Below are 72,089 nucleotides of genomic sequence, written 5' to 3' on the forward strand. Positions count from 1 at the left end.
TCTATATCTTTTTTTTGGGGGGGGGGTTAGAAGGATTACTATATCCTATCCCAGGTATTCCTTAAAGAGGTGGGGTTTCAGCTGTCTCCGGAAGGTGGTGATTGACTCCGCTGTCCTGGCGTCGAGAGGGAGCTTGTTCCACCATTGGGGTGCCAGAGCAGCGAACAGTTTTGACTGGGCTGAGCAGGAACTGTGCTTCCGCAGAGGTAGGGGGGCCAGCAGGCCAGCGGTGGATGAAAGCAGTGCCCTTCTTTGGGTGTAGGGACTGATCAGAGCCTGAAGGTACGGAGGTGCCGTTCCCCTCACGGCTCCGTAGGCAAGCACCATGGTCTTGTAGCAGACGCGAGCTTCAACTGGAAACCAGTGGAGAGAGCGGAGGAGCGGGGTGACGTGAGAGAACTTGGGAAGGTTCAACACCAGACGGGCTGCGGCGTTCTGGATGAGTTGTAGGGGTTTGATGGCACAGGCAGGGAGCCCAGCCAACAGCGAGTTGCAGTAATCCAGACGGGAGGTCTCACAAGTAAACTGGTTCAATCAGGAGTATTACAAGAACTACGGTAGATCATCTCAGATTTACAAAGTATGGGGTATTTCAAACATTTTGGCTAGTATTGGCAAACTCATAAAGTACTGCACATTCCCAAATCAACAAAATATGGACTAGGGAGTCTGTCTGCAGTTTCCCACTATGACTGACTGGTGGTAGTTTAGACTGCTTCAGACACTCACCCATCTGGCGAATCCCTGGATAGAAGCCTAGAGAATCCCTTGCCTGGATTTTATACTGACAACCACAGGCTGTACTGTACTGCCCTCCATAGGCCTTTACACAGACAGACGGACGGACGGACGGACAGACGGAGGGGCTATGGGTTTACCTTCCCTGGCTGCTGAAGCCTACAGGAGAGGAGAGCACCCTTCCTCCCTCTCTCTCTCTCTCTCTCTCTCTCTCTTTCTTTCTTCTTCTTTCTTTCTTTCTTTCTTTCTTTCTTTCTTTCTTTCTTTCTTTCTTTCTTTCTTTCTTTCTTTCTTTCTTTCTTTCTTTCTTTCTTTCTTTCTTTCTTTCTTTCTTTCTCTCTCCCTCCCTCCCTCCCTCCCTCCCTCCCTCCCTCCCTCCCTCCCTCCCTCCCTCCCTCCCTCCCTCCCTCTTCCTCTTTCCCTTCCTCACTTCCTCCCTTCCCTCTCTCTCTCCCTCTTTCTCCCTCCCCTCTCTCTCTCCCTCTTTCTCCCTCCCCTCTCTCTCTTCCTCTCTCTCTCTCTCTCTCTCTCTCTCTCGATGTAATTGACAACAGATTACCGTCTGACTCTGCAGCCAGATGAAAGAACACAATGTTTTCAGCCTTCCAATGACCATGCAGCAGCGCTGCGGTATGGGTACGGGCTCTCATCAAGTGCCCTCTTGTGACAGTTTAGATTTTAATAGGAGTTGATAAGACAGCACAAACATACTGTATCAATATAGCTCCTCAGAGTAAGACTGCTGATCTAGGATCATAATGAATGGACAGGGTCAGCACTATGAGATACTGAATGAACACAGATCTCTCCTCTGCACCATGTTAGTCTCACGGTGTCTACATCTGACAACACATGTATCATTCCAGAGCTGCCTATGTAATGATGACTCGGTCTGTGTCTCACTCGCTCTCTCTCTCTCGCTCTCTCTCTCTCTCTCTCTCTCTCTCACTCACTCACTCACTCACTCACTCACTCACTCACTCACTCACTCACTCACTCACACAGAGCGAGATATTCCAACTAAATGTTTTTTTTTTTTCTCCACCTTTATTTAACCAGATAGGCTAGTTGAGAACAAGTTCTCATTTACAACTGCGACCTGGCCAAGATAAAGCATAGCAATTCGACACTTGGCCAGGTCGCAATTGTAAATGAGAACTTGTTCTCAACTTGCCTACCTGGTTAAATAAAGGTGAAATAAAAAATAAATAAATAAAAACATACAACAACACAGAGTTACACATGGAATAAACAAAATATACAGTCAATAATACAGTAGAACAAAAGAAAACAAAAAGTCTATATACAGTGAGTGCAAATGAGGTAAGTTAATAAGGCAATAAATAGGCCATGGTGGCGAAGTAATTACAATATAGCAATTAAACACTGGAATGGTAGATGTGCAGAAGATGAATATGCAAGTAGAGATACTGGGGTGCAAAGGAGCAAGATAAATAAATAAATACAGTATGGGGATGAGGTAGATAGATAGATGGGCTGTTTACAGATGGGCTATGTACAGGTGCAGTGATCTGTGAGCTGCTCTGACAGCTGGTGCTTAAAGCTAGTGAGGGAGATATGAGTCTCCAGCTTCAGTGATTTTTGCAGTTCGTTCCAGTCATTGGCAGCAGAGAACTGGAAGGAAAGGCAGCCAAAGGAGGAATTGGCTTTGGGGGTGACCAGTGAGATATACCTGCTGGAGCGCATGCTACGAGTGGGTGCTGCTATGGTGACCAGTGAACTGAGATAAGGCGGGGCTTTACCTAGCAGAGACTTGTAGATAACCTGTAGCCAGTGGGTTTGGCGACGATTATGAAGCGAGGGCCAACCAACGAGAGCATACAGGTCGCAATGGTGGGTAGTGTATGGGGCTTTGGTGACAAAACGGATGGCACTGTGATAGACTGCATCCAGTTTGTTGAGTAGAGTGTTGGAGGCTATTTTATAGATGTCGAGGATCGGTAGGATGGTCAGTTTTACGAAGGTATGTTTGGCAGCGTGAGTGAAGGATGCTTTGTTGCGAAATAGGAAGCCGATTCTAGATTTAATTTTGGATTGGAGATGCTTAATGTGAGTCTGGAAGGAGAGTTTACAGTCTAACCAGACACCCAGGTATTTGTAGTTGTCCACATATTCTAGGTCAGAACCGTCCAGAGTAGTGATGCTGGACGGGCAAGCAGGTGCCGGCAGTGATCGATTGAATAGCATGCATTTAGTTTTACCTGCGTTTAAGAGCAGTTGGAGGCCACGGAAGGAGAGTTGTATGGCATTGAAGCTCATCTGGAGGTTAGTTAACACAGTGTCCAAAGAGGGGCCAGAAGTATACAGAATGGTGTCGTCTGCGTAGAGGTGGATCAGAGAATCACCAGCAGCAAGAGCAACATCATTGATGTATACAGAGAAGAGAGTCTGTATACAGAGAAGAGAGTCGGCCCGAGAATTTAACCCTGTGGCACCCCCATAGAGACTGCCAGAGGTCCGGACAACAGGCCCTCCGATTTGACACACTGAACCAGGCGAGGCAATCATTTGAGAAACCAAGGCTGTCGAGTCTGCCAATAAGAATGTGGTGATTGACAGAGTTAAAAGCCTTGGCCAAGTCGATGAATACGGCTGCACAGTAATGTCTCTTATTGATGGCGGTTATGATGTCGTTTAGGACCTTGAGCGTGGCTGAGGTGCACCTATGACCAGCTCTGAAACCAGATTGCATAGCGGAGAAGGTACGGTGGGATTCGAAATGGTCGGTAATCTGTTTGTTAACCTGTTGGGTCTAGGGGGCAGCATTTGCACGTCTGGATAAAAAAAATGTACCCGATTTAATCTGGTTACTAATCCTACCCAGTAACTAGAATATGCATATACTTATTATATATGGATAGAAAACACTCTAAAGTTTCCAAAACTGTTTGAATGGTGTCTGTGAGTATAACAGAACTCATTTGGCAGGCAAAACCCTGAGACATTTTCTGACAGGAAGTGGATACCTGATGTGTTGTATTGACTTTAAACCTATCCCATTGAAAAACACAGGGGTTTAGGAATATTTTGGCACTTCCTATTGCTTCCACTAGATGTCACCAGCCTTTACAAAGTGTTTTGAGTCTTCTGGAGGGAGATCTGACCGAACAAGAGCCATGGAACGGTGATGTCCCATTAGACACCTGGCGCGCTACTTCATGTTGGGTACCCTCGTTCCAATACGTTATAAAAGAGTATGCATTCGTCCACCTTGAATATTATTCATGTTCTGGTTAAAAAAGGCCCTAATGATTTATGCTATACAACGTTTGACATGTTTGAACGAACGGAAATGTATTTTTTCCCCTCGTTCATGACGAGAAGTCCGGCTGGCTTACATCATGTGCTAACGAGACGGAGATTTTTGGACATAAATGATGAGCTTTTTTGAACAAAACTACATTCGTTATGGACCTGTGATACCTGGAAGTGACATCTGATGAAGAGAATCAAAGGTAATGGATTATTTACATAGTATTTTCGATTTTAGATCTCCCCAACATGACGTCTAGTCTGTATCGCAACGCGTATTTTTCTGGGCGCAGTGCTCAGATTATTGCAAAGTGTGATTTCCCAGTAAGGTTATTTTTAAATCTGGCAAGTTGATTGCGTTCAAGAGATGTAAATCTATAATTCTTTAAATGACAATATAATATTTTAACAATGTTTTCTAATTTTAATTATTTAATTTCTGACGCTGACTTGACTGCCGGTTATTGGAGGGAAACGATTTCCTCAACATCAATGCCATAGTAAAACGCTGTTTTTGGATATAAAAATGAACTTGATAGAACTAAAAATGCATGCATTGTCTAACATAATGTCCTAGGAGTGTCATCTGATGGAGATTGTAAAAGGTTAGTGCATCATTTTAGCTGGTTTTATGGTTTTGGTGACCCTGTCTTTGAATTGACAAAACATTACACACAACTCTTGTAAATGTACTGTCCTAACATACTCTAAATTTATGCTTTCGCCGTAAAACCTTTTTGAAATCGTAAAACGTGGTTAGATTAAGGAGATGTTTATCTTTCAAATGGTGTAACATAGTTGTATTTTTGAAAAATTTGAATTTTGACATTTATTTGGATTCAAATTTGCCGCTCTTGAAATGCACCTGCTGTTGATGGAGTGCACCACGGGTGGCACGCTAGCGTCCCACCTAGCCCCAAGAGGTTAACTTGGCTTTCGAAGACCTTAGAAAGACAGGGTAGGATGGATATAGGTCTGTAGCAGTTTGGGTCTAGAGTGTCACTCCCTTTGAAGAGGGGGATGACCGCGGCAGCTTTCCAATCTTTAGGAATCTCAGATGATACGAAAGAGAGGTTGAACAGGCTAGTAATAGGGGTTGCAACAATTTCGGCAGATCATTTTAGAAAGAGAGGGTCCAGATTGTCTAGCCCGGCTGATTTGTATGGGTCCAGATTTTGCAGCTCTTTCAGAACATCAGCTATCTGGATTTGGGTGAAGGAGAAATGGTGTCGGCTTTGGCGGTTGCTGTGGACGGTGCCGGGCAGTTAACCGGGGTAGGGGTAGCCAGGTGGAAAGCATGGCCAGCCGTAGAGAAATGCTTGTTGAAATTCAATATCTCTGGTGACAGTGTTTCCTAGCCTCAGTGCAGTGGGCAGCTGGGAGGAGGTGCTCTTATTCTCCATGGACTTTACAGTGTCCCAGAACTTTTTTGAGTTAGTACTACAGGATGTAAATTTCTGTTTGAAAAAGCTAGCCTTAGCTTTCCTAACTGCCTGTGTATATTTGTTCCTAACTTCCCTGAAAAGTTGCATGTCACGTGGGCTATTCGATGCTAATGCAGAACGCCACAGGATGTTTTTGTGCTGGTCACGGGCAGACAGGTCTGGAGTGAACCAAGGACTATATCTATTCCTAGTTCTCCATTTTTTGAATGGGGCATGCTTATTTAAGATGGTGAGGAAGGCACTTTTAAAGAATAGCCAGGCATCATCTACTGACGGTATGAGGTCAATGTCATTCCAGGATACCAGGGCCAGGTCGATTAGAAAGGCCTGCTCGCAGAAGTGTTTTAGGGAGCGTTTAACAGTGATGAGTGGAGGTCGTTTGGTCGCAGACCCATTACGGATGCAGGCAATGAGGCAGTGATCGCTGAGATCTTGAAAACAGCAGAGGTGTATTTGGAGGGCGAATTAGTTAGGATGATATCTATGAGGGTGCCCGTGTTTACGGATTTGGGGTTGTACCTGGTAGGTTCATTGATAATTTGTGTGAGATTGAGGGCATCAAGCTTAGATTGTAGGACGGCTGGGTTGTTAAGCATGTCCCAGTTTAGGTCACCTAGTAGCACGAGCTCAGAAGATAGATGGGGGCAATCAACTAACATATGGTATCGAGGGCACAGCTGGGGGCAGAGGGAGGTCTATAGCAAGCGGCAACAGTGAGAGACTTGTTTCTGGAAAGGTGAATTTTTAGAAGTAGAAGCTCGAATTGTTTGGGTACAGACTTGTATAGTAATACAGAACTGCAGGCTATCTTTGCAGTAGATTGCAACACCGCCCCCTTTGGCAGTTCTATCTTGGCGGAAAATGTTATAGTTAGTTTTCCTAAGTCAGGATTCAGACACGGCGAAGACATCCGGGTTGGCTGAGTGTGCTAAAGCAGTGAGTAAAACAAACTTAGGGGGTAGGCTTCTAATGTTAACATGCATGAAACCAAGGCTTTTACGGTTACAGAAGTCAACAAATGAGAGCACCTGGGGAGTGGGAGTGGAGCTAGGCACTGCAGGGCCTGGATTAACCTCCACATCACCAGAGGAATAGAGGAGAAGTAGGATAAGGGTACGGCTAAAGGCTATACGAACTGGCCGTCTAGCACATTTGGAACAGAGAGTAAAAGGAGCAGGTTTCTGGGCACGATAGCATAGATTCAAGGCATAATGTACAGACAAAGGTAATGTAGGATGTGAGTACATTGGAGGTAAACCTAGGCATTGAGTAATGATGAGAGAGATATAGTCTCTAGAGACGTTTAAACCAGGTGATGTTATCGCATATGTAGGAGGTGGAACAACATGGTTGGTTAAGGCATATTGAGCAGGGCTAAAGGCTCTACAGTGAAATAAGACAGTAATCACTAACCAGGACAGTAATGGACGAGGCATATTGCTATTAGAGAGAGGCATGCGTAGCCAAGTGAACATATGGGTCCAGTGATTGGTTGGGCTGACTGGGGACACGGCGATTCAGACAGTTAGCAGGTCGATGCTAACAGTTAGTAGGCCGGGGTTAAACAAGCTAGCAATTAGCAGACTGGGGCTGGCAAGCTAGCAGTTAGCATACCGGGTTAGCAAGTTAGCCTTTGGGGGAAGTCGCGATGGGGGTAAGTCTGTTTTTGCCTCTTCGTGCGGTGACGTCGATAGACCAGTCGTGGAATTAGTAGGGTTCCAAGTAGCTCTAGATAGCTAGCAGGCCGGTTAGCAGAATGGGCCTTCAGTGGACGTCGCGCCTGAGGGGCCTGTTGGAATCAAATGGTTGATTAAACATGGCTGACTGAGATATGGAGGAGGTATGGAGGAGGAGGTACGGAGGAGATATGGAGGAGGAGGTACGGAGGAGATATGGAGGAGATATGGAGGAGGAGGTACTGAGGAGATATGGAGGAGATATGGAGGAGGAGGTACAGATGAGGAGGAGATATGGAGGAGGAGGTACGGAGGAGATATGGAGGAGATATGGAGGAGGAGGTACAGATGAGGAGGAGGTATGGAGGAGGTACAGAGGAGATATGGAGGAGGAGGTACAGATGAGGAGGAGATATGGAGGAGGAGGTACAGATGAGGAGGAGGTATGGAGGAGGTACGGAGGAGATATGAGGAGATATGGAGGAGGAGGTACAGATGAGGAGGAGATATGGAGGAGGAGGTACAGATGAGGAGGAGGTATGGAGGAGGTACGGAGGAGATATGGAGGAGATATGGAGGAGGAGGTACAGATGAGGAGGAGATATGGAGGAGGAGGTACGGAGGAGATATGGAGGAGATATGGAGGAGGAGGTACAGATGAGGAGGAGGTATGGAGGAGGTACGGAGGAGGTATAGAGAAGATATGGAGGAGGTACAGAGGAGATATGGAGATATGGAGGAGGTATGGAGGGGGTACAGAGGAGATACGGAGGAGATATGGAGGAGGTACAGAGGAGATACGGAGGAGGAGGAGGTATGGAGGAGGCGGAGGTATGGAGGAGATATGGAGGAGGAGATATGGAGGAGGAGGTACGGAGGAGGTAAAGAGAAGATATGGAGGAGGAGGTACAGATGAGGAGGAGGTATGGAGGAGGTATGGAGGAGATACAGAGAAGATATGGAGGAGGAGGTACAGAGGAGGTGGTATGGAGGAGATATGGAGGAGGAGGTACGGAGGAGATATGGAGGAGATATGGAGGAGGAGGTACGGAGGAGATATGGAGGAGATATGGAGGAGGAGGTACAGATGAGGAGGAGGTATGGAGGAGGTACGGAGGAGATATGGAGGAGATATGGAGGAGGAGGTACAGATGAGGAGGAGATATGGAGGAGGAGGTACAGATGAGGAGGAGGTATGGAGGAGGTACGGAGGAGATATGAGGAGATATGGAGGAGGAGGTACAGATGAGGAGGAGATATGGAGGAGGAGGTACAGATGAGGAGGAGGTATGGAGGAGGTACGGAGGAGATATGGAGGAGATATGGAGGAGGAGGTACAGATGAGGAGGAGATATGGAGGAGGAGGTACGGAGGAGATATGGAGGAGATATGGAGGAGGAGGTACAGATGAGGAGGAGGTATGGAGGAGGTACGGAGGAGGTATAGAGAAGATATGGAGGAGGTACAGAGGAGATATGGAGATATGGAGGAGGTATGGAGGGGGTACAGAGGAGATACGGAGGAGATATGGAGGAGGTACAGAGGAGATACGGAGGAGGAGGAGGTATGGAGGAGGCGGAGGTATGGAGGAGATATGGAGGAGGAGATATGGAGGAGGAGGTACGGAGGAGGTACAGAGAAGATATGGAGGAGGAGGTACAGATGAGGAGGAGGTATGGAGGAGGTATGGAGGAGATACAGAGAAGATATGGAGGAGGAGGTACAGAGGAGGAGGTATGGAGGAGATATGGAGGAGGAGGTACGGAGGAGATATGGAGGAGGAGGTATGGAGGAGGCACAGAGGAGGAGGAGGTATGGAGGAGATATGGAGGAGGAGGTACGGAGGAGATATGGAGGAGATATGGAGGAGATATGGAGGAGATACGGAGGAGGTATGGAAGAGGAGAGATGGAGGAGGAGGTATGGAAGAGGAGGAGGAGGTATAGAGGAGGTATGGAGGAGGAGATACGGAGGAGATATGGAGGAGGAGGAGGTATGGAGGAGGTACGAGGAGAAATGGAGGAGGAGAGATGGAGGAGGAGGAGGTATAGAGGAGGAGGTACGGAGGAAATACAAAGGAGTAGGAGGTATGGAGGAGGTACAGAGGAGAAATGGAGGCGGAGGTATGGAGGAGGTACAGAGAAGATATGGAGGAGGAGATATGGAGGTACAGAGAAGGAGGAGGTATGGAGGAGGTACAGAGGAGGAGGAGGTATGGAGGAGGTACGGAGGAGGAGGAGGTATGGAGGAGGTACAGAGGAGGAGGAGGTGTGGAGGAGGTACGGAGGAGAAATGGAGGAGGAGGTATGGAGGAGGTATGGAGGAGGAGGTACGGAGGAGGTACAGAGGAGGAGGAGGTATGGAGGAGGAGGTATGGAGGAGGAGGTATGGAGGAGGAGGATGCATGGAGGAGGTGCAGAGGAGGAGGAGGTATAGAGGAGGTATGGAGGAGAAATGGAGGAGGAGGTACAGAGAAGATATGGAGGAGGAGATATGGAGGAGTATGGAGGAGGTACAGAGAAGGAGGAGGTATGGAGGAGGTACAGATGAGGAGGAGGTATGAAGGAGGTATGGAGGAGGTATGGAGGAGGTACAGAGAAGATATAGAGGAGGAGATATGGAGGAGGTATGGAGGAGATATAGAGGAGATATAGAGGAGGAGATATGGAGGAGGTATGGAGGAGATATAGAGGAGATATAGAGGAGGAGGTACGGGGGAGGTAGAGGAGGAGGAGGAATGGAGGAGAAGATATGGAGGAGGAGGTATGGAGGAGATATAGAGGAGGAGGTACGGAGGAGGAGGTACAGAGGAGGAGTTATGGAGGAGGTATGGAGGCGATATAGAGGAGGAGGTATGGAGGAGATAAAGAGGAGATATGGAGGAGGTATGGAGGAGATAAAGAGGAGATATGGAGGAGGTAAAGAGGAGATATGGAGGAGGTAAAGAGGAGATATGGATGAGGTAAGGAGGAGGTATGGAGGAGGAGGTATGGAGGAGGAGGTATGGAGGAGGTAAAGAGGAGGTATGGAGGAGGAGATATGGAGGAGGAGGTATGGAGGACGAGATATGGATGAGGTAAGGAGGAGGTATGGAGGAGGAGGTATGGAGGAGGTAAAGAGGAGGTATGGAGGAGGAGGTATGGAGGAGGTAAAGAGGAGGTATGGAGGAGGAGGTATGGAGGAGTAGGTATGGAGGAGATAAGGAGGAGATATGGAGGAGGTAAAGAGGAGATATGGAGGAGGTATGGAGGAGGAGGTAGGGAGGAGGTAGGGAGGAGGAGACATAGAGGTTTGGAGGAGGTTTGGAGGAGGTTTGGAGGAGATATGGAGGAGGAGGTACGGAGGAGGTACAGAGGAGGAGAAATGGACGAGGAGAAATGAGGAGGAGGTATGGAGGAGGTACGGAGGAGAAATGGAGGAGGAGATACGGAGGAGGTATGGAGGAGGTACGGAGGAGATAGGGAGGAGACATAGAGGAGGTTTGGAGGAGGAGATACGGAGGAGGAGGTACGGAGGAGGAATGGAGGAGGTACGGAGGAGGAAGGTCATGGCTGGTCATGGCTCACATCAACACCATCATGCCGGAAACCCTAGATCCACTCCAATTCGCATACCACCCAAACAGATCCACAGATGATGCAATGTCTACTGCACTCCACACTGCCCTTTCCCACCTGGACAAAAGGAACATCTATGTGAGAATGCTGTTCATTGACTACAGCTCAGCGTTCAACACCATAGTGCCCTCCAAAGCTCCTCTACTAAGCTAAGGACCCTGGGACTAAACACCTCCCTCTGCAACTGGAACCTGGACTTCCTGACGGGCCGCCCCCAGGTGGTGAGCTAGCTAGCAGAACAGGTACCACTCCTCCTCCTCCTCCTCCTCCATAAACACAGAGGGGTGGTGAGGAGAGGACCAGCTAGCTAGCAGAACAGGTACCACTCCTCCTCCTCCTCCTCCATAAACACAGAGGGGTGGTGAGGAGAGGACCAGCTAGCTAGCAGAACAGGTACCACTCCTCCTCCTCCTCCTCCTCCATAAACACAGAGGGGTGGTGAGGAGAGGACCAGCTAGCTAGCAGAACAGGTACCACTCCTCCTCCTCCTCCTCCATAAACACAGAGGGGTGGTGAGGAGAGGACCAGCTAGCTAGCAGAACAGGTACCACTCCTCCTCCTCCTCCTCCTCCTCCATAAACACAGAGGGGTGGTGAGGAGAGGACCAGCTAGCTAGCAGAACAGGTACCACTCCTCCTCCTCCTCCTCCTCCTCCATAAACACAGAGGGGTGGTGAGGAGAGGACCAGCTAGCTAGCAGAACAGGTACCCCTCCTCCTCCTCCTCCTCCTCCTCCATAAACACAGAGGGGTGGTGAGGAGAGGACCAGCTAGCTAGCAGAACAGGTACCACTCCTCCTCCTCCTCCTCCTCCTCCTCCTCCTCCTCCATAAACACAGAGGGGTGGTGAGGAGAGGACCAGCTAGCTAGCAGAACAGGTACCACTCCTCCTCCTCCTCCTCCTCCATAAACACAGAGGGGTGGTGAGGAGAGGACCAGCTAGCTAGCAGAACAGGTACCACTCCTCCTCCTCCTCCTCCTCCTCCTCCTCCATCATAAACACAGAGGGGTGGTGAGGAGAGGACCAGCTAGCTAGCAGAACAGGTACCACTCCTCCTCCTCCTCCTCCTCCTCCTCCATAAACACAGAGGGGTGGTGAGGAGAGGACCAGCTAGCTAGCAGAACAGGTACCACTCCTCCTCCTCCTCCTCCTCCTCCTCCTCCTCCATAAACACAGAGGGGTGGTGAGGAGAGGACCAGCTAGCTAGCAGAACAGGTACCACTCCTCCTCCTCCTCCTCCTCCTCCTCCTCCATAAACACAGAGGGGTGGTGAGGAGAGGACCAGCTAGCTAGCGGAACAGGTACCACTCCTCCTCCTCCTCCTCCTCCATAAACACAGAGGGGTGGTGAGGAGAGGACCAGCTAGCTAGCAGAACAGGTACCACTCTCCTCCTCCTCCTCCTCCATAAACACAGAGGGGTGGTGAGGAGAGGACCAGCTAGCTAGCAGAACAGGTACCACTCCTCCTCCTCCTCCTCCATAAACACAGAGGGGTGGTGAGGAGAGGACCAGCTAGCTAGCAGAACAGCCAGGCAGGACTGAGTCCCAAATGACACCCTATTCCCTCCATAGAGCCCTATGGCCCCTGGTCAAAGATAGTGCACTATATAGGGAATAGGGTGCTATTTGGGATGCAATACTATGATAGACATAAAGCGCTGCTCTACCTTCTTAACAACACTATCAACAAGGCAGGTCCTACAGGCCCTAGTTTCTACCTTCTTAACAACACTATCAACAAGACAGGTCCTACAGGCCCTAGTTTCTACCTTCTTATCAACACTATCAACAAGGCAGGTCCTACAGGCCCTAGTTTTGTCACACCTGGACTACTGTTCAGTCGTGTGGTCAGGTGCCACAAAGAGGGACTTAGGAAAATTGCAGTTGGCTCAGAACAGGGCAGCACGGCTGGCCCTTAAAATTACATGGAGAGTTAACATTAATGACATGCATGTCAATATCTCTTATAGCTCAAAGTGGAAGAGAGGTGGACTTCACCACTACTTGTTTTTGTAAAATACTGGCACACAGCTCAGACACCCATCCATACCCCACAAGACATGCCACCAGAGGTCTGTTTAAACTACTGGCACACAGCTCATACACCCATACATACCCCACAAGACATGCCACCAGAGGTCTGTTACATACCCCACAAGACATGCCACCAGAGGTCTGTTTAAACTACTGGCACACAGCTCAGACACCCATACATACCCCACAAGACATGCCACCAGAGGTCTGTTTAAACTACTGGCACACAGCTCAGACACCCATCCATACCCCACAAGACATGCCACCAGAGGTCTGTTTAAACTACTGGCACACAGCTCAGACACCCATACATACCCTACAAGACATGCCACCAGAGGTCTGTTTAAACTACTGGCACACAGCTCAGACACCCATACATACCCCACAAGACATGCCACCAGAGGTCTGTTTAAACTACTGGCACACAGCTCAGACACCCATACATACCCCACGACATGCCACCAGAGGTCTCTTCACAGTCCCCAAGTCCAGAACAGACTATGGGAGGAGCACAGTACTACATAGAGCCATGACTACATGGAACTCTATTCCACATCAAGTAACTGATGCAGCAGTAAAATTAGATTTAATAAACAGATAAAAATACACCTTATGGAACAGCGGGGACTGTGAAGAGACACACACACTCTCCCCCCCCACACACACACACACACACAGACACAAAGCTTAAAGGTACAGACACATTCATACACACATGGTGATATTGTTGTATGGTGGTATTGAACATGCTGTGGACATGTGGTGCTTTAGGGATGTTATATGATGTTCAGTACAAACATAGTTCAGTACAAACATAGTTCACTGTTTCATCTTTAGCTCATTCAGTACAAACATAGTTCATCTTGTTTTTATATGTAATGTGGGAGTTTTGGTGTGTTTGGACCTCAGGAAGAGTAGCTTGGCAGCAGCTAATGGGGATCCCTAAAAAATGACAAATAGACAGACCGAGCTGTCCGAGGGTTCAGCCTTATCCCCCTGGGTTGTCCCTCACCACCGGAGGACGTCACTGGATCATATTATACCCCCTACTCATTTGGTCATGTAGTTCATTGCAGCACACAGGTATCCATGACAGCCTGGAGGGGAGCTCCGCGCCCGACGGGCCAGGCAGAGGCTCCAGACAGCACAAACAGACTGGGCCGGCTGCGGCCACGCAGCGCTGGGCCAGGCTGCTTAGTGCTTACTAAACAGACAGAACTGATCTGGGACCAGGCTAGTTTAGTGCTTACTAAACAGACAGCACAAACAGATCTGGGACCAGGCTAGTTTAGTGCTTACTAAACAGACAGAACTGATCTGGGACCAGGCTAGCTTAGTGCTTACTAAACAGACAGAACAGATCTGGGACCAGGCTAGTTTAGCGCTTACTAAACAGACAGCACAAACAGATCTGGGACCAGGCTAGCTTAGTGCTTACTAAACAGACAGAACTGATCTGGGACCAGGCTAGTTTAGTGCTTACTAAACAGACAGAACTGATCTGGCACCAGGCTAGCTTAGTGCTTACTAAACAGACAGAACTGATCTGGGACCAGGCTAGCTTAGTGCTTACTAAACAGACAGAACTGATCTGGGACCAGGCTAGTTTAGTGCTTACTAAACAGACAGAACTGATCTGGGACCAGGCTAGCTTAGTGCTTACTAAACAGACAGAACAGATCTGGGACCAGGCTAGTTTAGCGCTTACTAAACAGACAGAACTGATCTGGGACCAGGCTAGCTTAGTGCTTACTAAACAGACAGAACAGATCTGGGACCAGGCTAGTTTAGTGCTTACTAAACAGACAGAACTGATCTGGGACCAGGCTAGCTTAGTGCTTACTAAACAGACAGCACAAACAGATCTGGGACCAGGCTAGTTTAGTGCTTACTAAACAGACAGAACAGATCTGGGACCAGGCTAGTTTAGTGCTTACTAAACAGACAGAACTGATCTGGGACCAGGCTAGCTTAGTGCTTACTAAACAGACAGCACAAACAGATCTGGGACCAGGCTAGTTTAGTGCTTACTAAACAGACAGAACAGATCTGGGACCAGGCTAGTTTAGTGCTTACTAAACAGACAGAACTGATCTGGGACCAGGCTAGTTTAGCGCTTACTAAACCGTATGTAGAGGGTTATTGAAAATCACTGCATGACCAGAGAGTGGATGGGCCAGTTCTAATCCACCACCATCATTATAACCAGTGTGAGTCAGTTTCAACTGCAACTAAACCCTCCTGTTATCACCGCTGTGACTGTGTATCATTCAGCACATGGTGCCGATAAGTCTACATGACAAAAAACAAGACATCGAAGGGTAAAATTAAGACTTATGAACAATTTCTGAATTCCATTGTTGAGTCCACTGGCATAACTTTATTCCATAAAACAACAGTTTTCTATTCTGGAAGGCGTATACAATACAGGCAACATTGCCACACAAAACAAATACACATTTGGCACTTTGTTATATACAAGTAAGACATTAATACTGCCACATTACAAAGACATTGATATCCCACCATCCCTTTGGTCAATGAAATGGTTAAAAAAAAACAAAAAAAACATATCAGTTATTTCAGCTCCAGAATTGGAAATAATAACCTGCTATTCTGGATTAAAAACACTTTAACGTGAATATTATATCTGTGTCCCAAGAGGCACCCTATTCCCTACATAGTGCACTTACTTTTGACCAGAGCCCTTTGATCCCTGTTTAGGACATCATTTCATGGCCATAAAGAACACACTATTTGCTGGAAAACCTCCTCCCATCGTGAATGAAAAGATACTAATCGAAACAGATTTCCAATTCATTCATCATCTGTGACTTCTTCAAGATCATCATCTTCCTCTTCATCATCCACATCTTCGTCATCTCCCTCCTCCTCTCTCCTCCTCTGTCTGCTCGGGGTCAGTGATTGCTATAGAAAGCAGGCAGTGATTCAGTAAATAGGCTAACTAACGAAAAATATTATCACTATGGTAACTAGAACTTGTTACCATAGTAAAACCATGTATTCTGTGACTGTGTTGTAAAGTACATTATTCAATACAACTTTGTATCAGTCTGTTTGTGCTATCATGCCAACTCCTTGTTACTCATTACCAAGCCATATTTGGAGTTGGCAAGCACACAACCAGCGTCTGAGACCAGAGCTAGGCGAGCGTCTGAGACCAGGGCTAGGCTAGCGTCTGAGACCAGGGCTAGGCTAGCGTCTGAGACCAGGGCTAGGCTAGCGTCTGAGACCAGGGCTAGGCTAGCGTCTGAGACCAGGGCTAGGCTAGCGTCTGAGACCAGGGCTAGCGTCTGAGACCAGGGCTAGCGTCTGAAACCAGGGCTAGGCTAGCGTCTGAGACCAGGGCTAGGCTAGCGTCTGAGACCAGGGCTAGGCTAGCGTCTGAAACCAGGGCTAGGCTAGCGTCTGAGACCAGGGCTAGGCTAGCGTCTGAGACCAGGGCTAGGCTAGCGTCTGAGACCAGGGCTAGGCTAGCGTCTGAGACCAGGGCTAGGCTAGCGTCTGAGACCAGGGCTAGGCTAGCGTCTGAAACCAGGCTAGCATCAGAGACCAGGCTCAGCATCTTCAACGACAGAGAGAAGATGGAAATAAAGCAGGCTACATCTCTCAGTCTTCCTGTGAAATAAAGCAGTTTGATGTCAGATTAAAGGCGACCTCTCCGTGTTCCTGTGAAGAGGTTAGTTAGGTTGCGATGATAAGGTTGATGTTGCTGTACACAGCTCCGATACAGCCTGACTGATAAAAGGTACAGTAAAGGATATTAACAAGGACTATAGAACGCTCTGCTTTTCTATGAGGAAAACTGATACATGGGGGATTCTGCATGGAGCAAAAACCATGTTGGAAGCATCAAGATTACCCCATTAACACACCCATCAATCAAAACAAGTGGTTGAGTTACACTACAGTTATCGGGCACCAACAGTAGACGTCTGGCCACAGAAGAAGCCAAAAGGTCAAAGGTTCAGAACCTGAAGAGAGTAAGTTGGTTTTAGGCACCATCCAGTATCTTACCTGTAAGGTCCCCGTTTTACTCAGGGTAGATGCAGTCAGATTGAGTGATGTTTTGGAATTAGCACGCACTATTTCTAAGCGAGACTGGTAGTCAGGGGGGTGCAGCAAGCTCCTGAATACCTGCCAAAACAGGACGGAAGGCTGGCTATACTCTTTCATTTAGAAATCCCCCACCCCCAAAGAAAATGGTGCTTCTGCTGGCCTCTTGAACTGACAATTGGGTGTAAAACAATGGACATTTCCAAAATGTGATCTGTCTTTGATAGCCAATTATAAATGAGTATGAATGGAACACTGTCAATAATCTGCAGAATCCTAGACATTACCCTGGATAAAAGGCCTATTACACTGGACGTACATGCAGTGTTACCCTGGATAAAAGGCCTATTACACTGGACGTACATGCAGTGTTAACCTGGATAAAAGGCCTATTACACTGGACGTACATGCAGTGTTACCCTGGATAAAAGGCCTATTACACTGGACATACATGCAGTGTTACCCTGGATAAAAGGCCTATTACACTGGACGTACATGCAGTGTTACCCTGGATAAAAGGCCTATTACACTGGACGTACATGCAGTGTTACCCTGGATAAAAGGCCTATTACACTGGACGTACATGCAGTGTTACCCTGGATAAAAGGCCTATTACACTGGACGTACATGCAGTGTTAACCTGGATAAAAGGCCTATTACACTGGACGTACATGCAGTGTTACCGTGGGAATAGAACATGTCTTATATAAACAATGGAAGGAAGACAGGTTTAAACGTTTGTTTGGGCCTTTTTTCCCCCCCTGGCAACAGCTTCGGTCCCATCCACAAAGGGTAAAGAAAATAATTAAATGTTAGTGCTGCATTAAATGGCTTAAAATATAATTTTAATGTAATCATGTATTCTATCTATAAACGAGTTTATGCTTAACTTGTGACGAGCCATCAAGTCAATTTAAAAAAAAATAATAATGTTTTTCACCACTTATTTCAAGCTACAAAAGGGAAAAGTGGAAGAGAGATTGACTTCATCACTACTTGTTTTTGTAAAAAGTGTTGACAAATCAAATAACATTTTATTGGTCACATACTAATTTTTTTGCAGATGTTATTGTGGGTGTAGCGAAATGCTGGTGTTTCTAGCTCCAACAGTAATATCTAACTAAATGCTTGTGTTTCTAGCTCGAACAGTAATATCTAACTAAATGCTTGTGTTCCTAGCTCCAACAGTAATATCTAACTAAATGCTTGTGTTCCTAGCTCCAACAGTAATATCTAACTAAATGATTGTGTTCCCAGCTCCAACAGTAATATCTAACTAAATGCTTGTGTTCCTAGCTCCAACAGTAATATCTAACTAAATGCTTGTGTTCCTAGCTCCAACAGTGCAGTAGTATCTAACTAAATGCTGGTGTTCCTAGCTCCAACAGTGCAGTAATATCTAACTAAATGCTTGTGTTCCCAGCTCCAACAGTAATATCTAACTAAATGCTTGTGTTTCTAGCTCCAACAGTAATATCTAACTAAATGCTTGTGTTTCTAGCTCCAACAGTAATATCTAACTAAATGCTTGTGTTCCCAGCTCCAACAGTAATATCTAACTAAATGCTTGTGTTCCCAGCTCCAACAGTGCAGTAGTATCTAACTAAATGCTTGTGTTCCTAGCTCCAACAGTGCAGTAGTATCTAACTAAATGCTTGTGTTCCCAGCTCCAACAGTAATATCTAACTAAATGCTTGTCTTCCCAGCTCCAACAGTGCAGTAGTATCTAACAGCGCAGTAATATCTAAAAACGATTCACAATTGTACACACAAATCTAAAAGTAAAAGAATGGAATTAAGAAATGTATAAATATTTGATGGAGCAATGTCGGCGTGGTATAGACTAAAATACAGTAGAACAGAATACAGTAAATACAATACAGTAAATACAGTAGAATAGAATACAGTTGAAGTCGGAAGTTGACATACACCTTAGCCAAATACATTTGAACTCAAGTTTTTCACAATTCCCAACATTTATTCCTAGAAAAAATTCCCTGTCTTGGGTCAGTTAGGATCACCACTTTATTTTAAGAATGTGAAATGTCAGAATAATAGTAGAGAGAATGATTTATTTCAGCTTTTACTTCTTTCATCACATTCCCAGTGGGTCAGAAGTTTACATACACTCAATTAGTATTTGGTAGCATTGCCATTTAAATTGTTTAACTTGGGTCAAACGTTTCAGGTAGCCTTCCACAAGCTTCCCACAATAAGTTGGGTGAATTTTGGCCCATTCCTCCTGACAGAACTGGAGTAACTGAGTCAGGTTTGTAGGCCTCCTTGCTCACACACGCCTTTTTCAGTTCTGCCCACAAATTCTATATAGGGTTGAGGTCAGGGCTTTGTGATGGCCACTCCAATACCTTGACTTTGTTGTCCTTAAGCCATTTTGCCACAACTTTGGAAGTATGCTTGGGGTCATTGTCCATTTGGAAGACCCATTTGCGACCAAGCTTTAACTTCCTGACTGATGTCTTGAGATGTTGCTTCAATCTATCCACATAATTTTCCATCCCTCATGATGCCATCTATTTTGTGAAGTGCACCAGTCCCTCCTGCAGCAAAGCACCCCCACAACATGATGCTGCCACCCCCGTACTTCACAGTTGGGATGGTGTTCTTCGGCTTGCAAGCATCCCCCTTTTTTCTCAGAACATAACGATGGTCATTATGGCCAAACAGTTCTATTTTTGTTTCATCAGACCAGAGGACATTTCTCCAAAAAGTACGATCTTTGTTCCCATGTGCAGTTGCAAACCGTAGTCTAGCTTTTTTTATGGCGGGTTTGGAGCAGTGGCTTCTTCCTTGCTGAGCGGCCTTTCAGCTTATGTCGATATAGGACTCGTTCTACTGTGGATATAGATACTTTTGTACCCGTTTCCTCCAGCATCTTCACAAGGTCCTTTGCTGTTATTCTGGGATTGATTTGCACTTTTCGTACCAAAGTACGTTCATCTCTAGGAGACAGAACGCGTCTCTTTCCTGGGCGGTATGACGGCTGCGTGGTCCCATGGTGTTTATACTTGCGTACTATTGTTTGTACAGATGAATGTGGTACTTTCAGGCGTTTGGAAATTGCTCCCAAGGATGAACCAGACTTGTGGAGGTCTTGGCTGATTTATATAGATCTTCCCATGATGTCAAGCAAAGAGGCACTGAGTTTGAAGGTAGTCCTTGAAATACATCCACAAGTACACCTCCAATTGACTCGAATGATGTCAATTAGCCTATCAGAAGCTTCTAAAGCCATAACATCATTTTTCTGGAATTTTCCAAGCTGTTTAAAGGCACAGTCAACTTATTGTATGTAAACTTCTGACCCACTGGAATTGTGATACAGTGAATTATAAGTGAAATAATCTGTCTGTAAACAATTGCTGGAAAAATTTAGTTTTAATGACTCCAACCTAAGTGTATGTAAACTTCCAACTTCAACTGTATATGTGAAATGAGTAAGCCGTATGTAAGCATTATTAAAGTGGCCAGTAATTCCATGTCTATGTACAGTCATGTGAAAAACCCTCTGGAAAGTGGTCAGGTTTTTTTGTTGTTGTTTTATATATATTTTTTTTTTTACATATTTGGACACGTATATTTGAGCTAAATCCCCACCACATTCATTGATAAAAAGGTAACCCAAATCATACAAAAAAAAAAAAAAAACTTTGAAAATGTTATGCAATTAAAATAAACAAAAAAAAATGCATTTTCTTTCCGCGGAAAAAAAAGTTAGTAAAAGTAGGGGTGTACTATGACATAAAATAGCTAAAATTAGAATCAGGTGCAACAAAACAGGTGCAAATGATTAGAAAATCATTAGAGAGTACCTTGGGAGGGTGCAGCCCTACATAAAGATTAGAAACTTGGTTTGGCTTGGTCTTAACCATATGGCTGTGTGATCAAAAGACAGCAGAGGCCCTCAGAGGATACATTATTGACTCCTGTGAGTCTGGGAGGGGTTACAAATCCATTTCCAAGCAATTCGAAGAACATAATTTCACTGTCCGATGGCTCAACTACAAATGGAGAAAACTCCAGACCACTGGCAATCGTCCCACCAAATTCAGCCAAAGAGTTGACCGAAAGATGCTCATAGAAGTCTGTAAGAAGTCTGTAAAAACCCCAGGGTAACGTCAAGGGATCGACAGGCCTCTCTTACCACAATCAATGTCGACGTTCATGAGTCAACTGTCATTAAGAGAAACTTGGCCTACATTGGAGGTCAGGAAGGAAGAAGCCTCTGCTCTCAAAAAAAAAAAAAAAGAATATCAAGACACAACTGACGTTTGCCAGACAACACCTGGGTAAAGGACGAAAACTACTGGAACAAAGTGCTCTGGAAAGGTGAGTCAAAGGTGGAGTTGTTTGACCGCAATGTCAGACGCCATGTTTGGCAAAAACTGAACTCTGGCTTTGAACAGAATAACCTCATACCAACCGATTGCAAAAGTATATTCTTTCACTGTCATTTGTTAAGTTAGGTTACCTTTATCTGTCAAGTGTTGAAGTGAAGATGACATATCCATCTGTCCAAATATGCATTTAAAAAAAAGGGGGAAAAAAAGGATAATTTCCAGGGGGTTTCACATGACTGTATATAGGGCAGCAGCCACTAAGGTGTAGGGTTGAGTAACCAGGTGGTAGCCGGCTAGTGATGGCTATTTAAGTCTGATTGACTTGAGAGAAGCTGTTTTTCAGTCTCTCGGTCCCAGCTTTGATTCACCTGTACTGACCTCGCCTTCTGGATGGTAGCGGGGTGAACAGGCAGTGCCTCGGGTGGTTGATGTCCTTGATTGTCTTTTTGGCTTTCCTATGACATCGGGTGCTGTAGGTGTCCTGAACGGAAGGCAATGTTCCCCAGGTGATGTGTTGGGCAGACCGCACCACCCTCTGGAAAGCCCTGCGGTGCAGTTGCCGTACCAGGCGGTGAAACAGCCCGACAGGATGCTCTCGATTGTGCATCTGTAAAAGTTGAGGGTCTTAGGGGCCAAGACAAATTTATTCAGACTCCTGAGTTTGAAGAGGTGCTGTTGTGCATTCACCACACTGTCTGTGTGGGTGGACCATTTCAGATTGTCAGTGATGTGTACGCCAAGGAAGTTGGAGCTTTTTATCTTCTCCACTGCGGTCCCGTCGATGTGGATAGGGGCGTGCTGAAGTCCACGATCAGCTCCTTCGTTTTGTTGATGTTGAGGTTATTTTCCTGGCACCACTCATCCATGGCCCTCACCTCCTCCCTGTAGGCTGTTTCGTCATTGTTGGTAATTCAAGCCCACTACTGTTGTGTCGTCTGCAAACTTGATGAGTTGGAGGCAAGCGTCGCCACGATGCATGGGTGAACAGGGAGTACAGGAGAGGGCTGAGCACACACCCTTGTGGGGCCCCTATGTTAAGGATCAGCGAAGTGGAGGTGTTATTTCCTACCTTCACCAACTGGGGGAAGCCAGTCAGAAAGTCCTGTGCCCAGTTGTAAAGGGGGCGGGGTTCAGACCCAGGGCCCTGAGCTTAATGATGAGCTTGGAGGGTACTATGGTGTTGAACGCTGAGCTGTAGTCAATGAACAGCATTCTTACGTAGCTATTCCTCATGTCATCTGTGGGTCTATTGGGGCGGTAAGCAAATTCAAGTGGGGTCTAGGGTTTCAGGTAAGGTAGAGGTGATATGATCCTTAACTAGCCTCTCAAAGCACTTCATGATGACAGATGTGAGTGCTATGGGGCAATAGTCATTTAGTTCAGATACCTTTGCTTTCTTGGGTACAGGAACAATGGTGGACATCTTGAAGCAAGTAGGGAGAGCAGACTGGGAGAGAGAGATATTCAATATGTCCATAAGCACTCCAGCCAGCTGGTCTATGCATGCTCTGAGTATGCAGCTAGGGATACCGTCTGGGCCAGCAGCCTTGCACGGCCACGGAGAACGAGAGCCCACAGTCCTTGGTAGCGGGCCGCGTCGGTGGCACTGTGTTATCCTCAAAGCGTGCAAAGAAGTTGTTTAGCTTGTCCGGGCCAAGACGTCGGTGTCGTGGCTGGTTTTCCTTTTGTAATCTGGGATTGTCTGTAGACCCTGCCACATACGCCTCATGTCTGAGCCATTGAATTGCGACTCCCCTTTGTCTTTATACTGACATTTTGCCTGTTTGATTGCCTTACGGAGGGAATAATTACACTGTTTGTTTTTAATCATATTCCCAGTCACCTTGCCATGGTTAAATGCGGTGGTTCGCGCTTTCAGTTTTGCGCGAATGCCGCCATCTATTTACGTTTTTGGTTTGGGTAGGTTTTAATAGTCACAGTGGGAACAACATCTCCTATACACTTCCTGTTGAACTCAGTCACCGTGTCCGTGGATACGTCAATGTTATTCTCAGAGGCTATCGGGAACATTCCAGTCCGCGTGATCAAAACAATCTTGAAGCGTGGATTCTTACTGGTTAGACCACGCGTTGAATAGACCGTAACACAGGTAGTTCCTGTTTGAGTTTCTGCCTATAGGAAGGGAGGAGCAAAATGGAGTCGTGATCTGATTTTCCCGAAGGGAGGGCCTTGTAGGCATTTCGAAAGGAAGAGTAGCATTGATCGAGTGTTTTACCAGAGCGAGTACTACAGTCAATGTGTTGATAGAACTTCGGTAGCGTTTTCCTCAAATTTGCTTTGTTAAAATCCCCAGCTACAATAAATCAGGATATGTGGTTTCCAGTTTGCATAAAGTCCAGTGTAGTTCCTTGAGGGCCATCGTGGTATCCGGCTTGAGGGGAAATATACACGGCTGTGACTATAACCGAAGAGAATTCTCTTGGGAGGTAACACGGTCGGCATTTGATTGTGAGGTATTCTAGGGTCGGTGGAACAAAAGGACTTGAGTTTCTGTATGTTATCACAATCCCACCATTAGTAGTTAGTCATGAAACACACACCACCGCCTTTCCCTGAGAGTTATTTATTCCTGTCTGCGTGATGTTCTGATAACCCAGCTGGCTGTATGGACGGGGACAGTATATCCGGAGGGAGCCATGATTTCGTGAAACAGAGTATGTTACGGTCCCTGATGTTTCTCTGGAAGGATATCTTCGCCCTGAGCTCGTCTACTTTATTGTCCAAGAGACTGAACATTAGCGTGTATTATACTCGGAAGTGGTGGATGGTGTGCACTCCTCCTGAGTCGGACTAGATGTTCACTCCGAACACCTTTTCTCCGCCGGCGGCGTCTTGGATCAGCCTCTGGGATATGTTTAATTGCCCAAAGGGGGTACGAACAAAGGATCCAATTCGGGAAAGTCGTATTCCTGGTCGTAATGCTGGTGAGTTTACGCCGCAAAAAGTTATTTCCGGCTGTATGTAATAACACAAACTTTCTGGGCTACTAATGTCAGAAAGAACACACAACAACAACAACAAAATACTACAAAGTTGCTTAGGAGCTAGAAGCAGAGCTGCCATGTCTGTCTGTTTAAACTACTGGCACACAGCTCAGACACCCATACATACCCCACAAGACATGCCACCAGAGGTCTGTTTAAACTACTGGCACACAGCTCAGACACCCATACATACTCCACAAGACATGCCACCAGAGGTCTGTTTAAACTACTGGCACACAGCTCAGACACCCATACATACTCCACAAGACATGCCACCAGAGGTCTGTTTAAACTACTGGCACACAGCTCAGACACCCATACATACCCTACAAGACATGCCACCAGAGGTCTGTTTAAACTACTGGCACACAGCTCATAGACACCCATGCATACCCTACAAGACATGCCACCAGAGGTCTGTTTAAACTACTGGCACACAGCTCATAGACACCCATACATACCCTACAAGACATGCCACCAGAGGTCTGTTTAAACTACTGGCACACAGCTCAGACACCCATACATACCCCACAAGACATGCCACCAGAGGTCTGTTTAAACTACTGGCACACAGCTCAGACACCCATACATACCCCACAAGACATGCCACCAGAGGTCTGTTTAAACTACTGGCATACAGCTCAGACACCCATACATACCCCACAAGACATGCCACCAGAGGTCTGTTTAAACTACTGGCACACAGCTCAGACACCCATACATACCCCACAAGACATGCCACCAGAGGTCTGTTTAAACTACTGCCACACTGCTCAGACACCCATACATACCCCACAAGACATGCCACCAGAGGTCTGTTTAAACTGCTGGCACACAGCTCAGACACCCATACATACCCCACAAGACATGCCACCAGAGGTCTCTTCACAATCCCCAAGTGCACAGCAGACTGTGGGAGGAGCACAGTACTACATAGAGACATGACTACATTAAACTCTATTCCACATCAGGTAACTGATGCAGCAGTAGGATAAGATTTTTAAAAAAGCTGGTAAAAATACACCTTTATGGAATAACGGGGACTGTGAAGAGACACACACACACACACACACACACACACACACACACACACACACACACACACACACACACACACACACACACACACACACACACGCACACACACACGCGCACACACACACACACACACGCACACACATTGTAATATTGTTGTAGTGGTGGTATTATACATGTTGTATTGTAGTGGTGGTATTATACATGTTGTATTGTAGTGGTGGTATTATACATGTTGTATTGTAGTGGTGGTATTATACATGTTGTATTGTAGTGGTGGTGGTATTATACATGTTGTATTGTAGTGGTGGTGGTATTATACATGTTGTATTGTAGTGGTGGTGGTATTATACATGTTGTATTGTAGTGGTGGTATTATACATGTTGTATTGTAGTGGTGGTATTATACATGTTGTATTGTAGTGGTGGTATTATACATGTTGTATTGTAGTGGTGGTATTATACATGTTGTATTGTAGTGGTGGTATTATACATGTTGTATTGTAGTGGTGGTATTATACATGTTGTATTGTAGTGGTGGTATTATACATGTTGTATTGTAGTGGTGGTATTATACATGTTGTATTGTAGTGGTGGTATTATACATGTTGTATTGTAGTGGTGGTATTATACATGTTGTATTGTATGTAGTGGTGTAATAATGTTTTATACTGTTTTATCTGTTGTTTTATATGTAATATAAAGTCCTTTAATGTGTTTGTATCCCAGGAAGAGTAGCTGATGCCTTGGCTAAATGGGGATCCCTAATAAATACAAATACGCCAAAATGCAAATTCAATACAGGCTACAACAACTGCATGCGGGTATCCATGCTACTGTAAAAAGAAAAAAAAATATATATTTTTACCGTAAATTCCGGACTATAAGCCGCAACTTTTTTCCCACGCTTTGAACCTCGCGGCTTAAACAATGACGCGGCTAATATATGGATTTTTGTTACAAGCCGTGTTTCGTTAAAGCCTGTGTAAAGTTCATTTGTTTCAAATGTACCGGTAGGCACCTGCGGCTTATAGACATGTGCGGCTTATTTATGTTCAAAATAATACAAAAAATAAAAAAATTCAGTGGGTGCGGCTTATATTCAGGTGCGCTCAATAGTCCGGAAATTACGGTAGTATAAATTGGCAGGAATTTGGCTGCAAAATACTACTTATAGCCAATATCGATGAGGCAAATATGATTTGAGTCGGTGTAATTTAAGCTAAACTAAAAAGAGGAACTTTCTTCAGCTATCTTGAGGCCAGGCAGAAGCAGTGCAACTCTTCATCAGCATAAATCCAAAATATTTATGAGAAAAACAACATCACCACTTTGTGCAATTCAAAGACCAGAGCCAGCTAGTTGTCGATGACAGATCAGGTTCAAATAACCTAAACATGTTTTAAAAGGTCGGAACAGACTTGCACGGCCGAAAGTGAGTGATCAAGTTGCCGTGCTAGCTGTTGAGCATTTTGAACATGTAAACTTTCCAGCAACCAAGAGACAGCTAGCTACTGTAGTTAGTTAGCTAACTATTTTACAATCAGGGCATTCAATTCATAAACTACATAGCTAAAGGTTGCAAACTAGCTTAATTTAGCCTGCATAGATGATACTTTTTTTTTTGCATTGTTTGTTGCTCTGTAATGCTAGCTAACTAGCGATGCAATTCTAAACTGGCTAGCTAGCTGCCCATCCAACTAGCTAGCAATAGGCAGTTAGCTAGATACATATTTCTAGTACGGAAGAGACATTCTTCAAGTCAAAGTTGGATATTAGTAGTGCTGTAGTAAAGGATATATTATAGAGCCAGATAAGCAGCATTTTAATTTCAAGCGAAACACGTGTAAGTCAATGGGTATGGAACTTGGAACGGAGGAAGACAGGTTCCGACGTTACGAAAACTTTCTTTACCCTTCGTGGTCGTTGCTAAGCCAAACAACGGGCCGTATGTCATTGACGATACAAACTTTCCTCCTTAACAACGCATCGTCCTCTGCCCTTCCTTCGGGATCTGTAGCTAATCATACAATTCTAAGAATAGAAACGCAACTCACACAACGAGAAAATATTGTGCAAGCGAGGAGCCCAGTGATCAAACTGACAATCTAATTATACCTCAAACCAACCAACCAGAAACCACCAAGTGTGTTAATCGAGGACTCATCGGGGGGGGGGGGGGGGGGGGAGTGTGGAGAAGGCATTCCATTCCACTAAGTCCTTGGTAGCATCCCAAATGGCAACCTATTCCCTATTTAGTGCATCACTTTTGACCAAGAGCCATATGTAAAGATAGTGCACTATATAGGGAATAGGGAGTCATTTAGGTCAAACCCCTTGATCAGGTCGAGCTAGATGCTTGTTGTCGTTTGTGCTTTTAGAATGAATCAATCTCCCCACATTGCTCACGCACAAGGTGAGTCACTCAAACAGGTTATCCAGGGATCCAGTTTCATTTGATATGAACGGATGATACGAATGGCAGACGAGTTTAAAAACAAACAATAAGGAGAAAGGGAAAAATAGGTATCTGCTGCAGAATGAAATGCTTTCATTACACAACTACTGCATAGACAGATAGAACATAGTAAATTGTTGGCTTGGGTGTCAGTCAAACAGCGCTCAAAGCCATGGATTAACAACAGTGCTATAAAATGTTGGGTCGTGTACAGTAGGGAGAAACGTTTTGAACACTGAATGAAACAGGGAGGCATTAAAAAATAAATAAAGGAACACAGTTTTTTTCCTTTCTGTTGCAAAATGTTTTGCTACAGTATTGAACATGACCCTGATCTGCCCAGTAACCCCATAGCACCAGGCATACTGCAGACATGGAGCAGAGGGAACTAACCCCATAGCACCAGGCATACTGCAGACATGGAGCAGAGGGAACTAACCCCATAGCACCAGGCATACTGCAGACATGGAGCAGAGGGAACTAACCCCATAGCACCAGGCATACTGCAGACATGGAGCAGAGGGAACTAACCCCATAGCACCAGGCATACTGCAGACATGGAGCAGAGGGAACTAACCCCATAGCACCAGGCATACTGCAGACATGGAGCAGAGGGAACTAACCCCATAGCACCAGGCATACTGCAGACATGGAGCAGAGGGAACTAACCCCATAGCACCAGGCATACTGCAGACATGGAGCAGAGGGAACTAACCCCATAGCACCAGGCATACTGCAGACATGGAGCAGAGGGAACTAACCCCATAGCACCAGGCATACTGCAGACATGGAGCAGAGGGAACTAACCCCATAGCACCAGGCATACTGCAGACATGGAGCAGAGGGAACTAACCCCATAGCACCAGGCATACTGCAGACATGGAGCAGAGGGAACTAACCCCATAGCACCAGGCATACTGCAGACATGGAGCAGAGGGAACTAACCCCATAGCACCAGGCATACTGCAGACATGGAGCAGAGGGAACTAACCCCATAGCACCAGGCATACTGCAGACATGGAGCAGAGGGAACTAACCCCATAGCACCAGGCATACTGCAGACATGGAGCAGAGGGAACTAACCCCATAGCACCAGGCATACTGCAGACATGGAGCAGAGGGAACTAACCCCATAGCACCAGGCATACTGCAGACATGGAGCAGAGGGAACTAACCCCATAGCACCAGGCATACTGCAGACATGGAGCAGAGGGAACTAACCCCATAGCACCAGGCATACTGCAGACATGGAGCAGAGGGAACTAACCCCATAGCACCAGGCATACTGCAGACATGGAGCAGAGGGAACTAACCCCATAGCACCAGGCATACTGCAGACATGGAGCAGAGGGAACTAACCCCATAGCACCAGGCATACTGCAGACATGGAGCAGAGGGAACTAACCCCATAGCACCAGGCATACTGCAGACATGGAGCAGAGGGAACTAACCCCATAGCACCAGGCATACTGCAGACATGGAGCAGAGGGAACTAACCCCATAGCACCAGGCATACTGCAGACATGGAGCAGAGGGAACTAACCCCATAGCACCAGGCATACTGCAGACATGGAGCAGAGGGAACTAACCCCATAGCACCAGGCATACTGCAGACATGGAGCAGAGGGAACTAACCCCATAGCACCAGGCATACTGCAGACATGGAGCAGAGGGAACTAACCCCATAGCACCAGGCATACTGCAGACATGGAGCAGAGGGAACTAACCCCATAGCACCAGGCATACTGCAGACATGGAGCAGAGGGAACTAACCCCATAGCACCAGGCATACTGCAGACATGGAGCAGAGGGAACTAACCCCATAGCACCAGGCATACTGCAGACATGGAGCAGAGGGAACTAACCCCATAGCACCAGGCATACTGCAGACATGGAGCAGAGGGAACTAACCCCATAGCACCAGGCATACTGCAGACATGGAGCAGAGGGAACTAACCCCATAGCACCAGGCATACTGCAGACATGGAGCAGAGGGAACTAACCCCATAGCACCAGGCATACTGCAGACATGGAGCAGAGGGAACTAACCCCATAGCACCAGGCATACTGCAGACATGGAGCAGAGGGATCTAACCCCATAGCACCAGGCATACTGCAGACATGGAGCAGAGGGAACTAACCCCATAGCACCAGGCATACTGCAGACATGGAGCAGAGGGAACTAACCCCATAGCACCAGGCATACTGCAGACATGGAGCAGAGGGAACTAACCCCATAGCACCAGGCATACTGCAGACATGGAGCAGAGGGATCTAACCCCATAGCACCAGGCATACAGCAGACATGGAGCAGAGGGAACTAACCCCATAGCACCAGGCATACTGCAGACATGGAGCAGAGGGAACTAACCCCATAGCACCAGGCATACTGCAGACATGGAGCAGAGGGAACTAACCCCATAGCACCAGGCATACTGCAGACATGGAGCAGAGGGAACTAACCCCATAGCACCAGGCATACTGCAGACATGGAGCAGAGGGAAGTAACCCCATAGCACCAGGCATACTGCAGACATGGAGCAGAGGGATCTAACCCCATAGCACCAGGCATACTGCAGACATGGAGCAGAGGGAACTAACCCCATAGCACCAGGCATACTGCAGACATGGAGCAGAGGGAACTAACCCCATAGCACCAGGCATACTGCAGACATGGAGCAGAGGGAACTAACCCCTAGATGCTGACCTTGGGTGTGTTTTGCATTTCTGGGGGGAAACTTCACCCCAGAACTGCCAACAGCCTGAGAGACGGGGTGTTTTTGCAAGCATCAAGACCTGGATCCACAATGCGTCTCAGAGTTATGCTGATCTAGGATCAGGCCCCCACTGTTCATGTAATCTGATTCATCAGGATCCACAATGCGTCTCAGAGTTATGCTGATCTAGGATCAGGCCCCCACTGTTCATGTAATCTGATTCATCAGGATCCACAACGCGTCTCAGAGTTGTGAATGGAAACATTTTCCTCTTACGGATAAAAAATAAAGAGGTTTCACGAAGACTATTTCACTTATGACCACGAGGCTACTAAATAATCTCATTTCAATTGGAATTATTTCATTAGCCTAGGCTACATCACGCTATTTCAGATTAATCGCTTTGGATTAATATAACCATTACCTCCAGATCCTCCTCTTCCTCTCCTATAACCCAGATCCTCCTCTTCCTCTCCTATAACCCAGATCCTCCAGATCCTCCTCTTCCTCTACTATAACCCAGATCCTCCTCTTCCTCTCCTATAACCCAGATCCTCCTCTTCCTCTCCTATAACCCAGATCCTCCAGATCCTCCTCTTCCTCTCCTATAACCCAGATCCTCCTCTTCCTCTCCTATAACCCTTACCTCCAGATCCTCCTCCTCCTCTTCCTCTCCTATAACCCAGATCCTCCTCTTCCTCTCCTATAACCCAGATCCTCCAGATCCTCCTCCTCCTCTTCCTCTCCTATAACCCATACCTCCAGATCCTCCTCTTCCTCTCCTATAACCCAGATCCTCCTCTTCCTCTCCTATAACCCATACCTCCAGTACCTCCTCTTCCTCTCCTATAACCCTGATCCTCCTCTTCCTCTCCTATAACCCTGATCCTCCTCTTCCTCTCCTATAACCCAGATCCTCCTCTTCCTCTCCTATAACCCAGATCCTCCTCTTCCTCTCCTATAACCCAGATCCTCCTCTTCCTCTCCTATAACCCATACCTCCAGATCCTCCTCCTCCTCTCCTATAACCCAGATCCTCCTCTTCCTCTCCTATAACCCAGATCCTCCTCTTCCTCTCCTATAACCCATACCTCCTCCTCCTCCTCTTCCTCTCCTATAACCCAGATCCTCCTCTTCCTCTCCTATAACCCAGATCCTCCTCTTCCTCTCCTATAACCCATACCTCCAGATCCTCCTCTTCGTCTACGTTGTTTATGCTCTGGTATGCTGTGGTGTAAGCCTCCAACGCCTTGGCATGGAATGACATCTCCACCGTCAAAAACTCCCCAAAGATCTTCTACAGGGAGAGAGAGGAGAGTAATGACAACTATGAAATGAATAAAGGGTTGATGTGGCCATAATCAATTATTGTAATAATGATTAAACAGATTACATTCAACAAAGAATGATTGCTGAAAATCTGATCACAAAGAAACACAGGATGCTATTTGGAGAGAGACAGAGAGAGAGAGACCTTGATATCTTGTATTTTCTGCTTTTCAAACGCGTCTATCGTCTCCTCCAGTTGTCGCGTCGTGCGCGTGGCGTCCATCGTGGCTCTCTGCAGGTCACTTTCAGCCTGTTGTCACGACGACACAATGCCACACATAACATACACTTCAAATCATTTTCATAAATGGCTATTTGACTAACTGTGTGTGTGTGTGTGTGTGTGTGTGTGCGTGTGTGTGTGTGTGTGTGTGTGTGTATGTATGTATGTATGTACATCAGTTCTCACAGCCGATTCAGGAGAAAGACACCCACCTGGGACTGTTGGTATCATTAAGGGAATTAGGACATTAGCAATTATATAAATAACGAAATCCTCTTTCACCTCTCTTTTCATATAGTTATGCATAACAGTGACTAGTGTTCAGACTCATCCTTACTAGTGTTTAGACTCATCCCATTAACCTGACTAGCGTTTAGACTCATCCTTACTAGTGTTTAGACTCATCCCATTGACCTTACTAGTGTTTAGACTCATCCCATTGACCTTACTAGTGTTCAGACTCATCCCATTGACCTTACTAGTGTTCAGACTCATCCCATTGACCTTACTAGTGTTTAGACTCATCCCATTGACCTTACTAGCGTTTAGACTCATCCCATTGACCTTACTAGTGTTTAGACTCATCCCATTGACCTTACTAGTGTTCAGACTCATCCCATTGACCTTACTAGTGTTTAGACTCATCCCATTGACCTGACTAGTGTTTAGACTCATCCCATTGACCTTACTAGCGTTCAGTCTCATCCTAACTAGTGTTTAGACTCATCCCATTGACCTAACTAGCGTTTAGTCTCATCCCATTGACCTTACTAGTGTTCAGACTCATCCCATTGACCTTACTAGTGTTTAGACTCATCCCATTGACCTGACTAGTGTTTAGACTCATCCCATTGACCTAACTAGTGTTTAGACTCATCCCATTGACCTTACTAGTGTTTAGACTCATCCCATTGACCTGACTAGTGTTTAGACTCATCCCATTGACCTGACTAGTGTTTAGACTCATCCCATTGACCTAACTTGTGTTTAGACTCATCCCATTGACCTGACTAGTGTTTAGACTCATCCCATTAACCTTACTAGTGTTTAGACTCATCCCATTGACCTGACTAGTGTTTAGACTCATCCCATTGACCTGACTAGTGTTCAGACTCATCCCATTGACCTAACTAGTGTTCAGACTCATCCCATTGACCTTACTAGTGTTTAGTCTCATCCCATTGACCTGACTAGTGTTCAGACTCATCCCATTGACCTTACTAGTGTTTAGACTCATCCCATTGACCTAACTAGTGTTTAGACTCATCCCATTGACCTAACTAGTGTTCAGACTCATCCCATTGACCTAACTTGTGTTTAGACTCATCCCATTGACCTAACTAGTGTTTAGACTCATCCCTACTAGTGTTCAGACTCATCCCATTGACCTGACTAGTGTTTAGACTCATCCCATTGACCTGACTAGTGTTTAGACTCATCCCATTGACCTTACTAGTGTTTAGACTCATCCCATTGACCTAACTAGTGTTTAGACTCATCCCATTAACCTTACTAGTGTTTAGACTCATCCCATTGACCTTACTAGTGTTTAGACTCATCCCATTGACCTAACTAGTGTTTAGACTCATCCCATTGACCTTACTAGTGTTTAGACTCATCCCATTGACCTGACTAGCGTTCAGACTCATCCCATTGACCTTACTAGTGTTTAGACTCATCCCATTGACCTAACTTGTGTTTAGACTCATCCCATTGACCTAACTTGTGTTTAGACTCATCCCATTGACCTTACTAGTGTTTAGACTCATCCCATTGACCTAACTAGTGTTTAGACTCATCCCATTGACCTTACTAGTGTTTAGACTCATCCCATTGACCTGACTAGTGTTCAGACTCATCCCATTGACCTAACTAGTGTTCAGACTCATCCCATTAACCTTACTAGTGTTTAGACTCATCCCATTGACCTAACTTGTGTTTAGACTCATCCCATTGACCTAACTTGTGTTTAGACTCATCCCATTGACCTTACTAGTGTTTAGACTCATCCCATTGACCTAACTAGTGTTTAGACTCATCCCATTAACCTTACTAGTGTTTAGACTCATCCCATTGACCTTACTAGTGTTTAGACTCATCCCATTGACCTTACTAGTGTTTAGACTCATCCCATTAACCTTACTAGTGTTTAGACTCATCCCATTGACCTTACTAGTGTTTAGACTCATCCCATTGACCTTACTAGCGTTTAGACTCATCCCTACTAGTGTTTAGACTCATCCCATTGACCTTACTAGTGTTTAGACTCATCCCATTAACCTTACTAGTGTTTAGACTCATCCCATTAACCTTACTAGTGTTTAGACTCATCCCTACTAGTGTTTAGACTCATCCCATTGACCTTACTAGTGTTTAGACTCATCCCATTAACCTTACTAGTGTTTAGACTCATCCCATTGACCTTACTAGTGTTTAGACTCATCCCATTGACCTTACTAGTGTTTAGACTCATCCCATTAACCTTACTAGTGTTTAGACTCATCCCTACTAGTGTTTAGACTCATCCCATTGACCTTACTAGTGTTTAGACTCATCCCATTAACCTTACTAGTGTTTAGACTCATCCCATTGACCTTACTAGTGTTTAGACTCATCCCATTAACCTTACTAGTGTTTAGACTCATCCCTACTAGTGTTTAGACTCATCCCATTAACCTTACTAGTGTTTAGACTCATCCCATTAACCTTACTAGTGTTTAGACTCATCCCTACTAGTGTTTAGACTCATCCCATTAACCTTACTAGTGTTTAGACTCATCCCATTAACCTTACTAGTGTTTAGACTCATCCCATTGACCTTACTAGTGTTTAGACTCATCCCATTAACCTTACTAGTGTTTAGACTCATCCCTACTAGTGTTTAGACTCATCCCATTGACCTTACTAGTGTTTAGACTCATCCCATTAACCTTACTAGTGTTTAGACTCATCCCTACTAGTGTTTAGACTCATCCCATTGACCTTACTAGTGTTTAGACTCATCCCATTAACCTTACTAGTGTTTAGACTCATCCCATTAACCTTACTAGTGTTTAGACTCATCCCTACTAGTGTTTAGACTCATCCCATTGACCTTACTAGTGTTTAGACTCATCCCATTAACCTTACTAGTGTTTAGACTCATCCCTACTAGTGTTTAGACTCATCCCATTGACCTTACTAGTGTTTAGACTCATCCCATTGACCTTACTAGCGTTTAGACTCATCCCATTAACCTGACTAGCGTTCAGACTCATCCCATTGACCTTACTAGTGTTTAGACTCATCCCATTGACCTTACTAGTGTTTAGACTCATCCCATTGACCTTACTAGCGTTTAGACTCATCCCATTGACCTTACTAGTGTTTAGACTCATCCCATTGACCTTACTAGCGTTTAGACTCATCCCATTGACCTTACTAGTGTTTAGACTCATCCCATTGACCTTACTAGCGTTTAGTCTCATCCCATTAACCTTACTAGCGTTTAGACTCATCCCATTGACCTGACTAGTGTTTAGACTCATCCCATTGACCTTACTAGCGTTTAGTCTCATCCCATTAACCTTACTAGTGTTTAGACTCATCCCTACTAGCGTTTAGACTCATCCCTACTAGTGTTTAGACTCATCCCATTGACCTTACTAGTGATTAGACTCATCCTTACTAGCGTTTAGACTCATCCCATTGACCTTACTAGCATTTAGACTCATCCCATTGACCTTACTAGTGTTTAGACTCATCCCATTGACCTTACTAGTGTTTAGACTCATCCCATTGACCTGACTAGCGTTCAGACTCATCCCATTGACCTAACTAGTGTTTAGACTCATCCCATTGACCTTACTAGCGTTTAGACTCATCCCATTGACCTGACTAGCGTTCAGACTCATCCCATTGACCTTACTAGTGTTTAGACTCATCCCATTGACCTGACTAGCGTTTAGACTCATCCCTACTAGTGTTTAGACTCATCCCATTGACCTTACTAGCGTTTAGACTCATCCCATTGACCTGACTAGCGTTCAGACTCATCCCATTGACCTTACTAGTGTTTAGACTCATCCCATTGACCTTACTAGTGTTTAGACTCATCCCATTGACCTTACTAGTGTTTAGACTCATCCCATTGACCTTACTAGTGTTTAGACTCATCCCTACTAGCGTTTAGACTCATCCCATTGACCTTATTAGCGTTTAGTCTCATCCCATTGACCTTACTAGTGTTCAGACTCATCCCTACTAGCGTTTAGTCTCATCCCATTGACCTTACTAGTGTTTAGACTCATCCCTACTAGTGTTTAGACTCATCCCTACTAGTGTTTAGACTCATCCCATTGACACGCATACACCAGGTTGAATAACACTGTAGCCTAATAAATGATTGGTGTAGAGGGATGACAGGTGAGAGAGAGCGATAAGGATACAATGATCTGTCTATCAGAGGGGTTTCTCTGTCTCATTCTCTCCAGCTGCTGCATCTGTTTAGACTCTCTGTTCCTGGCACTCTGACTGGTCTTCAGGTCCTCCTGTCAATCACAGAGCTGGGGTTAGTGGATTAAATCACGGTGTCTCAAATCACACCCTATTCCCTGTATAGTGCACTATTTTTGACCAGGAATCTACGGGGCGCTGGACAAGAGTAGTGAACTATAAAGGGAATATAGTGTCATTTGGGAACCACATTTATACATATTTCAATAAAATTACGATTTCAATTAAGACCACAGTAAGATCCAGCCAACTGTAGAATACAGCCAGGCCACAGTAAGATCCAACCAACTGCAGAATACAGCCAGGCCACAGTAAGATCCAACCAACTGCAGAATACAGCCAGGCCACAGTAAGATCCAACCAACTGCAGAATACAGCCAGGCCACAGTAAGATCCAACCAACTGTAGAATACAGCCAGGCCACAGTAAGATCCAACCAACTGTAGAATACAGCCAGGACAGAGTAAAACATGGATTTAAATGAATCACCAACATAATGGGATTGAACTGCAGACAGTGACACAATACAACAGGCTAGGTCACCGCCCTCAAATGGTTGGCTAGGACACCGCCCCCCACGTGGTTGGCTAGGACACCGCCCCCCACGGCTAGGTCACCGCCCCCCCCCACGTGGTTGGCTAGGTCACCGCCCCCCACGGCTAGGACACCGCCCCCCACGGCTAGGACACCGCCCCCCCACGTGGTTGGCTAGGACACCGCCCCCCCACGTGGTTGGCTAGGTCACCGCCCCCCCACGTGGTTTGCTAGGTCACCGCCCCCCCACGTGGTTGGCTAGGACACCGCCCCCCCACGTGGTTGGCTAGGTCACCGCCCCCCCACGTGGTTGGCTAGGTCACCGCCCCCCCACGTGGTTTGCTAGGTCACCGCCCTCAAATGGTTGGCTAGGACACCGCCCCCCACGGCTAGGTCACCGCCCCCCCCACGTGGTTGGCTAGGTCACCGCCACCCACGGCTAGGTCACCGCCCCCCACGGCTAGGACACCGCCCCCCACGTGGTTGGCAGGGTCACCGCCCCCCCACGTGGTTTGCTAGGTCACCGTCCCCCCACGTGGTTGGCTAGGACACCGCCCCCCACGTGGTTGGCTAGGTCACCGCCCCCCCACGTGGTTGGCTAGGTCACCGCCCCCCCACGTGGTTGGCTAGGACACCGCCCCCCCACGTGGTTGGCTAGGTCACCGCCCCCCCACGTGGTTGGCTAGGACACCGCCCCCCCCACGTGGTTGGCTAGGTCACCGCCCCCCCACGTGGTTGGCTAGGTCACCGCCCCCCCACGTGGTTGGCTAGGTCACCGCCCCCCCCACGTGGTTGAATAGGTCACCGCCCCCCCACGTGGTTGGCTAGGTCACCGCCCCCCCACGTGGTTGGCTAGGACACCGCCCCCCCACGTGGTTGGCTAGGTCACCGCCCCCCCACGTGGTTGGCTAGGTCACCGCCCCCCCACGTGGTTGGCTAGGTCACCGCCCCCCCCACGTGGTTGGCTAGGTCACCGCCCCCCCACGTGGTTGGCTAGGACACCGCCCCCCACGGCTAGGACACCGCCCCCCACGGCTAGGTCACCGCCCCCCCACGTGGTTGGCTAGGACACCGCCCCCCCCCCCCACGTGGTTGGCTAGGTCACCGCCCCCCCCCCCCACGTGGTTGGCTAGGTCACCGCACCCCCACGTGGTTGGCTAGGACACCGCCCCCCACGTGGTTGGCTAGGTCACCGCCCCCCCCCACGTGGTTGGCTAGGTCACCGCCCCCCCACGTGGTTGGCTAGGTCACCGCCCCCCCACGTGGTTGGCTAGGTCACCGCCCCCCCACGTGGTTGGCTAGGTCACCGCCCCCCCACGTGGTTGGCTAGGTCACCGCCCCCCCACGTGGTTGGCTAGGTCACCGCCCCCCCCTCGGTTGGCTAGGTCACCGCCCCCCCCCTCGTGGTTGGCTAGGTCACCGCCCCCCCACGTGGTTGGCTAGGTCACCGCCCCCCCACGTGGTTGGCTAGGACACCGCCCCCCCACGTGGTTGGCTAGGTCACCGCCCCCCCACGTGGTTGGCTAGGACACCGCCCCCCCACGTGGTTGGCTAGGACACCGCCCCCCCCCACGTGGTTGGCTAGGTCACCGCCCCCCCACGTGGTTGGCTAGGACACCGCCCCCCCACGTGGTTGGCTAGGTCACCGCCCCCCCACGTGGTTGGCTAGGACACCGCCCCCCCCCCACGTGGTTGGCTAGGTCACCGCCCCCCCCCCACGTGGTTGGCTAGGACACCGCCCCCCCACGTGGTTGGCTAGGTCACCGCCCCCCCCCCCACGTGGTTGGCTAGGACACCGCCCCCCACGTGGTTGGCTAGGTCACCGCCCCACCCCACGTGGTTGGCTAGGACACCGCCCCCCACGTGGTTGGCTAGGACACCGCCCCCCCCCCCACGTGGTTGGCTAGGTCACCGCCCCCCCACGTGGTTGGCTAGGTCACCGCCCCCCCACGTGGTTGGCTAGGACACCGCCCCCCCACGTGGTTGGCTAGGACACCGCCCCCCCACGTGGTTGGCTAGGACACCGCCCCCCCACGTGGTTGGCTAGGACACCGCCCCCCCACGTGGTTGGCTAGGACACCGCCCCCCCACGTGGTTGGCAGGGGAATCTACATCAACAACAGAAACAAGTCATGGTTGTTTCTCACATGCCATTGGCCAGAGGGGTATCCTACGAAGCAAGCTAGATATAATCAGGGGTTTCTAACGCTAACCAGCTTCGGTTAGCTTCACATTCCAGCTCAGGCTTCATCCGTCCTACGACGGCGGACATTGCTCGTCCGCCTGCCACTAACTCTGGCAGGCTTGTTACTGCGCGTGCATGTCGCACGTGGCTAATCGAACGACAAACTCTTAATAGAGACAACGCTGAAACGTCTAACCATGGGTGAGTCAAGGCCACATTTTCATTGGTGAAGAAATCAAAATAAAATAAAAGTTATCATGCAAATTCAGCAGTCTGAGGTGTGAAATAGGCTTTTAGAAATGCCGTCTTTATTGAATGACTTATCGTTAATGCCGTCTTTATTGAATGACTTATCGTTAATGCCGTCTTTGGAGTGCTTATCAATGCACAAGCACCTTTTCCTCACCTATCAATATGTTGTTTTAATTCAAGCATACAAAAGTGATAAATTGCATGAAGTTTACATTTTTTAAATACATTTGTCATTACTACAGTGTGGTGCCAGGACAACAACCTCTCCCTCAATATGAGCAAGACAAAGGAGCTGATCGTGGACTACAGGAAACGGAAGGCCGAACACGCCCCCGTTCACATCAACAGGGCTGTAGTAGAGCAGGTCGAGAGCTTCAAGTTCCTTGGTGTCCACATTTCTAAGAACCTATCATGGTCCAAACACACCAACACAGTCGTGAAGAGGGCACGACAGCACCTCTTCCCACTCAGGAGAAAGAGTTATTTTTAGCTAAATGGGTCGCCACTGCCCCGTGTATATAGCCATGCTATCATTGACTCAGTACTGGTACTCTGTGTATATAGCCATGCTATCATTGACTCAGTACTGGTACCTTGTGTATATAGCCAAGCTATCATTGACTTGGTACTGGTACTCTGTGTATATAGCCATGCTATCATTGACTTGGTACTGGTACCCCGTGTGTATATAGCCATGCTATCATTGACTCAGTACTGGTACTCTGTGTATATAGCCATGCTATCATTGACTCGGTACTGGTACCCCGTGTGTATATAGCCATGCTATCATTGACTCAGTACTGGTACTCCGTGTGTATATAGCCATGCTATCATTGACTCAGTACTGGTACTCTGTGTATATAACCATGTTATCATTGACTCAGTACTGGTACCTTGTGTATATAGCCATGCTATCATTGACTCGGTACTGGTACTCTGTGTATATAGCCAAGTTATCATTGACTCGGGTACTGGTACTCTGTGTATATAGCCAAGTTATCATTGACTCGGGTACTGGTACTCTGTGTATATAGCCATGCTATCATTGACTCGGTACTGGTACCCCGTGTGTATATAGCCATGCTATCATTGACTCAGTACTGGTACCCCGTGTGTATATAGCCATGCTATCATTGACTCGGTACTGGTACCCCGTGTGTATATAGCCATGCTATCATTGACTCAGTACTGGTACCCCGTGTGTATATAGCCATGCTATCATTGACTTGGTACTGGTACCCCGTGTGTATATAGCCATGCTATCATTGACTCAGTACTGGTACCCCGTGTGTATATAGCCATGCTATCATTGACTCAGTACTGGTACCCTGTGTATATAGCCATGCTATCATTGACTCAGTACTGGTACCCCGTGTGTATATAGCCATGCTATCATTGACTCAGTACTGGTACTCTGTGTATATAGCCATGCTATCATTGACTCAGTACTGGTACCCCGTGTGTATATAGCCATGCTATCATTGACTTGGTACTGGTACCCCGTGTGTATATAGCCATGCTATCATTGACTCAGTACTGGTACTCTGTGTATATAGCCATGCTATCATTGACTCAGTACTGGTACCCCGTGTGTATATAGCCATGCTATTGTTGCTCATTGTGTATTTCTTCCATGTGTTACATTTTTTTTAAATATTATTTGTTTTTATTTCATTTTGTATTTTATTGTACTCTGCATTGTTGAGAAGGGTCCACAAGTCAGCATTTCACTGATAGTCTACACCTGTTTACGAAGCAATGTGACAATTAAAATGTTATTTGATGGAGGGAATCTGATTTCATTGGTCCTGAACTCGTGGCTCAGTCTGAAATGACTGGGTAAGTGGAGTTAGCCGTGTGCCCCAGAACAGGACCGTTCTGAAGGATTTGTTGCCATGGAAATGTACCTGGCTAAAAGGTGAGCTACTATCATATGACCGGTTATCCCGAGTTGAACTCAGAGTTGACCAAAGTTACCTTGCTAATAACTCCTCAAACCTGCTCGTATGATACCCCTCTGGTGTGCAACAGACTTTGGTTTTTATGACACAACAACAGAGGATAACTGTCACCCGAAACAGTAGGCATATACATCAGAACAGAAAAATTACCATATTAAAAGAACAGCAGTCTTATCCAAATATGGGAAAGGACTGTATCTTACCCTTTTAAGTTTAACAACGCTTCCATAGCTTTTCAAAGGCTCTACCACTTTGGCTTCAAGCCTCTCCACCTGCAAATACATTTGGAATATCAAAGTTATTTAGTTAATTCATTCCTGGGAGGATTTAGAAATCATAGGCAGATAGATTAGAACACAAAATACCTGCAGATGAAACATTATCAATAGAAGTCTGTACTATTTTCAATAACAACCATATTTATATTATGCATCCATTTATGATTGAAAATGATTATTAGGCAAAACTATGGTGTGTAGGCTTACCTCTGCTTGACGATAATCTTGAACTTTGGCAAGGTTGTCTGCAAACTGTTTCATACCCCTCTGCAGATTTGGCGTTTCTGTCTCCGCATAGATGCTGATCTCTCTGACCAGTAGGTCTGCCTTGTCCCGTAACCTCGCCGTTTTACGCACGTAGGCGGCGAACAGCTGGCACATCTCTCCAAAGTGCTTCTCCGTGTTGGTGATGTTCTGTTGGATCTGTCTGGTCTGGCTGTCTCTGTGACGGGAACATCCAGGTAACTTTAGCTAGCTAGCTAATCTGGTTAAAGTTAACTAAGTTACATAGCTAGCTAGCTAGCTAATCTGGTTAAAGTTAACTAAGTTACATAGCTAGCTAGCTAACCTGGTTAAAGTTAACTAAGTTACGTAGTTAGCCTAACTATCATATAAACACTGATATCAAGCTAAAGTTGAACGCAATAGCTAGCCAGCTAGTTAAATAATTGAAGAAAAGGTTAGCTAGCTAACTAACAAATCACTAAAAAGTTATATAAATCAAGAATTTTGCAGGATGTCTAACGTCTTTAGGATCGCTAACGTTAGTTTGCTTTGTCTCGCATGTTATAAACATGTCTTACCTTGCCCTTGCATCCGGAGTTCGGCTCATAACTGTAGAATAAAAGGTGGTAATGTGATCCAGTATAAAACAATGCTACGAGGCAGATAAGCTACTGATCCAGCAATTAGATAACGTTAGCTAGCTAACGGGTGAGTGTGATTGATTTGCTCGGGTAATAAACTAGCAAGCTTCACGTCCGGGAGCCGTTGCCATGGAGTTTATTTTTTCCGGTTAAAGTATGATGGGAAATGGAGTCACCCACTAGGTATTCCGTCACTGCCTACATTTTATGGACATCAACTGCATGTGTAAATTTCTTATTTTTCTTATTTTTACTAAAGAATTGTAACTTTTTTTAAACAATTTATTAATTTTTCTAGTTATTTCATCATTAGTTGGTTTTAGGCTACACAGCCCCTTATAATAACAGATGGGGATATTGCCTTTAATTAACCATGGACCATCAAAAATTCTTGAATTATATCTCGTGGAACTAACGTTACTCTCCACCACTTTTTAAAAGCCTTATTTTATTTCACAATGTACACCATTTAAAACGACCAAACTCCATTCGCAACAGTGTTCAGTTGGTAAGAGACAGACATTCAGTCAATACTAGGAATAGATTGTCCACCATCTGTCTATTCCCGGCAGAAAATAGAAATAAGCAAAATAACATTTAGATCCAGAGCAATGAATAATGGTATCAAGCCAATCAGAACTAGATTTTCCCCCACAAAAGGGCTTTATTACAGATAGAAATACTCCTCAGTTTCATCAGCTGTCCGGGTGGCTGGTATCAGACGTTCCCCGCAGGTGAAGAAGCCGGATGTGGAGGTCCTGGGCTGGTGTGGTTACACGTGGTCTGTGGTTGTGAGGCCGGTTGGACATACTGCCAAATTCCCTAAAACGATGTTGGCGGTAGCATATGGTAGAAAAATAAACATTCAATTATCTGACAACAGCTCTGGTGGACATTCCTGCAGTCATCATGTCAAGTGCACGCTCCCTCAAATTTAGAGACATATGTGGCATTGTGTTGTGTGCCAACATTGTACATTTTAAAGTGGCCTTTTATTGCCCCCCAAGGTGCATCTGTGTAATGACAGCCACACCTGTCAGGTGGATGGATTATCTTGGCAAAGGAGACATTTTCACCAACAGGGATGTAAACAAATTTGTGCACAACATTTGAGAGAAATAAGCGTTTTGTGCGTATGGAACATTTCTGGGATTTTTTTTTATTTCAGCACTTTACATGTTGCGTTTTATATTTTTGTTCAGTATAGTTTTAGCCACTTGAGAAATTGAAGGGAAGTTGGCAGGTCTGTGCACAGTGCACTGTTCGGATGCTGGAATTATTCTGGATGAACGTGCGAAGGGTACCTACTTTTTGATGGGATTTGTTTGACAATCAGAATTAACATTTTTTGTTGTTGTTGTGTTCATACCCCATTAAAAGGTAATACATTTTATAGTTTAAATGATGTCTTTACTAAAAAAAAAACATTGAAAAAAAATAGTTGCATGCGCTTCCTGTGAAACCCCCCCCCCCCCCCTGCCCCATATGGAAATCAAATACCTGTCCAACTGATTCATTCTGGCTCTGGCCCTTAGTTAGGGTTAGGATAAGGATGAACCAAGGAACTGGAATAGTACTAACCATGGCAGGTCCGTCGTCTATAGGCGTTTGACTACGGTTAGTGCTATTCGGGATCCTTGGGATGTCTCTACCCTAAAGCCCTTAACCCTTAACCCATAACCCTAACCTTAACCCTTAACTCCTACCCAGACCGCAAGCAATTTTTTTATTTCAACTTCAATGAGGTAATGTCAGAGTTGGGACATCCCAAGGATCCCGGATAGCAAGGACCGTTTGACAATAGGCAGAGGTACTGTACAGTATATAATGACGAGATGGTTTTGCCCTAACAATGGGAGTTGGTTGCCCCTAACAATGGGAGTTGGTTGCCCCTAACAATGGGAGTTGGTTGCCCCTAACAATGGGAGTTGTTTGCCCCTAACAATGGGAGTTGTTTGCCCCTAACAATGGGAGTTGTTTGCCCCTAACAATGGGAGTTGTTTGCCCCTAACAATGGGAGTTGGTTGCCCCTAACAATGGGAGTTGGTTGCCCCTAACAATGGGAGTTGGTTGCCCCTAACAATGGGAGTTGGTTGCCCCTAACAATGGGAGTTGGTTGCCCCTAACAATGGGAGTTGGTTGCCCCTAACAATGGGAGTTGGTTGCCCCTAACAATGGGAGTGGTTGCCCCTAACAATGGGAGTGGTTGCCCCTAACAATGGGAGTGGTTTGCCCCTAACAATGGGAGTGGTTTGCCCCTAACAATGGGAGTTGTTTGCCCCTAACAATGGGAGTTGTTTGCCCCTAACAATGGGAGTGGTTTGCCCCTAACAATGGGAGTGGTTTGCCCCTAACAATGGGAGTGGTTTGCCCCTAACAATGGGAGTGGTTTGCCCCTAACAATGGGAGTGGTTTGCCCCTAACAATGGGAGTTGTTTTGCCCCTAACAATGGGAGTTGGTTGCCCCTAACAATGGGAGTTGGTTGCCCCTAACAATGGGAGTTGGTTGCCCTAAAGACGGGAAGGCAGGTGGTTTTGGCGGTTTGCTTATCGCTGTATTTCCACGTGGACAGACGGTGACGGAGCAGAGGCCTAATTATCACCTGACCTTTTTGTTTTAAAATAGGCCTAATGTGTAAAGTTGGGGGGGAAAGCCCCTTTTTTTTTTTACCTTCAACCTGACACACTTTGCTATGTTTGAAAGTAGGCAATGCTGCTTTAATGCTGTTCAAAAGGCAAAGTAGTCGTACCATTATTTCATTGCAAAACATGTAAGGTTGGCCTTGAGCGCTTTTGAGTGGTTTGAGAGCTCCACCCTCAACTTCCAGACTTGTCTCCGTGCTGCTTGTTGCTATTTGGCTATCTGCCAAACTTTTCAGTTTTTACTTTTAATACATTTACTAACGTCTCAGTTTTTTCATTCAACTTTTTCACCCCGGATGTTTTATCTGGACATGGTTCTAAAAGGACCTCCACCAGCCGAAGCTAAGTATTAACATTAACATCTAATTGCAGTCGCTGTACTCATAATATACAGGAGAACGATCGCCTTATGGTGAGGATAGCCATATTGCAAGCACAGCTTCAGATGCAATTGTTAGGCGAAGGCAATTTTAAGTGTAGGAAAGGATGAAACGGCGTCTGTGCCACCAGTAAGTACAGATGGTAGTATAAATCTCCCCCCTGCACAGTCCTCGCAGCCGGACAATTCTTCTGGAAAGAAATACTGTCGGCATGCTCAACTGGTGTCGCTCAGTCAGTCTGGTTTTATAGACCCCATCATAGCGCTGAGACTGCACTCGTCAAGGTGGTAAATAACTTTTTAATGGTGTCAGACCAAGGCCCTGCATCTGTCCTCGGGCTCCTAGACCTTGCTTCTGACATCATCGATCACCACATTTCTTTTGGAGAGATTATGAAACCCTAATTGGTCTACACAGACAAGTTCTTGCTTGGTTTAGGTCTTATCTGTTGGAAATATATCAGTTCGTCTCTGTGGATGCTTTGTTCTCTGACAAATCAATTGTAAGTTCCCGCATTCCTGAAGGTTCCATTTTAGGAACACTTTTGTTTTCACTATATATTCTAGCTTTTGGTGATAACATTATGTTTCCTGAATGACAACTTTCACTGCCTTGCTGATGACACACAGCTGTACATTTCGATGAAACATGGTGAAGCCCAAAAATTGCCTACCCTGGAAGCCTGTGTTTCAGATATAAGGAAGTGGATTGCGGCAAATGTTTTACTCCGACAAAACAGAGATCCTAGTTCTAGGTCCCAAGAAACAAGGAGATCTGCTGTTGGATCTGACAATTCATCTTAGTGGTTGTACAGTCATGCCAAATAAAACTGGGACCTGGGTGTTACTATGGACCCTGATCTCTCTTTTGACGAACATATAAAGAATATTTGAAGGACAGCTTTTTTTCATCTTCATAACATTTTAAAAAATCTAACTTTTTGCCCAAAAATGATGCAGAAAAGTTAATCCATACTTTTGTCACTTCTAGATTAGACTACTGCAATGCTCTAGTCTCCGGATTCCTGGCTAAAACACGAACTAAACTTCAATTAGTGCTAAACACGGCTGCTAGAATCTTCACTAGAACCAACATATTTGATCATATTACTCCAGTGCTAGCCTCCCTACACGTGCTTCCTCTTAAGGCTAGGGCTGATTTCAAGGTTTTACTGCTAACCTGCAAAGCAATACATGGACTTGCTCCTACCTATCAACAACTCTTCTCTTCCAACTTGTTAGGCAATGATATTTTACCTACGGGGAATGCTTGGGTTGTTTTAAGAATCTTTCCTGGTAAATATTTAGCTCTCCTTCTGATCAGGCATGCAGTTTTAATATTTTTTTTAACCTAGATGAGTTATTTGAGACGACCATGATAAGCAGTTGTCTAGCTGCACTCCTAGTAGTGTGGTTTCTGACGCTTATTCAGTTGTCTAGCTGCACTACCAGTAGTTTGGTTTCTGACACTTCCTCAGTTTGAACCCCCCCCCCCCCCCCCCCCAAATACTTAATTGTATCCCATGCTGTGTTGGCCTGTGGAACAGACCAACATAACCTTGGTTTTCTTGGAGTTCAAGACAAGTTTGTTCTGGCAAAACCACTCCCTGATAATTCCCAGATCTACTTGTAGAGATTGCTGTACTTGTTAAACTGATTTGTCTTGCTGTTTAAACTGTAGTATTAAAACCTCTTTGGGCTAGGCGTGCCGCTAGCGACTCACCTCGACAACATCCGGTGAAATGCAGAGCGCCAAATTCAAATGACAAAAATTTTAATAATGAACATTCATGAAAATACAAGTGTTATACATCGGTTAACCTGTTGTGGTATAGCGGGCAGTATTTTCACGGCCGGATAAAAAACGTACCCGATTTAATCTGGTTACTACTCCTGCCCAGAAACTAGAATATGTATATAATTAGTAGATTTGGATAGAAAACACTCTAAAGTTTCTAAAACTGTTTGAATGGTGTCTGTGAGTATAACAGAACTCATATGGCAGGCCAAAACCTGAGAAGATTCCATACAGGAAGAGCCCTGTCTGACAATTTGTTGTCCTTCTGTTGCATCTTTATCGACATTACAGCATCTGTGCTGTAACGTGACACTTTCTAAGGCTTCCATTGGCTCTCTAAAGCCGCCAGAAAGTGGAATGGGGTGTCTGCTGTCTCTGGGCAAAGTACAGCAGCAGAGTTTGTAAGTGGTCAGCCTGGGGACAGTGGAGATGCGCGTTCACGAGACTTCTAAATGTTTTTTCTTTCAGTCTTTGAATGAATACAACGTTGCCCGGTTGGAATATTATCGCTATTTTACGAGAAAAGTAGCATAAAAATTTATTTTAAACAGTGTTTGACATGCTTCTATGTACGGTAATGGAATATTTTGAATTTTTTTGTCACGAAATGCGCTCGCGCATTACCCTTCGGATAGTGACCTGAACGCACGAACAAAACAGAGCTATTTGAATATAACTATGGATTATTTGGAACCAAAACAACATTTGTTGTTGAAGTAGAAGTCCTGGGAGTGCATTCTGACGAAGAACAGCAAAGGTAATCCAATTTTTCTAATAGTAATTCTGAGTTTAGGTGACCCCGAAGTTGGCGGATGTCAAAATGGCTAGCCGTGATGGCCGAGCTATGTACTCAGAATATTGCAAAATGTGCTTTCACTGAAAAGCTATTTTAAAATCGGACATGGCGATTGCATAAAGGAGTTCTGTATCTATAATTCTTAAAATAATTTATGTATTTTGTCAACGTTTATCATGAGTAATTTAGTAAATTCACCGGAAGTGTTCGGTGGGTATGCTAGTTCTGAACATCACATGATAATGTAAAAAACTGTTTTTTGATATAAATATGAACTTGATTGAACAAAACATGCATGTATTGTATGACATAATGTCCTAGGAGTGTCATCTGATGAAGATCATCAAAGGTTAGTGCTGCATTTAGCTGTGGTTTGGGTTTATGTGACATATGCTTGCTTGGAAAATGGCTGTGATTATTTGTGTCTATGTACTCTCCTAACATAATCTGTTTTGCTTTCGCTGTAAAGCCTTTTGGAAATCGGACAACGTGGTTCGATTCAGGAGAAGTGTATCTATCTATAAAATGGTGTAAAATAGTCCTATGTTTGAGAACTTTGAATTATGACATTTTGTGGTTTTAAATTTGGCGCTCTGATTTTTCACTGGCTGTTGAACAGTGTGGGACGATTTCGTCCCACCTCCCCTAGAGAGGTTAAAAGATTAACTTCTTGTTAATCCAGCCGCTTTGTCAGATTTCAAAAGGCTTTACGGCGAAAGCATACCATACGATTATCTGAGGACAGCGCCCGCTTACAAAAGCATACAAACATTTTCCAACCAAGCAGAGGCGTCACGAAAGTCAGAAATAGCGATAAAATAAATCACTTACCTTTGAAGATCTTCCTCTGTTGGCAATCCAAAGGGGCCCAGCTACACAATAAATGGTTGTTTTGTTCGATAAAGTCCCTCTTTATATCCCAAAAACGTTTTGTTCAGTAATCCACTGGCTCAAAGGTGGTCAAAACATGTAGACGAATACATCCTAATAGTTCCGGTAAAGTTCATCGAAACATGTCAAACGATGTTTAATTAATCCTCAGGTTGTCAATTATCTAAATAATCGATAATATTTCAACCGGACAATAGCGTATTCAATAAAAAGGAAAAAGAACGAAGAGCACGCACACAGTCACGCGCGCAAACCAGTACTGCATAATTCCATAGACCACTTACCAAAAGGTCTTATTCTTCGTCATTTTTCAAAAAACAAGCCCGAAATCATGTCTAAAGACTGTTGACATCTAGTGGAAGCCATTGGAACTGCAATATGGGTGCTAAACCCTTATATAGTCAATAAGCTTTCAATGGAAAACCATTCACATCAAAAAAATCAAATTTCCTGGATGGATTTTCCTCGGGTGTTCGCCTGCCACATCAGTTCTGTAATACTCACAGACATTATTTTAACAGTTTTAGAGACTTTAGAGTGTTATATCCAATGCTACCAATTATATGCATATCCTAGCTTCTGGGCCTGAGTAACAGGCAGTTTACTTTGGGCACGTCAGTCATCCGAAATTCCGAATACTGCCCCCTAGCCCAAAAAGGTTTTAACTTCCGATAGGAAGGTCGTTGACATGAGGGGAAGAAAATGACCCATTGATTATAGGTGTACTGTTTCCTGTCAGTTACTATATATATGTGTGTATGTACACTGCTCAAAAAAATAAAGGGAACACTTAAACAACACAATGTAACTCCAAGTCAATCACACTTCTGTGAAATCAAACTGTCCACTTAGGAAGCAACACTGATTGACAATAAATTTCACATGCTGTTGTGCAAATGGAATAGACAACAGGTGGAAATTATAGGCAATTAGCAAGACACCCCCAATAAAGGAGTGGTTCTGCAGGTGGGGACCACAGACCACTTCTCAGTTCCTATGCTTCCTGGCTGATGTTTTGGTCACTTTTGAATGCTCAGGTAGTGCAGCTCATCCAGGATGGCACATCTATGCGAGCTGTGGCAAGAAGGTTTGCTGTGTCTGTCAGCGTAGTGTCCAAGCATGGAGGCGCACCCAGGAGACAGGCCAGTACATCAGGAGACGTGGAGGAGGCCGTAGGAGGGCAACAACCCAGCAGCAGGACCGCTACCTCCGCCTTTGTGCAAGGAGGAGCAGGAGAAGCACTGCCAGAGCCCTGCAAAATGACCTCCAGCAGGCCACAAATGTGCATGTGTCTGCTCAAACAGTCAGAAACAGACTCCATGAGGGTGGTATGAGGCCCCGACGTCCACAGGTGGGGGTTGTGCTTACAGCCCAACACCGTGCAGGATGTTTGGCATTTGCCAGAGAACACCAAGATTAGAAAATTCGCCACTGGCGCCCTGTGCTCTACACAGATGAAAGCAGGTTCACACTGAGCATGTGACAGACGTGACAGAGTCTGGAGACGCCGTGGAGAACGTTCTGCTGCCTGCAACATCCTCCAGCATGACCGGTTTGGCGGTGGGTCAGTCATGGTGTGGGGTGGCATTTCTTTGAGGGGCCGCACAGCCCTCCATGTGCTCGCCAGAGGTAGCCTGACTGCCATTAGTTACCGAGATGAGATCCTCAGACCCCTTGTGAGACCATATGCTGGTGCGGTTGGCCCTGGGTTCCTCCTAATGCAAGACAATGCTAGACCTCATGTGGCTGGAGTGTGTCAGCAGTTCCTGCAAGAGGAAGGCATTGATGCTATGGACTGGCCCGCCCGTTCCCCAGACCTGAATCCAATTGAGCACATCTGGGACATCATGTCTCGCTCCATCCACCAACGCCACGTTGCACCACAGACTTTCCAGGAGTTGGCGGATGCTTTAGTCCAGGTCTGGGAGGAGATCCCTCAGGAGACCATCCATCACCTCATCAGGAGCATGCCCAGGCGTTGTAGGGAGGTCATACAGGCACGTGGAGGCCACACACACTACTGAGCCTCATTTTGACTTGTTTTAAGGACATTACATCAAAGTTGGATCAGCCTGTAGTGTGGTTTTCCACTTTGATTTTGAGTGCGACTCCAAATTGGATTTCCATTGATTATTTTTGTGTGATTTTGTTGTCAGCACATTCAACTATGTAAAGAAAAAAGTATTTAATAAGATTATTTCTTTCATTCAGATCTAGGATGTGTTGTTTAAGTGTTTATTTTTTTGAGCAGTATATGATCAATGTCTTACAGGGCATCCTGAGATGCATGCCACTATAATAATAATATCAATCAAATCAATCAGTCACATGCCAAGGCCGTATTAAAACTAACAAAAACAAACTTCATATTTAGAAAAACATGTCTGAGTTTTTCTAGGCCTAGTTGTTCAAGGTTGCCGAGACAACGGAAGAGAATAGCAATTGGTTTCTACGGCTCCCTGGATAAAAAAACGGCTGCATCTTCCACATTGCAGCAGAGAGTTACACCAATAAGTATGGCCTTTTTATTCATTTGAAATGGTGCCAAAAGCAGACTTTGTGATCATTGAAATTAATGGGGATTCATCGTAACGCGCTCCTCCTCTGCTTCTAATGCATGAATGTCACCAGCTGCTGCCTCTGTGGAGAATGTCCAAAAACCTTCATTACTGTGTTTAATCATCCATGGGATTGAAGCACGGGAGATTCCACTGTAACAGCTTGTCTGTGTAAAACACGGTCATTGCATTTAGCTGTGTGTTGTGTGTGTGTGTGTGTGTGTGTGTGTGTGTGTGTGTGTGTGTGTGTGTGTGTGTGTGTGTGTGTGTGTGTGTGTGTGTGTGTGTGTGTGTGTGTGTGTGTGTGTGTGTGTGTGTGGAATCCCATTCAGCATTCCTATCTTCCCTCTGTCAGCCAGTACAGACAGATATTCATTGTGTATTAGGCATCACCTGATAACCTTGGTCTGCGCTTCAATATAGTGTTGCCTATTCAAATTTGATGGGAAATTATATGGAGACAATGCACTGTTATATGTTGTATAAGCAAAGGTGAGATCTATTAGAAACGGGATGGTTTCTGGTTAAATTCATTTGGATATCTGATCATTGCACTTAAAGCAGAAATTAAACTGTGTTGAAATGACAACATGGTGATGGAAATTCCATTTGACACCTTCTTCTTTATAATTTTCATAGAATATTCGACACATGATCAGTCCAATAACCAAATAATAGGAAATGTTTCGATAAATATTGAGAGAAGAATCCATTGTCTAGTTTTTTTTGAAGGGTGAGAGATTCATCGTGTTATTTTCACTAGTCGTATAAAGTATATTGATACTTTCAGGGAGATTGTGGTGAATATTATCAGTGTAGTTGTTTTGCTTTGATTGATGGTAGTAAAGGGGTCTAATATAAGAGATGTTGAAGTCTGAAAATGAAATACCAGTGTGTATCTGTGATTTACAGCGGTTATCCACTTGGCGGAAGTAGTCTCTCTCTGTCCTTTATCCTGCTTCTATTGGGAGAATAGGGGCATGTCTGTGTGGTGACGAATTCTAGTAGCCTACACTGAATAAACACATATGAGGAAATCATCATTCTGAAATCTGGAGAACTGCCATACTCATATTATTTTTAAATGAATTAATTTAACAATGAGGATTTAATGAATAAATTAGGGCTATGCCAACAAAGTTCCAATAATATAGAAGAAGTAAGAAGCAAATATAAGACAAATCAGTCGTTAGGTTCTCAGTTGCCATTTTGCTTTTACTAGTTTTAAACCAACTATACCCGAGTCTATATATGACACCTTCTACTGTACTATACTACCTGTACCTGAGTATAAATCACACCTTCTACTGTACTAAACTACCTATATGGGAGCTTCATGAAATGGGTTTCCATGGCCAAGCAGCCAAGCTTAAGATCACCAAACGCAATGCCAAGCGTTGGCTGGAGAGGTGTAAAGCTCACCGCCATTGGCCTCTGGAGCAGTGGAAAAACGTTCTTTGGAGTGATGAATCACGCTTCACCATCTGGCAGTCCAACGGACAAATCTGGGTTTGGCAGATGCCAGGAGAACGTTACCTTACCTGGTGCCAAATGTAAAGTTTGGTGGAGGAAGAATAATGGTCTGGGGCTGCTTCTCATGGTTCAGGCCCCTTAGTTCCAGTGAAGGGAAATCTTAATGCTACATCATACAAGGACATTCTAGACGATTCTGTACTTCCAACGTTGTTGTAACAGTTTGGAGAAGGCCCTTTCTTGATTCAGCATGACAATGCTCTGTGCACAAAGCGTGGTCCATACAGAAATGGTTTGTCGAGATCGGTGTAGAAGAACTTGACTGGCCTGCACAGAGACCTGACCTGATCCCCATTGAACACCTTTGGGATGAATTAGAATGCCGACTGCGAGCCAGGGCCCAATCGCCCAACATCAGAGCCCGACCTCACTAATGCTCTTGTAGCTGAATGGAAGCAAGTCCCCGCAGCGATGTTCTAACACTGTTAAGGAGCGAAGGGGGATCCAACTCCATATTAATGCCCATGATTTTGGAATGAGATGTTGGACGAGTAGGTGTAAACATACTTTTTGTCATATTGTGTATGTTGCTAGCTAGCTAACTAACACCTGTAGATTGTCACCACAAAGTAATTTATAACGTTATGTGTTTGCCATTCCCTGAACTAGTTTGTGGTGTTTTTAGCTTAGCGACTACGGTAATGGTAACGTTATCATGTCCTACTGACTGGTCGGTATATTTAGCCTTGTGATGCCCTTTGTCATTATAACATTGCTGATAAGATATAGTATATTATTTTCTACTAGAAAATGACTTGCCCTAGTTAAGGTCCATGAGTAGGAGACAGCCCTAGTCAGAGACGTATAGATAAGTATATAGATAGATATGATAGTTATAGATAGATGTATGACAGTTATAGATGGGTATGATAGTTATAGATAGATGTATGACAGATAGATATGATAGCTATCTGTCATACATCTATCATACCTATCATATATTCATATATAACTATCATATCTATAACTAGCATATCTATCTACATCTATCCATAACTATCATATATCTATCTATAATTATCATATATGTATCCATAACTATCATTTATCTATCATATATCCATCTATAACTATTATATATATCTATCTATAACTAAGATATATATATATAATAGTTAGAGATGGATAACTATCATATATGTGTATATATAACTCATATATGTATGTATCTATCATATAAACTGCTGCTACTCGCTGTTTATTTTCTATGCATAGTCATTTTACCCCTACCTACATTGTACAAATTACCTTGACTAACCTGTACCCCCACACATTGACAGGTACCCCCACACATTGACATATTTCCAGCTCAACAACAGCCCCTCAACCAGACCCGGAGAGCTGGAGGTGGAGAGAGACATGTCTGCACTCTGGACTCTGGTGAGACAACTTCAACAGGAGAAAGACCAGGAGAAGAAGAAGAACCACCAGCGGCAGGAGAAGAACAGGAGAAGGTGAGAGTTCTGGAGGAGAAGGTGAGAGTTCTGGAGGAGAAGGTGAGAGTTCTGGAGGAGAAGGTGAGAGCACTAGAGGAGAAGGTGAGAGTTCTGGAGGAGAAGGTGAGAGTTCTGGAGGAGAAGGTGAGAGTTCTGGAGGAGAAGGTGAGAGTTCTGGAGGAGAAGGTGAGAGCACTGGAGGAGAAGGTGAGAGTTCTGGAGGAGAAGGTGAGAGTTCTGGAGGAGAAGGTGAGAGTTCTGGAGGAGAAGGTGAGAGTTCTGGAGGAGAAGGTGAGAGTTCTGGAGGAGAAGGTGAGAGTTCTGGAGGAGAAGGTGAGAGTTCTGGAGGAGAAGGTGAGAGCACTGGAGGAGAAGGTGAGAGTTCTGGAGGAGAAGGTGAGAGTTCTGGAGGAGAAGGTGAGAGTTCTGGAGGAGAAGGTGAGAGTTCTGGAGGAGAAGGTGAGAGTTCTGGAGGAGAAGGTGAGAGCACTAGAGGAGAAGGTGAGAGTTCTGGAGGAGAAGGTGAGAGTTCTGGAGGAGAAGGTGAGAGTTCTGGAGGAGAAGGTGAGAGTTCTGGAGGAGAAGAACAGAGCACTAGAGGAGAAGGTGAGAGTTCTGGAGGAGAAGGTGAGAGTTCTGGAGGAGAAGGTGAGAGCACTAGAGGAGAAGGTGAGAGTTCTGGAGGAGAAGGTGAGAGTTCTGGAGGAGAAGGTGAGAGTTCTGGAGGAGAAGGTGAGAAAGATGACGTGTGACAGAGAACAACCCATTAGAGAGATGGCCTCAACACCACAGCAGAACAGACCCAGACCATAGCCTCAACACCACAGCAGGGCTTTGACACCTCTCACAACAAACCTCCGTGCTAATTGAACGTGCAGCCAGATCTGTCCTGTCCTTGCAAGCTTGGTAGCCTTTAGCATTCAGTCCGTATAAAGTAAAATATATTATTCTAATGTATTTTACTTCTTGGCTTTAAAAGTAGCTTCAGGCTAAACATTACTCACTCAGTTCCAGATTGGATGGTAGTTTCAGGTTTCTGTTTTGCTACTTTTGCTGGTCTTTGGTTTTCCAGAGCATTTGCTCTATAACCATTGGGAATAAACATATTTTGGTAGTAGGAATGCTTTCAGGTAATTTTGTCCAAAATCAGGTGGTAGGTTTGGAGTTTTGATTTAGAGTGAAGGTTATGTTGTGGAGGGTAGTATCCTGTATATGTCCTGGTGACATAGTGTTGTGGAGGGTAGTATCCTGTATATGTCCTGGTGACATAGTGTTGTGGAGGGTAGTATCCTGTATATGTCCTGGTGACATAGTGTTGTGGAGGGTAGTATCCTGTATATGTCCTGGTGACATAGTGTTGTGGAGGGTAGTATCCTGTATATGTCCTGGTGACATAGTGTTGTGGAGGGTAGTATCCTGTATATGTCCTGGTGACATAGTGTTGTGGAGGGTAGTATCCTGTATATGTCCTGGTGACATAGTGTTGTGGAGGGTAGTATCCTGTATATGTCCTGGTGACATAGTGTTGTGGAGGGTAGTATCCTGTATATGTCCTGGTGACATAGTGTTGTGGAGGGTAGTATCCTGTATATGTCCTGGTGACATAGTGTTGTGGAGGGTAGTATCCTGTATATGTCCTGGTGACATAGTGTTGTGGAGGGTAGTATCCTGTATATGTCCTGGTGACATAGTGTTGTGGAGGGTAGTATCCTGTATATGTCCTGGTGACATAGTGTTGTGGAGGGTAGTATCCTGTATATGTCCTGGTGACATAGTCTTGTGGAGGGTAGTATCCTGTATATGTCCTGGTGACATAGTGTTGTGGAGGGTAGTATCCTGTATATGTCCTGGTGACATAGTCTTGTGGAGGGTAGTATCCTGTATATGTCCTTGTGGAAAAATCCAAGTTTATCTATCTTTTTTGTAAAAACATGCAAAAAAATGTGAGAGCTAATCTGCTCACTACCTCTCTCGCTCTCTCGCTCTCTCGCATTCAAGATAGAGCAGGAATGAGAGGAGAGGAAATTCTTGATGTATCACTGCCTCACAAATAAAACATATTCATTACCTCCACCAGCCATAACCCAGATGGACAGAAAATTGGCTTGGAGTCGAAGTTAATTCAGGCATGAATATTAATAGAATGCAAAAGCATTTAAGGCCCCGGTCAAAAGTAGTGCACTATATAGGGAATAGGACGACAATTGGGACAGAACTCGTGAAATTATAATGCATCCACTTAGGAGAGGAGAAGGGGTTGCAGCATCTGGGATTGTCCTCTAATGTGCTGCTAGATTATCGCTTTCTGCTTTTGTCTGAGTCCCCTGTGTCCCCCATATGGGAACATGATATATTGACATACAGCTATTTACAGTGTGGGGGTGGATATACTGTAGGTAGGATTCTAGCCAAATGTACCATTTTGCTGTTTTGATTAATTGAATGGTGTGGGATAAATCTGATCTATACCAAATTAGCATACCACCCGAGACTCTTCCCTGTTTCACACCTGGTAGTAGTGATGATGATGATGGTAGTGGTAGTAGTAGTAGTAGTAGTAGTAGTAGTAGTGATGGTAGTAGTGATGGTAGTAGTAGTAGTAGTAGTGATGGTAGTAGTAGTAGTAGTAGTGATGGTAAAATAGTAGTAGTAGTAGTAGTAGTGATGGTAGTAGTAGTGATGGTAGTAGTAGTGATGGTAGTAGTAGTAGTAGTGATGGTAGTAGTAGTGATGGTAGTAGTAGTAGTAGTGATGGTAGTAGTAGTGATGGTAGTAGTAGTAGTAGTGATGGTAGTAGTAGTAGTAGTAGTAGTAGTAGTGATGGTAGTAGTAGTAGTAGTAGTAGTAGTGGTGATGGTAGTAGTAGTAGTAGTGATGATGATGGTAGTAGTAGTAGTAGTAGTGATGGTAGTAGTAGTAGTAGTGTCTTTAGTATCATTAAAGCTGAAGACTGTTATTTTATTAAATTAATTCTCTGTAATTATTTTTGTTATTAAACTAATCCTGTACATTTAATTAACTAGGAAGTCGGGGCACCACGGAAAATGTTCAGATTACAAAGTTATAATTCTCCGAATATAACTCTTCAGGTATTTTAATATCTGATCAATAATTCTTCTATTAATGAATTATTATTATTATTATTACCTTCGTCAGTCTCATCTGAATGTCTGAATTGTTTATCTGCACGAACCCAGCTTCTACTATGAATCATCCACACACCAATTGGCTCAATTATTTATTCACTAAGTAAACAATTACAGAATATACAATACATAATAACGTTATACAGTAAAATACCATCCCTAGTGGACGAAACAAGACAAAACAGTTTGGTTAGAACACAGTAAATTCAGAGAGAAGAGAAGGGGGTTTTGGAAGGAAGACTAAGGAACATTGCTCCTTATCGGACCTGGGAAGCTTTTCTCACATAAATACATATGCCACTAACGATCACTCATTCGGAGAAGCATTGCATTGTATTCACGTAAAGCTGGTGATGTGAGGCTCTGGATTGCCCAGTCAATGTCGCCCTGTCCTTTGTGGAATCTTCCAGGTCGTCGCGTGAGAAGTTCATGTAGTCTGAGAGGTTCATCTCACTCTGGAGATTCGTCCACGTCCGTCAGGGTTCTCGTACTAGATTTGCTACCTTTCCAGCTGCAGTCTGTTAGGCTGTCATCTTGGACTCACTTCTTCTTGAGTGATCAATAGTTCAGAGTTCATACCGTTTCACGTGTAGAGCAAGCTCCCACGTTTCCTAGCCTGTATGGTTGACATTGGAATTAGCCCTTTTTAAATGTGAGGACAAATCCTCACGGTATTCGGAACTTAAGTGACTTTTCATTACGTAAAAATGGGTATTTCAACTATTTGCAACCACAGCTCAAGCGTGGGTTTCCTTAGTCCAACCTGAATTGGGTCATGGGGGCTCTTATAGAAATGTAGAAAAGGGGTTAGTTCATCATTTCCAACCAATGCCTATTCACTTGGGCGTGGCTACTGACTTAGTTAAACTTTACAGGAAAGACGATTTTCTCATTTTAAAAGTTAACATTACATCATTTTGCAAATAGTTTCATCTTTTCTCATTCATTTTATACAAGAATTGGATGCAAACCTCATAACTGAGGCACCTGTTTAAAGGGTAATGTGGCTGTATTGTTTTTCATGAGGTCACAAACATGAAACAAAACGGACTGGGTCGTAGCTGGCTTCTCCACCGACCGTTTACACATTCTCCAAAATAGGAATATTGTTCAATTCTCAAATTCTGGGATGTAGTACAATTGGGCGGTAGTGACGATGGTAGTAGTAATGATGAAGATGCTAGTAGCAGTAGTGATGATGGTAGAAGTATTAGTAATGGTGGTGGTGGTAGTACTGATTATGGTATTAGTAGTGGTAGTAGTAATGCTTATGGTAGTAGTAGTAGTAGTAGTAGGAGTGTTTTAATCTGTACATATAAGTTAGTAGCCTAACGGAGATGTACATATTAGCTAGTAGCATAACACTAATGTATCTGATAGCTAGTAGCATAACACTAATGTATCTGATAGCTAGTAGCATAACACTAATGTATATGGTAGCTAGTAGCATAACACTAATGTGTATGGTAGCTAGTAACCTAACACTAATGTATATGGTAGCTAGTAGCCTAACACTAATGTACATATTAGCTAGTAGCCTAACACTAATGTCCATATTAGCTAGTACCTAACACTAATGTACATATTAGCTAGTAGCCTAACACTGTGTGGTAGCTAGTAGCCTAACACTAATGTATATGGTAGCTAGTAGCCTAACACTAATGTATATGGTAGCTAGTAGCCTAACACTAATGTATATGGTAGCTAGTAGCCTAACACTAATGTATATGGTAGCTAGTAGCCTAACACTAATGTGTATATGGTAGCTAGTAGCCTAACACTAATGTGTATATGGTAGCTAGTAGCCTAACACTAATGTGTATATGGTAGCTAGTAGCCTAACACTAATGTGTATATGGTAGCTAGTAGCCTAACACTAATGTGTATATGGTAGCTAGTAGCCTAACACTAATGTACATATTAGCTAGTAGCCTAACACTAATGTCCATATTAGCTAGTACCTAACACTAATGTACATATTAGCTAGTAGCCTAACACTGTGTGGTAGCTAGTAGCCTAACACTAATGTATATGGTAGCTAGTAGCCTAACACTAATGTATATGGTAGCTAGTAGCCTAACACTAATGTATATGGTAGCTAGTAGCCTAACACTAATGTATATGGTAGCTAGTAGCCTAACACTAATGTGTATATGGTAGCTAGTAGCCTAACACTAATGTGTATATGGTAGCTAGTAGCCTAACACTAATGTGTATATGGTAGCTAGTAGCCTAACACTAATGTGTATATGGTAGCTAGTAGCCTAACACTAATGTGTATATGGTAGCTAGTAGCCTAACACTAATGTGTATATGGTAGCTAGTAGCCTAACACTAATGTGTATATGGTAGCTAGTAGCCTAACACTAATGTGCATATTAGCTAGTAGCCTAACACTAATGTGCATATTAGCTAGTAGCCTAACACTAATGTGCATATTAGCTAGTAGCCTAACACTAATGTACATATTAGCCAGTAGCCTAACACTGTATGGTAGCTAGTAGCCTAACACTAATGTATATGGTAGCTAGTAGCCTAACACTAATGTATATGGTAGCTAGTAGCCTAACACTGTGTCGTGTCTTTGGGGGTACCATTAAACTGAAGATATGTTTATCAATTAGCTCCCTGTAATTATTATCACGCGATTAAACTGATTAATCGTTTAATTGTAATTAACTAGGAGATCGGGGCACCAAGGAGAATATTCAGATTACAAAGCTATAATTTTCCTAATATAACTTTCCTGTACTATAATATTATATCCTATTATAGTATAGGCCGATTATCTTCTGGTTTAAATGGTGTATTTTACCTCGAGTCCAGTCTCATTCCAAACGTCGTAAATTGTTGTATCTGCACGAACCCAGTCTTTACTAAAATCATCCATACATCAATTGTCTTAAAATAATTTATTTACTACACCAAGTAATTAACAGAAAACATACAAACAGTAATTATCGTCACAAAAGATTGGTAGAGGAATGTGCCCTTGTGGGCTAAACAGGCAGGTCGGCCTGTTGAACAATGGGTCATAAACGGTCAGCTGAGAAGTTACACAGAGTTCATTAATATTAACAATTGACAATTGAAGTCTCACTCATTCGGAAACAATTGCAATCAATATATATTTACGCTCATGTGTCGTCGTGATCCTTGTTCGAGAGTTCTGTTCTGTTGGGGAGTTTTGTCCGCGTTCTCTCTCTCTCTCTCTCTCTCTCTCGGTTAGAATGGATCTTTCAGAGCGACATTCATTAATGTCGTCATAGAATGGTTGTTTCGTTGGTCTTCGCGTTCGATGATATAATTTACTTAGCTGCAGACTAATAATTAATATCAAAGACTTGTTCTTATTCTGTCGGTCTCGATAGTCTAAAAGTTAACCACGTGGTATAGTTCACTTTCAGTAGAGTACTTGGATGGTCAACCTATTGGCCCACTTCTCGCAATGGAGTGGGGGCCTGGTCTGAAGAAATGTAAATCAGGGGGTGTTTTACAGTGCCCATAGAACATTGTCAAATGACGCCTGGTCCTGTATGGGTCCCTGGGGGCATGCCTATGACTGAGTTAGACTTGGTTACAGAAATACAATTCTATCACATTAACATCAGTACATAGCATCTCAATGTCTTACAAAAGCTTTATCCTTATTAATACATTCTATACAACCATTATGATGCTATTATATAAACAGTTTTATGGTAATATGGCTATATTGTCTCTTCTGAGTATCACAAAATTGTACCAAGCGGATCAGTTCGTAGCTGGATTCTTCACCAATCTTCCATACCTTCTCCAGAACACAAAATGTCGCTTGGCTCTCCAATTCTATGAGTTGGAAGAATTTCCTGTGTCTCTCTATGGGCCATGTGGCCAGAGACTCTCCTGGAATTTTAGAGTTTTTACGACCCTTTACACACAGGGTGGATTGTGTGCAAAAGGGAGGGGTCAACTGTCCTCCCTGTACCAAAAGAGGCCAATGTCATGACAACTGTATGGTAGCTAGTAGCCTAACACTAATGTATATGGTAGCTAGTAGCCTAACACTAATGTGTATGGTAGCTAGTAGCCTAACACTAATGTGCATATTAGCTAGTAGCCTAACACTAATGTGCATTTTAGCTAGTAGCCTAACACTAATGTGCATATTAGCTAGTAGCCTAACACTAATGTGCATATTAGCTAGTAGCCTAACACTAATGTGCATATTAGCTAGTAGCCTAACACTAATGTGCATATTAGCTAGTAGCCTAACACTAATGTGCATATTAGCTAGTAGCCTAACACTAATGTGCATATTAGCTAGTAGCCTAACACTAATGTGCATATTAGCTAGTAGCCTAACACTAATGTATGTGGTAGCTAGTAGCCTAACACTAATGTATGTGGTAGCTAGTAGCCTAACACTAATGTGTATGGTAGCTAGTAGCCTAACACTAATGTGTATGGTAGCTAGTAGCCTAACACTAATGTGTATGGTAGCTAGTAGCCTAACACTAATGTCCATATTAGCTAGTAGCCTAACACTAATGTCCATATTAGCTAGTAGCCTAACACTAATGTGCATATTAGCTAGTAGCCTAACACTAATGTCCATATTAGCTAGTAGCCTAACACTAATGTACATATTAGCTAGTAGCCTAACACTAATGTACATATTAGCTAGTAGCCTAACACTAATGTGCATGGTAGCTAGTAGCCTAGCGCCAGATGCACCGTGCGCTACACTTGCATTCTGCTTTGATAGATCATAACAAGTACAAGTCAATTAATATTTCAAAGCGTTCAAAACATTCCAGTAGAAAGCAGCAGTTAATTGACCGTTAAAACACATTAGACTCAAATGAATTCACATTTAAAATGTTCTCTTTCATCCTTTGAATGTTTTTATTTCATCAAATGTACCTTTTTAGAGGTTTTATGGCTGAAAGGGGCTATGAGAGGCTACAGACAGGATGCATCCCAAAAGGCATCCTATTTCCTATATACAATGCCTTCAGTATTCATACACCTTGACTTTTTCCACATTTTGTTGTTTTACTGCCTGAATTTAAAATGGATTAAATTGAGATTGTGTGTCACTAGCCAACACACACACACACACACAACACCCCATAATGTCAAAGTCTAATTATATTTTGTAGACATTTTTACAGATTGAGTCAATAAGTATTCAACCCCTTTCTTATAGAGTAAAAATATGCTTAACCATGGATTCACTGCAATAATGGCGTGTAACATGATTTTTTTTGAATGACTACCTCATCTCTGTATCCCACTCATTCAATTATCTGTAAGGTCACTCAGTCGAGCAGTGAAGTTCAAACACAGATTCAATCGCAAAAACCACAGAGGTTTTCCAATGCCTTGCAAAGAAGCGCACCAATTGGTAGATGGGTAACAAAAAAAATCCCTTTGAGCATGGTGAAGTTATTAATTACACTATGGATGGTGTATCAATACACCCAGTCACTACAAAGATACAGCAGTGCTTCCTAACTCAGTTGCCGGAGAGGAAGGAAACTGCTCAGGGATTACACCATGAGGCCGATGGTGACTTTATAACAGTTAGAGTTTAATGGCTGTGATTGGAGAAAACTGAGCATGGATCAACAACATTGTACTTATTCCACAATACTAACCTAAAATGAAAGAGTGAAAAGGAAGCCTGTACAGAATAAAAATATTCCAAAACATGCACCCTGCTGGCAATAAAACTGCAAAAAATATTTGACAAAGAAATGTACTTTATGTCCTGAATACAAAGCTTCATGTTTGGGGCAAATCCAACACATCATATCACTGAGTACCGGTCTTCATATTTTTATTAAGCATGGTGGTGGCTGGATCATGTTATGGGTATGCTTGTCATCATCAAGGACTAGGGAGTTTTTTTTTAGGATAAAAATAAACAAAATAGAGTTAAGCACAGGCAGAATTCTAGAGAAACTGGTTCAGTCGGAAACAGACACTGGGAGACAAATTGACCTTTCAGCAGGATAATAACCTAAAACACATGGCCAGATCTACACTGGAGTTGCTTACCAAGACGACATGGAATGTTCCTGATTTGGCCTAGCTACAGTTTTGACTGAAATTGGTTTGGAAATCTACGGAAAATACTTAAATGGTTTTCTAGCAATGATCAACAACCAACTTGACAGAGCTTGAAGAATATTAAAAAGATAATGTGCAAATATTGGACAATCCAGGTGTGCAAAGCTCTTAGACTCACCCAGAAAGACTCACAGCTGTAAACACATGATTCTAACGTATTGATTCAGGTTGCTGAATACTTACACAATCAAGATGTGTTTTTTAAATTTTTTAAAATAAATGTTCGAATTCTTCTTCCATTTTGACATTAGATTATTTTGTGTAAATTGTTGACAAAAAAAATGACAATTAAATCAATTTTAATCCCACCATGTAACACAACAAAACGTGGAAAAAGTCCAGGGGTGTGAATACTTTCTGAAGGCACAGTATTTGGCGTGGAAATGCATTTTCACAGCTTCCTGTGGTAGCTCGTGAAATACATTCCAAAATATATTTCAGAAATATACTGTACTATACTGTACGTTGTCGTATATTTTAATCAATGGAAAGTGTAGCTTTTTTTTTAACCTTCAGTACTGTAGCTTGGCTACATAAAAATAAATACAACCCCAAAGTTCAGCAGCCTTCCCCATAGCTCAGTTGGTAGAGCATGGTGTGTGCAACGCCAGGGTTGTGGGTTCGATTCCCACGGGGGGCCAAGTACAAAAAAAAAAAAAAATAATGAAATGTATGCATTCACTACTGTAAGTCGCTCTGGATAAGAGCGTCTGCTAAATGACTATAATGTAAATCACAATAGCCTGCTGTGGTGCACTTTGAAAAGTCTGAATGAATGACTCATGACACACAACTAAAAAAGGTCTTTCAATAGCTCAAATAACTTGGTCTGTTGTTGAATTGTGGCATGCGAGTCAATGGAAGGTTTCATCTGAAACACAAAACATAATGTACAAATTTCCTCTGTGCACTTAACATCAGTATTTTACAAGAATGTCTTGAACATTAAATTGATACCTACAATGCAGATTCCTTCAGCTCCAGTGTCCATTGCAGACTCACAGTTATAATGACGGATTCAGATTCCTTCACCTCCAGTGTCCATTGCAGACACAGTTATAATGACAGAATCAGATTCCTTCACCTCCAGTGTCCATTGCAGACTCACAGTTATTATAATGACAGAATCAGTGACACTAGAAGAATGAATAAGTGGTCTATGTTCATGAACACATTTTAATGGGAACTAAATGAATGACACTCAATGAATGACAAATGATACAAAAGACTACTGGTATTGACTGGGGTCTGTCCACAGGCAGTTGAGACCACAAGGATCCACTGCAGGAGGGGAAAATAGGATATATTTAAATGTGTTATTATTGAATATAAAAACATATCTTCACGTGCAGTGAAGCCGCTCAACGTCTACATCACATTAGTCATCTAACAGACTCCCATCCAGAGAGACCCGCAGAAGCAACCAGGGTCAACGCCCTGCCCAAGGGCACGTCGACAGATCTCCCACAAGCTCAAACACGTGGCTGATCCAGTGACCTATCAGCCACCGGCCCAAGCTCCCAACGACCAGGCCACCAGCCTTTCAGGATCCCCCCCCCTCCCCACAGTTCCCCAAGAGCTGCCCCTCAACCATCCATGACCCCCCCTCACAGTTCCCCAAGAGCTGCCTCTCAACCATCCATGACCCCCCTCACAGTTCCCCAAGAGCTGCCCCTCAACCATCCATGACCCCCCCTCACAGTTCCCCGAGAGCTGCCCCTCAACCATCCATGACCCCCCCCTCACAGTTCCCCGAGAGCTGCCTCTCAACCATCCGAGACCCCCCCCTCACAGTTCCCCAAGAGCTGCCCCTCACAGTTCCCCAAGAGCTGCCTCTCAACCATCCGAGACCCCCCCCCCCACAGTTCCCCGAGAGCTGCCCCTCAACCATCCGAGACCCCCCCTCACAGTTCCCCGAGAGCTGCCCCTCAACCATCCATGACCCCCCCTCACAGTTCCCCGAGAGCTGCCCCTCAACCATCCATGACCCCCCCTCACAGTTCCCCAAGAGCTGCCCCTCAACCATCCGAGACCCCCCCTCACAGTTCCCCGAGAGCTGCCCCTCAACCATCCATGACCCCCCCTCACAGTTCCCCAAGAGCTGCCCCTCACAGTTCCCCGAGAGCTGCCCCTCAACCATCCATGACCCCCCCTCACAGTTCCCCAAGAGCTGCCCCTCACAGTTCCCCGAGAGCTGCCCCTCAACCATCCGTGACCCCCCCCCCTCACAGTTCCCCAAGAGCTGCCTCTCAACCATCCGAGACCCCCCCTCACAGTACTCTGAAAATAAATACTATAATTCCACCCGCCCACCTTCCCCCCTCCCCCGATGTCTTCACTATTATTCTACAATTTAGAAAATAGTGAAAATAAAGACAAAAACTTGAATGAGTAGGTGTGTCCAAACTTTTTACTAGAACTTGTACGTGTTCCTGAGAGTCTCACCTTTCCACAATGGGGTCATATTAGTATGTGTAGCCCAAACTGTTGGGACGCTACAGACAGAAGTTGTCAGATCGTCTGTACCGAGTTCAGACGAGTCCCCAAGACTCTTGTGGTAGTAGAGCAAAATGGAGAACACCGTCGTATTTGTGAGAGTCTCTTCTTTCCAGAGAGTTTGCCCTACAAACATAATTGACTGTTGGCCAAAGCATTCGGATGCTACCGATTGATTTTGTGAGAAGACCAATTTTCGGGATGTCTCATGGTCTGGCAAACAGAGCTCTAGCTCTGCCACCTTTCACCACAGATGCTGAAGGGCAACATCGGCGGATGCATCCAATACAGCAAAAAAAAAAACATATCAGATCTTCTTAAGGATCGATGTCCCTCTAGCGGGACAACTTCCGGTGAAACTGGAGGGCGCGCAATTCAAATAATCATAAATATTACGGATTTTAAACATTTATGTACATAAGCGTCTTATATTGGTTGAAAGCTTCAATTCTTGTTAATCTAACTGCGCTGTCTGATTTACAGTAGCCATTACAGCAAAAACGTGCCATGCGATTGTTTGAGGACGGCGCCCCACATCAAAATATTTTTCCACCGGCACAGGTTTCATACATTCACATATAACGATTAAATATTCACTTTCTTTTTGAAAATCTTCCTCTGATTTGTCTTCCAAAGGGGCACAGCTATAACATGTAGTGTCGTTTTTGTTAGATAAAATCCTTCTTTATATCCCAAAATGTCTGTTTAGTTGGCGCCATCGATTTTGAGTAATCCACTTGTTCAACTTGCAGAGAAAGGAATCCGAAAATCTACCCCTAAACTTTTTTCAACAAGTCAAAATGCGTTTCTATTTCTCACATACCCTAAAATATAATCAAACTGTAATATTTATTTCGGAAAGAAGTATGTTCAAAAGGAAAAAGGATTTTAGCAGGTGCGTAATGTCTTCATGGCGTGCCCAAACACGACTTTCCAAGACTGTGTCCTTCTACTAAAACTCATATTTGTTATTCGTTTTGGAAGTTACAAGCCTGAAACCTTGAACACAGACTGCTGACACACTGTGGAAGCCATAGGAATTGCATCCAGGGAAGTAATTTTCACTATATCTCTTCTCTTGCATTTCCAAGAGGATGGTCTCTCTCTCAAAAAAATAAATCTGGTTGTTTTTTCTTTGAATTTTCTCCTACCCTATCTATTGTGTTACATTCTCCTACATTATTTTAACATTTCTACAAACTTCAAAGTGTTTTCTTTCCAATGGTACCAATTATATGCATATCCCAACTTTAGGGTCTGAGCTACAGGCAGTTTACTTTGGGCACGTCATTCAGACAGGAAGTGGAGAAAAAAGGGGCCTTTCCCTAAGAAGTTTTTTTAAACTGACAGATTTTTATGGGGATGTTTTTATTAGGCTAATTATTAGATTTCCACAGGGGCGCAGACATCAACTCAATTTTATTTTTTTGTATGTGACTCCATGCAGCCAATGGCACTGTCCACTTTAGGTGTAATGCTGGGAGCCACTTGTGGATTTGACAGCTCTAACCACCTCCAACACCGTCAAAACAACCACTATGCGGATGTCGGCTAAAGTGGATCTGATTTGAATATAGCCGTTAGTCAACTTTAATTTGCAAAACAATTCTTACCTTGGCTGGTCACACTGCACGCCAACGCCTCTTGTACGCTGCTGCTGCTACTCTGTTTATCATCTAGGCATAGTCACTTTAACCATACCTACATGTACATATTACCTCAATTAGAATGACTAACTGGTGCCCCCGCACATTGACTCTGAACCGGTACCCCCTGTATATAGCCTCCACATTGACTGTACCGGTACCCCCTCTATATAGCCTCCACATTGACTCTGTAACAGTACCCCCCTATATAGCCTCGACATTGACTCTGTACCGTAATACCCTGTATATAGCCTCCACATTGACTCTGTACCGTAACACCCTGTATATAGCCTCCACATTGACTCTGTACCGTAACACCCTGTATATAGCCTCCACATTGACTCTGTACCGGTACCCCCCTGTATATAGCCTCCACATTGACTCTGTACCGGTACCCCCTGTATATAGCCTCCACATTGACTCTGTACCGTAACACCCTGTATATAACCTCCACATTGACTCTGAACCGGTACCCCCTGTATATAGCCTCCACATTGACTCTGTACCGGTACCCCCTCTATATAGCCTCCACATTGACTCTGTACCGGTACCCCCCCGTATATAGCCTCGACATTGACTCTGTACCGTAATACCCTGTATATAGCCTCCACATTGACTCTGTACCGTAACACCCTGTATATAGCCTCCACATTGACTCTGTACCGGTACCCCCCTGTATATAGCCTCCACATTGACTCTGTACCGGTACCCCCTGTATATAGCCTCCACATTGACTCTGTACCGTAACACCCTGTATATAACCTCCACATTGACTCTTTACCGGTACCCCCTGTATATAGCCTCCACATTGACTCTGTACCGTAACACCCTGTGTATAGCCTCCACATTGACTCTGTACCGTAATACCCTGTATATAGCCTCCACATTGACTCTGTACCGTAATACCCTGTATATAGCCTCCACACTGACTCTGTACCGTAATACCCTGTATATAGCCTCCACATTGACTCTGTACCGTAATACCCTGTGTATAGCCTCCACATTGACTCTGTACCGTAATACCCTGTATATAGCCTCGATACTGTTATTTACACTGTCATGTTACTGTTTTATATTTCTTTACTTATTTATTGTTTACCTAATACCTATTTGTTACTTAAAACTTCCACTGTTGGTTCGGGCTTGTGAGTAAGCATGTTTTGAAATGTGAAAAGCAAATTTGCAGTTTTACATGTGGGAAAACTTTCAAGGTCTACACCTGTTGTATTCGGCGCACGTGACAAATAAACTTTGATTTGATTTGAAAGGCAAGCTAAGTAGGAAGCTACTGTAGCTAGCTGTGTGTAAGTAAGCTCAATGAAAACAACCCTTGCATGCAGTTGAAGAAATTAAATATTTTTTCTGACACCCACCAGATTAAAAACATATTTTAAATCAATGTAATGAATGTATAATCACATAAAATGCCATTGTCCACAAGAAAGTTTTTTTTGGTGGTGAAAGCTGCTCTCCGTCTTCTGAAGAAATGTTTGATTTGTAATGGCGGCGCTGTCAGTTGGAGGCGGGGCTGGGGGTGGGGCTGGGGGTGGGGCTCGGGAACATTTCAAATCGTGATTGACAGCTAGGGACAAATATATATTTATATATACTGTATGTTCTATGTTCAAGTGTTTTTTTTTCATAATAAACTCCTAATTTATTTATACAATTTGTTCATAAGTGACAGGTAGGCTATACCTCAATAGCTGCATAATTTATTTTCAACTACAACTGAAATATTATCCAACTTTTACAAAACGCAACTTTGGGATCTAATGTACCAGAGGTCAGAGAGACTCAACATTATCATCGGGATAGGGAAAGTTATGAGGTGTGAGTTTTTTGTATTTTTACAAATATATGTACATTTTCCCAATATATTAAAATATATTTATATTTTATTGAAACATATTCCAATATATAGTTTTTCTATATGGGGTGTGTGTGTCACAGGAGGCTGGTGAGGGGGAGGACAGCTCATAATAATGTCTGGAATGGATGCCACCAGCCACGCGCGCATGTGTATGTGTGTATATGTGTGTATATGTGTGTATATGTATGTATATGTATGTGTATATGTATGTGTATATGTATGTATGTGTGTATATGTATGTATGTATGTATGTATGTGTGTGTGTGTGTGTGTGTGTGTGTGTGTGTGTGTGTGTGATATATATATATATATATATATATATATATATATATATATATATATATATATATATATATATATATATATATATATATTTGTGTATCTTTTTGTGCCTGTGTGTGTGTCCAGCCAGTGGGTTTCCATCTGTGTCCCTTAAATTTCACGTGATCACGTTTCACATGTGGTCTAAAGTGAAGATAATGTTATAACATGTAAAAGCAACCTGTGATAACTTGAAGCTACACATGTGAAAACATCTCGTGAAATAAATGTGACAAGGTGGGGATACAAAATTTAAACATGTGACAACATTTGAAAGTTTTCCACATGTGAAACTGCAAATTCGCTTTTCACATTTCAAAACATTTTATTTTCCTCACATGAAAGAGTGGTGTTAACATATATATTCTATACATTTTCAAATGTGAACAAACGACCTCACATGTGTCTCTTGTTTTCACATGTGAACATTTCTGCTCAACATGTAAAAACAGCTATGTAATGAAACTGAGATTTTAAGGTACTCTGTTCAGCTAAAATAGTGGAAACATCTTTAAATCAACATGACCTGGGATTTGAACTCACAGCCTATTGATTTGGGTCGTTCTGGTCGTTCTGCTGCGCCAGTCTGTAGCACTCTCTCTCTAAAAAAAAAAGGTCTGTACTGTTGTTAGACTTATCAGGTAATCTAACTATTCTCTCATCATTGATTTAATTTATTCAGCAGTTTGAGGGTTTTCAGTATAGTTGTCTAATGTTGTTGGAGCATATTATTAATGTTTTAATGTTACTCCTGAGTCACTATGATCGATGTGCTAGTTTTTCTAGAGTGTATTTATTTAAACAAATCTGAGATTTCCCTCGAAGTTCAAAGTGTAGGAATACAGGTGAAATCGGTCATTGACACAGACAGGGTGGCGTAGCAGGAAGAACGCTGTAAACCAAGAGGTTGTGAGTTCAAATCCCAGCTGAGGACAAACGGAATAATGATTACTGTATAAATAAACATACACAATGTGATCATGTCCAATATGTTGAAAACACTGCGGGACGTTCTTTGTTTACGTCACCTGTGAAATCTCATGTGAAGTATGATTAAATGTTTAGAGTTATGTGGTCATGTGAAACGTCATGTGAAATATGATCATATGTGAGGTGTTTCCAAAACCACATGTGAAATCATGTGGATTTTCCATAAGGTAGGTGTGGTGTGTGTGTGTGTGTGTGTGTGTGTGTGTGTGTGTGTGTGTGTGTGTGTGTGTGTGTGTGTGTGTGTGTGTGTGTGTGTGTACACATTAGTGATGCGCATGTTGACTCATAACCCGTGATATTTAATAACCCTGGCCCAGGTGATATTTAATACCCCTGGCCCAGGTGATATTTAATAACCCTGGCCCAGGTGGTATTTAATAACCCTGGCCCAGGTGGTATTTAATAACCCTGGCCCAGGTGGTATTTAATAACCCTGGCCCAGGTGATATTTCAGAACCCTGGCCCAGGTGATATTTCAGAACCCTGGCCCAGGTGATATTTAATAACCCTGGCCCAGGTGATATTTAATAACCCTGGCCCAGGTGATATTTAATAACCCTGGCCCAGGTGATATTTCAGAACCCTGGCCCAGGTGATATTTCAGAACCCTGGCCCAGGTGATATTTCAGAACCCTGGTCCAGGTGATATTTAATAACCCTGGCCCAGGTGGTATTTAATAACCCTGGCCCAGGTGATATTTAATAACCCTGGCCCAGGTGGTATTTAATAACCCTGGCCCAGGTGGTATTTAATAACCCTGGCCCAGGTGATATTTCAGAACCCTGGCCCAGGTGATATTTCAGAACCCTGGCCCAGGTGATATTTAATAACCCTGGCCCAGGTGATATTTAAGAACCCTGGCCCAGGTGATATTTCATAACCCTGGCCCAGGTGATATTTAATAACCCTGG

General features: G+C 44.4%; 1 protein-coding gene across 1 annotated transcript; it reads right to left on the reverse strand.

Moving 5' to 3' along the window:
- Positions 1-15,139: 15,139 nt before the first annotated feature.
- Positions 15,140-42,696, reverse strand: cibar1 (CBY1 interacting BAR domain containing 1). Its single transcript, XM_045709505.2, has 9 exons — positions 42,492-42,696; positions 41,896-42,130; positions 41,614-41,682; positions 36,412-36,513; positions 32,197-32,202; positions 31,907-32,011; positions 31,616-31,729; positions 16,821-16,940; positions 15,140-15,710 (listed from the first exon to the last, which is right to left on the reverse strand). Exons 1-9 carry the CDS (start codon positions 42,518-42,520, stop codon positions 15,600-15,602), a joined length of 891 nt encoding a protein of 296 aa, XP_045565461.1. The 5' UTR covers positions 42,521-42,696; the 3' UTR covers positions 15,140-15,599.
- Between the last annotated feature and the right edge of the window lie 29,393 nt (positions 42,697-72,089).

The sequence above is a fragment of the Salmo salar genome, chromosome 27 (genome assembly GCF_965601325.2).
Source record: "Salmo salar chromosome 27, fSalSal1, whole genome shotgun sequence".
Lineage (NCBI taxonomy): Eukaryota > Metazoa > Chordata > Actinopteri > Salmoniformes > Salmonidae > Salmo > Salmo salar.

Excerpts from the sequence above, each read along its gene's own strand:
- cibar1 (XM_045709505.2), bottom strand. The coding sequence starts at position 42,520 with ATGAGCCGAACTCCGGATGCAAGGGCAAG. Across the intron at positions 36,514-41,613 it reads GCGTTGTTAAACTTAAAAGG|GAGGACCTGAAGACCAGTCA; the intron begins GTAAGATACAGT and ends TGTGATTGACAG. Across the intron at positions 15,711-16,820 it reads GTAAAACGGGGACCTTACAG|CAATCACTGACCCCGAGCAG; the intron begins GTAAGATACTGG and ends TGCTTTCTATAG.